The following is a 55,188-nucleotide window of genomic DNA, read 5'->3' on the forward strand; positions in this document are numbered from 1 at the left end:
TGACGTTTACGTATTTTATTGTTATATATAAAATTACACTTATTTAAATAGGCAAAACTCCAAAACCGTACAGTCTAAATGAGATATAGATAAGATGCTTTGATCATTCAAACCTAACTTAGTTCTTTAGTTGCGTCAAATAATAAGCTTATACATAGATTTTGTTTTGAATGCCCTGCTGCCACCCTCTTTAATCTTCTTCTATCTCCCACGACTCACATGCCCCCACCTCACCTGGAACTCTATGCAAAGCTAGCCAAGTTCACTTCCTCGTAATGCTTCTCCGATTACAAAAGGACAAACAAATATAAGATGAAAGATTAGCATCCTAGGTGGGGTTGAGGGATTGTTTGGTATGACTTCCAAATTATATGCTTAAAAAGCAGCACATGATCTTGACAAAGACACTTTGACGTTGTCTCATGTAGATAAGATCTTTGGGATGCATCATGTTTATCATTTATACCATATACATACCCAATTGTTTATATTGGAGCAAACAGGATATCTTCTGCATGATCGAGGGATATGCTCTAAAGTGATTGACTTTGTGGGAAAAGTTAATCCATTCTTGGGTTCTCTTTTCCATTAAACATTATAAATAAATAGCTTTGTGGATTAGAACTCTTCCAACTAATTATATATACAATACAGTAGTTTGGATTATACGAGCAACAGTGTCACACTACTATTATTGTACGTGTAGTTGGACCCACATGAGCTAGGCCGTTTGAACTTTGTTCTTGGTTTTTTCTCATTACACGAATATACGTCTTTTCAATCAAATATTTTTCACCTCAGGACCCTTGCTTCCTTGTGGGGAGCAGCAGATTTTGCAAAGGATTTCGTATTTATTTTCTGGGCTTAATTGTGTTTGTTTAATAAGGTTAAGAACCGAATAATTAGAACTTATTTTTAAAAATTTATATTTAAAGATTTATAAACTACCGATCAATCTCATATTTAGTCGATGTATGATCGTAACAAATAATATTTTAAATACAGCTAAACTTGACTGGTTGAGACCTTGTAACCATGAAGTAATTGAACAATGCATATGCATGCATTCCTTCCCTAGCTGCTCGACTGTGAAATTCCAGACATTATCAGCATCTTTGAACTTGGTGCCTTATCCCATGAATTCCGGCCTCCAAAATCTGCAACAACTCCATTTTAATTCGTCTTCTAGTGACAATAAAAACAGAGTCATTCTCTGTTCCAATTCTATTCGGAGAAAGAATATTAACATATGAATTCGAATTTTGGGGTGGAATTTATAATTCTTTTGAGTAAAAAATAAAATAAAATAAAATAAAGGACCGACAACACCATCGTGCTAGTAAATATCAAGACCTTGTCTTACTTGCCAAGCTAAGACAACGAAGGAAGTGGTAAAAGGTGACAACTAGCAAGTAAATAGCATATTTTTATCATGAGTAGTGTTATTATGTTATTTCAATTTGTTTACTTAGTGCGTCTTTAGTGTAAATAGTATTTTTTTTAAATATATTTTTAAAATATGTTTAAATATTTTTTAAAAATAAAACAATATTAATATACTAATAATTTCTTCTTTAACCGTTAAATAATAAAAATGAGGAAGGAAATTAAAGAGATATAATAGGATATTCATTCGTTGCGTTATCATCATGTGATATATTTCAAGGCAAAAAGGAAGTTCTTGATCGGTTCATACGTGAATCCTCTTGTGATGGGATAAATCATAAAGCACCAAAGCAATCAATCCTTTCAATCGGAAATGACATCTTTTGTGATGTAGTGTTCATTAACTAAGCGAACTTTGTTGCTTTTTAGCTCAAGTTAAATCCTAGCGATCGAGTGACTTATGCTTGTCATCTTTGAATGCTATAAGCTTGTCCTTATCTCTAATCACAGCACCCCAAAAAAACAAAAATAAAAAAATAAAAATCATCCATTTTCACGATGAAAGAAAAATTCAAAGCTACATATAAATACTGTCCTGTTCAATTGCCTCAGGATATGATCTGACACATTGAATTCATGACTATAATATTCTAGTTGACCATTTGCGGTATCACCATATAAATATTGACCCACGATATATCCTTAAGTTTTTTTTTTTTTTTTTAAGCAGTCATTATTATAAATATAAGAGATAATATAGTGTGAGATCTCGATATTCATTCAAAATTAACTGAAACGGATTTGATATAGTCTGATAAATAAATTATAATATTATAATTAGTTAAAATAATAGAGTGAAAGACATCCCGAGGCATTAAAAAGATGTTTTTTCAGGGTTGCAATCATATATTATACAAATCCTCGAAGCAAAAGCAAAGTATTATTGTTGGATGCTTAGGCATGTGATTACTGAGAAGTAGGGTTCTGAGTCTTAATCAAGGCCACAGTTAATTAGTTTGTTGATCTCTATCCATGTGACTACTCTTAATTAGCAGATCCTATGATTGATGCATTTTAAGAAACATCATTATTTTTATTTTTAAATGAAATTCTGATTATTTAATAAAAATCAATACAAAAACATTGTACGAAGCAGGAAGGTTGTGATTGGGTACTACATGAGCTAGAAGCCTAGAAGGAAATACAATAAATTTCCCATGTTGGGTACGACCAAAATACTAAAAGAAAGACGTGGAAGTCAATGAAATACTGACTACTGAGCACAATGATACATGAGAGAGAGAGAGGTGATTGAGGGTTTATGGATATTAATTGGGGGAGAAAGATAGGGAGTAGAATAGTGTAGATGTTTAGGCCTTAAAAAAAGGGAAAGGGAATCCAATGCATGAAAGAAAGAAAGAAATAAATGGGTTTAAGACAAGTGTACTACACATTGGGTCTTCAAAGGAATCCTAAGATGACCGAAAAAGAAAGATTCTTTTTTTTTTTTTTTTTTGGATTAACGCGGTTTTGGACTCCTGCCCCGAAGTTGAAGTCCCCTACTAGCCCAAAGCTTCGATGGGCTGCCCGAGCTGCCCGGGACTTTTGGCGGGAAACTTAACGCCTCAACCAAAGAAGTTTTGAGGTTTTTCCAATTTCGCGCCCAAAAAAAAAAGAAAAAAGAAAAAAGATGATACGGCCGCGAAAAGCGGGCCGTGATGACTTGCTTCTCTTCATCTCTATCTCTCTCTCTCTCTGTGTTTCAAAGACGTGTTGGCATTTCTTTTCTTCCTCTTGTACTGTTGTACACGTGTTGAAAACTTGAGGGGGACGGAGTTGCTTCTGGAGGTTGAATCCTGGCCGTTGAAGTTGTTTGGAAAGTGGGGTACCCCACGTTATGGGTTAGAAAGAGACCCGAAATAGATCATTCCTGTCCCCCCGACCCCTGGGTTTTTGTTATACTTAAACGCCTTTGCGTTTGCACTTTGCATTCTAATTGGGAGGTTCAAATTAGGATCCTCTTTTGACTTCCTCTAGGATTCCTTTCATCACACAGATCTTACAATCATTACAAAAGGCAGACATGTTGAGTTCACTGCTCAAAAAACCCAAGAAATGGGCCATGATTGGGCCGGAGATATTTTACTAACAAGGCTCGGTTGGACGCAGCTTTACTAACAAGCCCCTGTGCTTGTAGAGAAATTGGGCTTTTACACAGTCGTAGCTTTTGATGGAGCTCGGGAAAAGTTTTCAAGTTCAAGTCTGTTTGGTGTTTACCTCTCTAGGCTCTCCTTAATGAATTAACATCCAAGCACATAAAAAAGTTGGAACTACCTTAAAATAATGAAAGTTGATGGGAGAGGAGAACCTCCCATCTTCTAGTGCATGGACAATGGACCCCCCATTTAAAAGAGACCTTTTTTTGGGTTACTCCAACTTAAAAAAAGAAAAAAAAGATAAAAATGACATTTCAAGGCAACTGATGGAAAATACCACCTCCTTAGTTGTTAAACATGTCCTTGTTTATGGGCTCTGTAAAAATTACACTCCAAGAAAGAAAAATTCGCCCACCACACTTTTATCTCATTATAATGAGGTCACATTGTCATTCAATTTTTTGAAAAATAATATTTACAGTTCTAAAGTGTGCACTTTCTTTGAAAAAAATAGATAAATATGAGATTCATATAAAAAAATTAATTTTTTAATGATGGGTCTCACTCTTTTTTAAAATGAATGAACGGAACTTACACACCTTAAAATTATATCTAGCATTGCTTTTCAATTTTTGAATTTTTCTTAAAATAAAAAAATAAAAAAATCAAGGTAGATAAAAATGCAGCGAGATGGATGAAAGTAGTATGTAGCACTGCTCTCCAAAAGAAAGAAAGAAAGAGAACAATTCTAGATGGGAAAATTCGATTCCACTCACAGAAACTGGGAGAGAGTCGAAACCGTATGATTGTGAAAATCTCCCTGCTTAGTCTTACATGGACATCGGCCTGCATCTAGCTAGAACCTCAAAACATTTGAAGGAGTAAACTTTTGACTTTAAATATCTATTTTTTTTCTAGAGATTTGAAACGTAGATGAATTTTTTAGAGTAGCAAGCCTAATCTAAAGCATGGATATGGGACAACAAGACTATTTATATCCATGTACTCTTCGAAAACTCCCTCAAAGTGATTTCAAATTTCCCAAACAGTTGAGGCAACATGAAAAGGCAAGGATCGGACGCCCCTATGGTTCTTTACAAACATGATAATATCTAAAGAGAAATGATAGTTGTAATCGTGAGTGCTTAAGCGCCGCGCACTCATGATTTTTTAATAGTAGATCTCACTCTTTTTTAAAACAACTGCACTGCGCTTGCGCACTCTATGACTGCATGTAACATTACTCGGGAGATCAACCCCCCGAGCAAAACGTTCTAGAGAGTCACAACAATTCCCATGTAAAAGTGAAAGAAATAGGCATAATATGCTCTACAAGATATTTATTAAACTCAAGCATGCTATGGCATCTGAAACCATATAATCGTTCTTGAGTCGAATTATCTATCACCCTCTTAATAGCTATAACGGCTAGCTAGAATTCTGTTCTTAGCAGCAATGTGTTCTGCCTTAACCACAGGCAAGTAGATTATATGATCTTGTTGTTACTTATTTGTTGATTTCTTTTCCCCTTACAGGCAATTCCAAGCAGCCATATCCATAAAGTTTCTTGTTCATCTTTTTCTACTGGATATCTAGAAATCCATCAAAATATGTGATGTTTTGCCCAAAATATTCTAGGTTTACCAACTTGTCAAATTAGCATAACCTATCGACATATTTTTGGTGTATTTCACAAAAGTGCATCCTGATGCATGTTGTAATCACCCCCAGAGGGAAAGAATAGCCCTAAATCATCCACATAATTGAACATATTGCTTTGTACTGCAAGCATAGACGTACAAAATGCATGGAATAAAGCTCCATGGAATTTTTACTTTTATTTTTTATATTTTTTGAAGGAAACAGAAGCTTTCACAATCAGTGCAAAGAACATGTAGCTCTCACAGTGCTAACATGCCAAAGAAGAACCAACCCAATATATATATTTCAGAAGTTCAAAGTTAAATCATGAAATATAATACACAATTGTATTCATAATTTACTCACTGAGCCAAAAGTCGCTCCTTGTGTTCCATGCAATAAGCAACAGAAATTTACAAACTTGCTTGCTACAAGTGGGGTGATATGTTCCTGTCTCATGACTTGAAACCTCTTTTAACTTTAAACGGCTGCTTTTCCAGCAGGTTTCCAATTAAACAACCAACTCAATAAACTTATTTGATACCCATGTCCTTGCAACATCGGAAAGCTTGCTTTCCTCAATGTGTATCTGTCTCAACTGCGGAGAATTTAGAACAAACAGCTCCACTGCCTCGGCCCCAATTCCACAACAATGCATAATATCAACATCTTTCAAGCGCTTGCAACTCTTAAACATAGAGACCATGCTTGCATTGGTAAGCCCTTTACACCCTCTCAACTTCAAATCAATAATATCATTGCACGAAACTAACATCGAAATAAACTCCTTATCAAGTAGCGTTTCATTATAAGATAAGTCCAATTTCCTCAATTGCCTCAAATTCTGCCCCAATGCGGCAAGCAACCCCGGTTCTCGTTCCACAACATCACAATTTATCAATGCCAATTCTTCAAGCCTAGAACTCATGGCAACCCCAAGAGCCTTAAGGCCTTCACCAGTGACAAGACAACAACTTTGAAGCCTAATACTCGAAAGACACCGGAAATTCACAGCAACAGCCGAGAGGTGATCGTTATTAAGGTCAAGTGGTAGTCGGAGATCTAGTTTTTGCAAATCGCACCTGCTCTGGCTAATGAACCTCAGCAGACCCTCTCTGCTACCGCCATCATAAACCAATAGAGAACTTAGAGAATTACAACTATCGGCCAATTTTAACAGCACCCCATCAACTATACTCCTACAAGTCCTGAGCTCCACCTCTTGAAGACCCTGCAAGCACCTAACAAAGGACGAAAAAGAACCTCCATCACCAATACCCTCACAGCTCCGTAGCTGCAATTTCTTCAGCCTTTTGCAGCTCCTCCATAGCCATCTCAGGCCCCAATCATCTGCTCGAATTCCAGACAAATGAAGACTCTCCAAGCCCAATTCTGTATCAAAATCCTCATTTTGCCACATTCCATGTTCCCAAGAAAACTGAATTTCTTGTTCAAGGCCTTCCCCAGGGCATACAAAGACTGATAAATCCTTTAAAGCAGGAAAATTCACAACCCAACTAAAAAAGACAGGCCTAGAGAGATTGATACAGAGAGAGGTCAGGCGGGTACAGGTCGAAGAGAGGGAACTTAGAGAGGAAAGAGAAACCAAACCGGCCAAGAACCTCAAATTATGAAGCTTGGAACAATATGTAGAGACAATAAGGAGGAGATGATCAGAAAAAGTGGAGGCTGGGGCTGTGGGTTCAGAGGGGACGAAAAGAGAGAGGGAGACAAGAGATGGGTAGTGGGAGAGTAGGGAGGAAAATAAAGGGATAGTGGAATTGTGAGGGGTAAGGCGGAGAGAGAGGGAGGTCTTGGAGGTGCGGCAGAGATGAAGCCACCGCTTGGAGACCAAAGAGACCGAAAGTGATGAAGAGGGTGATGACGGAAGTCTCTGAAAGATTTCTTCAAGAAGCTCGTCACAAAGTATGTCGTCCATCTCTATATGGCTCTCTCTTCACTGGTATTCTCGTTATTGCTGTTCTTTCTCTTTCTTTGCCGTGCTTTGCTCGAAATCGGAGAACACACTACATTCTTGGAGTTTCCTATTTGTTTCAATTGGAGGGAGAGAATATTGGGACTTGAAGTCACGTTAGGTGGGTGGGAGAGAGAAGAGGGAGGAGTTGACAAGAAAGAGCCCGTTCCCGTTTGCTTATAACGCTGCTCGGAATATGCGTAATTCACGTTCTATTTTTTTTTTTTAATTTTAAGAGTAACGTTAGGTATAATTAAATAAGTTTCATAAATATCTTTTGAAAAATAAAATTTTTTTTATTAATAAAAAGTAATTTTTTTATATTTTTTAAAATGAGATAAATTTTTTTACAATGAAATTTATCTATTTAAAATTTATATAAATTATTTCTTTTTTTTTTAAATAAAATTTTAATATTTATTAGCCGACGTATTTTTCTATATTTTGGAAGTTTATATAAATTTTGCGGCATGCGAGACCAGTGATATTTAATGACGACGCGCTTGAGAAGGCGAGTGGGATCGCTAATTTTCCTACAAACATACATCATTCGACCGCACGTACAAAATACAAATACAGCCTTCTCCGGCTTCTTTCTGTCCATTGTGTAAACAAGCGTGGAAACGGGAAGGAATGACACATTGTAAATTGTAATCGACGAGGAAAAGACAACGTCCACTGCGGTCCGATCTGATTTTAGATAAAATTTAAGACTCAATCAATATGTATCAATTTTTTATTTTTTAAAATTGATTACGTTCTAATTATCTTTCTAAATCGATATATCTAATTTTATAAATTTTCGATCCGATCCGATTTTCTATTTTTTTAACATATAAAAAACATATAATAAAATGTTACTTCTTATGATAAAATATTATTAATAGTTTAATATATATATTATGTTTAAAATATATGATCAATTAAATTTTTATTTTTAAGATTAAAATTTTATTTTATAAATTATAATAACATTATCTTATATATAATTATATTAATAACATATGATGAAACAAATTACAAATATTCATATTTAAGATTAACATTTTATGTTATAATTTATAAATTATAATATGAAATTATTTCATATATAAAACTTATATATTATTATATATAATATATATAATAATATATTATTATATATAAAAATTTAATATATTATTATATATAAAACTTATATATTATATATAATATTTTGTATAATATATAAAATTAATTTATATATATATATTTTTCTAATCGGTCCGGTTTGGTCCGGTCCGGATCCGAAAACTACAGAATCGAAACTGGACACGTTTCAACCGGTTTTCATGATATAGAAACCGGTTCCAGATCGGACCGGTTCAAAACCGGACCAACAGATCCGGTCCGATTTTCTAATTTTTGGATTTAAATTTACATTTACACCCCTAATGTCCACAATCAGAATTTTGCAACCCATCTGATGATCTGTCATCCGATTTTAGGCCATTTTCATTTGAAAAATAAACTCCTTTTATTAACCAATGCGACCCAATGCCACGCGCGGAAGATAATGTTAGGAATTATTGTGAGAAATATAGTTTATAATTTAAATAATAAATTTTATTGTTAAAAAATTTTATTATTAAAAAATTATATATTGTTTGGTAACTATATGTTTAAAGCACTTTTAAATATGTTACGTTTGTTTAAAAATAAATTAAAAAAGTATTTTCTGATGTAGAAATTACAATTATTTAAATTTTCAAAGATTATAATCATATTCTTGAAAGTTTAAAAATTGTAATTATTTAAAAATTTTATATATATTTTCGTTCATTAACAGTCTTTTTAAAATTTGAATTGCGTTCGGCATTATCCAAAAAATCACGTTTGACAAACGAACATTTTAACTTATTTGAGATTAAAAATATTCTAATATATAATACGTAAATACCATAATTTTTTCATTAAATAACTTTTTAAGACACTACCGCAACCCTAACTATAACACAAAGCTGCTTCTTTTGTGCCCCTTGATTCTCGTATGTCTTCTACTCCTTGTGTATGTTAATCATACGCTAACAGTCACTGGGAAAGCCTCGAGCCCTTTTACTTAGTTGTTGGGTGCACCAATCATCAACACGATGAATCCAGTTGATGCTGACCATTTCAGAGATGCCCTTCAAAGCACCATAACAACGTAATCTTAGGGTGCACGAAGAACTAAAACAGCATTGATCTATACGCTGCCATAATATTCAGTAAGGCTTATCGCAGAACAATCAAGTCTTAAGATTCTCTGAGTATCTGTTTTTTCTTTTCACAGCCATTCCTTGCTCTTTATATGGTTACGGAATTTGGGCTTTTATTTTCCTAATAACTTCTTTCAACTTTCGCCATCAATGACAGAACAGATGGGGGAGCATGATCCTAAAGCATACAAGACTTCCATTCCTCATCAACCTATTTTATATTTTATTCACTTACTTTTACAGACGCAAACACCTCTTCTATCAATCATATCGACCAAAAAGGGCATCTTACCTTAAATTTATAAACCATCTCCCAATAGAAAAGCTGCGTGCAACCCAGCGAGACAGGGATCCAATCTATATTCCGTAATGGCGTTACTGCCATATAAGTTATACCACATGCCCAATATTAAAAGTACTAGTGTACTAGTGCAATGGTGCAGGTTCCCTTCTAGAAATCTATATTGGATTGAATTAGGGGTGTAAACTCAAACCGAAAAATCGAATCGGACCGGTTTTATCGGTTTTGAACCGGTCCGGTCAGGAACCGGTTTTTAAAACGTAAAAACCGGCCGGTTCTGGTTTCGGAATTTTTTGGACCTGACCGGACTGGTTGATTAAAAAAAATAAAAAATAATATTTTTATATATAAGTTTTATACAAAATATTTTATATATATTAAATATTAATATATATAAGTTTTATATATGATGTATAATTATAAATTTTTATGTGAAATTTTATATATAACATATATATTCATATATGAAATAATTTCTTATTATAATTTATAAATTATTACATAAAATGTTAATACTAAATCACTAAAAGTTTATAATTAATACTAATATATAACTTATAACTATACCAATAGTCTAATATTAATACTATTATATAGTCTAATATATTAATAAAAGTATAAAACAATTTTTTTTAAATCAATTTTTTTTTTTTTTTTTTATAAACAAATTGTGAAATTTACATTTTAAAAAAACCGAAAAACCGGACCGGACCAGACCGAAAACCGGTAAAACCGGTTTAGGAGGGTAATCGGTACGTAATCGGTTTTGAAAAATACAAAACCGGTACATACCAGTTCGATCCTAAATTTTATCTAAAACCGGACCGGACCGGACCGATTACACCCCTAGATTGAACTTTTTGACCTAACTGGCGTGAATCCAACCCCAAGAACATTGGTGCAGGCAAAAAGCCATGTTAAATGGATTTGAAGTTTTTTTTTTTAATAGACGAGGTCACATGTCCACGAGTCACCCACTCTCCATTTTATTAAAAAATCATCGCTTATGGCGGATGAATACTGTGGGAACAACCAAGTCTCAAGGGATTAACAAATAAACAATAATAAAAACTATCCATATTCTCAACACTAACAAAAAATAGATAAACGATTAACCTTAGAAATTTTCTTAACCACTACACGAACCCAATATTTAATTGAGTTCCAAACCACACCCAACCTCTCAAGTTTCCCTTCCATTCAGGCTACACACCACCTCCTCCACAATAATAGGAATAATGCCAATAATAGTACCAATCTGTGACTGTCGCGATGCTCTATTGAACCATGCTTGAATTCCTTCACGCCATCTTTGCTAGGGCATAAACGGAATGGGCATTTTAGCCGAGACTTTGCACCACAAACCTCTGGCAAACTGACCACTACCCAGCACATGCTCTAAGTCTTCCACCATGCCCCTGTCACAACAGTTACAACAAGAAACTAAAGAAATGCCAAGTTTTTGTACCTGATCATCAACATTTAAGCAATAAAAAACTGCCTTTCACATACATAGAGACATCTTCTTTGGGAGCAACTTATTCTACACCCATACAGCCCACTCAAATCTCGGCATTCTGATTCGAAGAAGATCCCTGCAGGCTGACTTTGTTGAGAATACTCCATTTCTATCCGACAACCATATTAGCAAATCTTTATTTTCCTTCAAAGATCCTACAGTTGCCATCACATTTGTTGCCAACTGATCATCTAACATGTCTTGCAATCAAGGTGCTCCCAAAGGAAGCACCTTGATTACAACACCCAAAGGAATAAGACTACACCCTAGCCCTAACCTCTGAGTTCGGCAATCAAGGTGCTCTCATGCTTGGATTGCAGGCCTCACTTAAGAATTGAGGTGAGCTAACTTGGTAAATAGGCATTCAAATGACAACCATCTGATCAATCATCTCTCTTCCCACAATCTTCGAGTAAAAAAATACATACTAACAAGCCTGCAGAACCTTGATTGCAATGATGCATGCCAACCAGCCCGTGCCTCAGAGGTACCCCTTTGTGACTGGTGATACAAAATTTCTTCCAAAGATGACACATTATATGCCTGGGGCATCTACTTCTCCAGGACCAGACCTAGTTCTCTTGAATTAGCCTACCATCAAACAGTTAGCAATTTAGTTGAGACATAAACATCGAGAGCAATTTAGTTAGCAATTTGGCTTGTGAAAATAAAAATAAATATAATTGTAAGAGGTTATTGAAGATTATGAAAATAAAATATAAATTAATTAAAAAAATATAAATAATAAGAAATAATAAATTTTATTATTATAGAGAGTGTGATAACTAATTCAATATAAATTTTAAGTTTTGAATGAATCAATCCAATGCTAATGCTTTAAGATCTCGAAGTGGAAGATTGGACGTGGCCTCGACCTGGCTCTCGGCCATGGCTAGATTGGAAAGGTCGTGCAATTGAAGTTGGAATTTGAAGTCGAAGACGCTAATGGCACGAGGTTGAAGATGCTGTTTTGGGCTTCAGTTTGGGCCTCGGAGCCGGACTGGAGTCTGATTCGTCAAAAACTTTCAGAAAAAAACTTTCAAAAAAAACTTTAGTTATAAAAAAATTACTGTAATATATTAAATTATAAATTTATTTTTATTATAAATTTATTTAATAATTCTTATAAAATCACGTCAATTTATAAATTTATTTTTATATAATCTATTTATATTTATAACAATTATCAAAACTTTGTTCGATCACTTATCTTAATTCTTACGAGGCTGAGAAAGTATCATTTTCCTTTGATATGGTATTTGACCATATAATATTAAATAAATTTATTTGTTATATTTCGGGCTCCCACAAAATTGTCCCTGCGAAAAGTTTCGTTGCGTCCAGATTACCGAGACAACCCTATGCACTTCTCCAATTTGCATCTCCATGGCCATCTCCCACCCCAACCTCTGCTCACTCGGTCTAGTTTCCCACGTAGAAAGCATTTCCCAATTTCCATTCCAAAAACCTCAACTAGACCCCAATCCGCATTTCCCTTCGCATGCCACGGCACCAAACCTAAATGCCGACGCTTCGAAATCCGAAACTCAGTATTCGCGGACCCGAAGAATGGCAAAGACAGTGAGAAGGTTCCTGAAAGTTGGGTCGGTCTTGTTGGGTCGGTTTTTCCCGGTGGTAGTTGGTGGAATCTACGGGAAAACGACAATGTGGAAATCACAGCGGCGAAGCCAATCACGGTTATTCTCGCTCTCCGTCGAATGTGGGAATTGATAGCTGAGGATAGATGGGTTGTTTTTGTTGCAGTTGGTTCCCTGGTCGTCGCTGCGGTGCGTGTGCTTATTAACCAACTACACTATATGTTCATGAGCTTGAATTGCACAATCATCCGATATATGATTCCTTTATTAATTAGTAGAAGATTTAATGTAGACTCAACTAATATTAAACCATGTTTCTAATCATTAAAACCAAATTAAAGATAAGGCGCGGAATCTTGGTGCTGAGGCATAAGTGCAAGTGCAAGTTGGGTCTAGATGATGTACCATTAGTATCACCAGGAGGTGCTCCCCCGTTCTGCTTTTATAGCAAAGACTGATTTAGTACATATCCGATGTTGGACTTGGCAGATGTCTGTTTTGCGTTGTTTCGTGAGCATAATTTCTCTTAGTGATAGAGAGAATTGACTTGAAATTTTAGGGGAGATGTAACGGTGTCACGTCAAGATGCAGCTCAAATGTATCATTCGTATTGCAAACTTATGAGCGAAGTACCATTTGGGGATCGATTAACTTCATTATTCACCAATTTTCAGTGGATTATCTCCTACTATGATGAGTGATTAGTCTGTATTTTAATCACTCCCACCTCCCCTTTTATTTTTTCCAAATAATGCATATCTTTATTTATATGTTTATTATATTTCATCTTTTTCTATGTACATCTGCATCCCTTTCCGACATTTCTCATTCTGCTGCAGCTTTCAGAAATATCAATACCAAGTGTATTGGCAGCGTCAATCTTTTCTGCACAGAGTGGTGAGACCATGCTGTTCTCTAGGAACTCACAATTTTTGGTTATATTGTGTTTTACATCGGGGATATGCAGGTTAGTTTATGTATATTCAAATTTCTGCTAGCATAAAGAATAGACAGCATGCAATTTAATTAGGCTGTTAGTGACTTTCTGCGTGATTTCTGAATTTTCACGTACTGATAATTGAAAAAAAAAAGAGGCTCCCATGGAGAATATCTCAAAAGTGCAAACTATTTGACACACCTGCTATTTTCTTTTGCTGGTGAATTTGCATGGTTTAGCATGTACTTGATATTGTGATGAGGAAACATTTAAAGGCACCATGACCAGTTAAGCTGCTTTAGAGTTGCAATATGTCATTGAACCATAGTATTGAGGAGTAGTTTGGTAAAGTGATTAAAGCTCATGGCAAGCATGAATTCATTTTTCTACAATTGTGCCTCTATACGGTTTTAATATTTTTTGGATGGTGTTTATATTAAAAATCTTATATAAAAAGTTAGGAAGTTGTAATTTGAGCTATTTATAAAACTTATTGTGTTGAGGTTCTTGGTTGGTTACTATTTCTCATTTGTATTTCAGTGGTCTGCGAAGTGGCTGTTTTGGAGTTGCAAATATGATCTTGGTGAGTCTACTGATCTTACTTCTTTCTCAAAGAATGTTTACATCCACTGTTTTATTTCTGCTGCCTTTTGATGCATGCTGTCCATTTCTGTTGTAACTTGTAACAGTTGGCCGGTGAGAGATGACCCCTTTTTTTACTTGTCAGTGAAAGCTAACCATTTTGACTTTTGCGATTCTTCTTATGATCTTCTAAGGTCTATCTCGGCATTTTTCCTTCTGCTTTAGCCATGATCAGTGTTTGAAACTACCCGTTATTTGTCATATGTCAGCAATTATTGCCGTCTTCATGAATTCTAAGTAATATGGGGACTTTCTTGTTTTATAGATGTCATTTCTGCAAAGTATTGTCTTCTTTTAACCCTTTTTGCTCCAATTATACTCTTTACCTATTTTAGGCACAGAGAATAAAACCTCATATGGTGCTCCATATGTCAATTTGCAGGTTAAGCGTCTCAGGGAAACTTTCTATTCAGCTATTCTTTTTCAGGTTTGTCTTTTATATAGAAAATGTAACATATTAGGTGCCCTGAGCATCTCTTGAGCCATCTATGTTGGCAGAACTCCTTTTTTTTTTTTTTTTTCCATTCAATAGAATACGCTATGTTGGTGTTATCTTTGATGTAGGATATATCCTTTTTCGACAGAGAAGCAGTTGGTGATTTGACGAGCAGGATCGGGGCAGATTGTCAACAACTGTCTCGTGTTATAGGGAATGATGTTCATCTAATATTACGCAATGCTGTTCAGGTTGTGGTGCTTGTCAATACTTTTTCATTTCCTTGAACTTGCCTTTAGGTTAGAATCAAATTTACAGTTGAAGTTTTATTTTTAGGGTACAGGTGCATTGATCAATCTGCTGAATTTATCTTGGCCTCTCGCATTATCAACTTTGCTGATATGCTCTGTTCTATTAACGATCTTTCTGTTTTATGGACAGTATGCATCTTACCTTCTCTTAACTTCGTAGGCTCATCACATTAGTCTCTTAAACTTGATTTTGTGTATCCACAAAAGTCTGTTACTTAGAGTGACGTATTGATTCTTTCTATGTGTATTCAACTTGTTTTTATTCAAATGTAGTTTATTGTTTCTATCAGGTTGCTCTCCCTACTTTTTGCTTGCTACAAGATCTTTTGTTGGTCTGAACAAATCATCGACTATAGATTAAGATAAATATACTCTTTTATAAGCCTTGCATGCAGTTCTGCCAATAATTTGATAAAATTATCTGTCTTCATATAGATGTTGAAGAGTTGACACCTATAAAAAAAAAGATGTTGATGTGTTGGCTCCTTCGTATTATAAAAAAAAAATACTCTCTGCATTGGGGTTACACATATTAAGTCATTGTCATTTATTTTTATTTCCTAAGGTATTATTTTTTATTTGGTTCGAAATAAACCCGTTACCTGAAACCTTCTTTTGAATTAAGTATCCTTGATCTAGAAAATTTTGCTGCTGCGAAGATTTCTGATGGATCTGCTTGTTCATTATAAAAGTAAAAGTTTATAATTTTTTGTTCAATCTATCAGTTCCTTTAAATTTAGACGGTAGTCTTAAAAAATAGAGAAAGGCTTAAATAACTGGATGTGAAAAACTGTGTCCAAATTCTTATGTAAAACATCTTGTCATATGGAGGATATTCTTTTGATCAACAGCAGTAGGGTTACTGTCACTAAATTGTTGCCTTGATAGAGACGTATATTTGCATAAGTCCAAATGTTTACTGCTTCCTAGTGCACTGAGATTTTCATTTTCTGCTTATGAGGGTGTCTTCACTAGTGTCTTGATTGTTTGAAGACATTGATAATACATTCTCTGGTTACAGGTACCAAAAGAGAGCTGCAAAATTAACCCAAGAGTTCACTGCTGATGCCAACGAAGTATGGGCTGATTGACATTGCTTCTGAAAATGTGATAGTTTTTAATAGTTTTTTAGTATACTTATCTACTTTTCCCTTTTGAATTTAGGTTGCACAAGCAACACTATCTTTAGTGAGATCAGTCCGGGCTTATGGAACTGAAAGGAAAGAAATTGGAAGGTAATAATTCTTACTATCGATTTCATGTCAAGTATCCATTCTCGGAGCAGTCCCAAAGAGACTGCCACAAGTAAGCCACAAAGTCAGACATCAAATTGCTCATATGTTTTTGTATGCATCGTCATAAGTTGATTGAGTAATCCATCTTATTTGATGTTAGGTACAAGCAATGGCTGGACAAGTTAGTTTTTATTAACTTTCGAGAAAGTGTGGCTTATGGATTGTGGAATATGAGTTTCAGTACCCTATACCGCTCGACGCAGGTTTTGCTCCCCTACTTTCTTAGATTTTATGCATTCCTGTTTTTCTCCTCTCCCCTAATCAAGGTATTTTATCTTAGAGTAACACTAGAGCCACCGCTGGGGGCTCCCGCTAGTATATTTTATGTGTTTTTTTTTTTTTTTTTGCTCTTTTTTTACATACATTTTTTAACACTTTTAAATATTTTTAAAAAATAAAAAAATTAACAACATCATTAAAAAAAACTTCTTTAATCATGAAGTAAAAAAAAAATCCCAGCTGGAGCCCCCAATGGGAAAGACTAGTATTGTTCTTTATCTGATATGCTTGGCATCCTCGAGTTGCGCCCCCTTCACTTTTTATAAATTCTAACTTATCAGAAAAGGAAAAAAAAATGAAAATTTGTAGCTTGAGTTCCACTTTGTTTGATAATTGTGTTTTTCAGGTTATTGCGCTACTGTTGGGAGGAATGTCTATTATGAGTGGTTATGTGTCAGCTGAACAACTTACTAAGTATATACTGTACTGTGAGTGGTTAATTTATGCAACTTGGAGGTTCACAGATAGTTTATCATCATTACTACAGTCTGTCGGAGCTAGTGAAAAGGTCTTCCAGTTAATGGATCTCTTGCCTAGTGACCAATTTTTATCAAAAGGCAAGTATTCTGTGTACATTGGAACTGTAAATCTTCTTTTGATTGGTGCATCTTAATCATAATTTATGTTGTTTATATTCCTTGTACGACATGCTGTAGCAGCCAAGATGTCTAGATTTATTATACATTTTTTTAACCCTTATCATTATGCTAAAAATGAGGTTTCTTCTTGAATTTGGTTTGACAAATATGGCATTATAATTTTTCTTAATAATGCAACAGTCTTTGCATTTAAGTAATGCGTGCCTTATTCAAAGACACGGTGAACAGGAAAAGTGAATCATGATGCTCCTCAATTAAGAATGTGCCAAAATTGTGTGATTGCCAGTATCAGCATTCCTGGTTCTAACATGATAATTCGCTTTTGGTTCAGTTTATGTTGTGTTTTTGTTTTCACCTACGGGAATCTCTCTAAGAAACCCATAATTTTTTGTGCCTCTAAACTATTTTCAGGCCTGCATATTATTATTTTGGTTAAATATATTAATCAGTAATTGCGCATCCCACTATCTACAGGTGTGAAGTTGGAGAGGGTGATGGGAAATATTCAATTTGTAAATGTATCTTTTCACTATCCTTCAAGGTTAATGGTATGTCTTCCTAGGCTAAACAGCTTTTGCTTTATCTTTCTTTTGGTGTCAGAAATGTCTTCTTTTTACCTGTTCATATATATCAAGGAAAAGTAATAGACCGATGAGTTCTTTGTAGTCTAAAAGGGATTGCTAATCAGGGATGTTGGAACAGGTGCCCATTCTAGAAGACATAAACATCTCCGTGCAAGCAAGCGAAGTGGTTGCAATTGTAAGAAATTTCTTTTCTTTGATAATATTGGTCCTCTCCATGATGCTGGTTCATAGATTTAAGGATTGTCTGTACTTCTGAAAATTCCAAGGTTGGCCTAAGTGGTAGTGGAAAAAGCACAATTGTCAATCTTTTACTCCGTCTTTATGAGCCAATTAATGGTCAGGTACGCTCCAAACACTTTTGCATCTCATGTTAGCATCTTGAAATATAATCATAAAGTATATCAAATAAACTAAGGATTTATGATCTATTACTCTTTATGGCATTTAAGACATTTTGTTTGCTTGTTTATTTTTCTTTGGTCTTGGACAATAGTCGAAGGCAATACACTTCATGTAATAAACTTCTCATTAATAATACTGCATTTTCTTTCATTATACTTTTGAAAACCTTTTGGACTGTGAAATATGGCTGATCTTGTTTGGCTTTTGGAATGGAAACAGTGATGGTAAACGTACATAAAAAAGTATTAATTTATTAATATGGTGTAGCTAGATGATAGAACATGATAACAGTGTATTAAATAAGGGTTCGATCTTTTGTAAAAGGTGCCTCTGAATTGCAGATCTATATTGATGGTCTCCCCCTTAGAGAGTTGGATATCAGGTGGCTGAGACAAAAAGTTGGATTTGTTGGACAGGTTAGACTACATAAACTAAAAGGCATTCTGTGGATGGCTTTTAAATTATAATCAAAATCTTTATTTGAGACAGGAACCTCATCTCTTTCATATGGACATCAAGTCAAACATCAGATACGGTTGCTCTAGACACGTTGAACAGGAAGATATAGAACGGGCTGCGAAGCAGGCCTATGCTCATGAATTTATCTCATCTCTTCCTGCTGGTTATGATACCCTTGTTGATGATAATTTGCTCAGTGGGGGACAGAAGCAGCGGATAGCTATTGCTAGGGCCATTCTTAGAGACCCTGCTATTCTGATCCTTGATGAAGCCACCAGTGCACTAGATTCAGAAAGCGAACATTATGTTAAGGCAAGTATTTTCAAGTTTCAATAGCCCAATACTTTCTATTCTACAGGAACAACAAAAAGCAAAATGATAAATACAAGCTAACTAGGTGTTCTCTGCCGTATACTTTCTGTATACTTGGGCTATGCCTAGTTACTTGTTTCGATAAAAATTTGTTCTACTATAGAAAAAATGCTCACTGTTTCTGACATTGTTATTTCTTAGGGGGTTCTTCATTCGTTTAGAAATGACATCAAAGCAAACAGAACCGTCATTGTAATAGCACATAGGTGATTTTTCTGTTCATCTTTTTTTTTCTCCGCTAATTTAATTGTGAGACAATGTGCATTATGGTGACCAACCTTTTACAGGCTCTCTACCATCAAAGCTGCTGATAGAATCATATTACTGGACAGTGGTCGAGTCATTGAGGTTAGATCTTTTTCTTGAATACCATATTATTGTCATTTTATACTGTAGATGATCATAGAGGACGTGTGATATATTTCTAAAATCAGATCTCAGAAACGTTGTGATTGTAACATTTCAATTTCCCCTTGGGGTGAAAGAGAACCGCTGTGGGGGGGTGTTTTAGAGAGTGCTTGGCTAACTGTATTTTTTGTTGTACCAATTTGAGGCAACGTACTAAAGCCCGTTGATTTTCCTAAGTCACTGTTCTTTATTTAGGAGAAGATTTTGTTCGTGGGTCAATGGCAGACTGGACCAAAGCCATGGTCAGATCATGGCCACTGCTTTCCTAACTTAAATTTAGTAGCGTTTTTGCCTGTGCTTTGCTATTGGTACTTCATGTAATCTTCTTAAATAAATGGAGGGCCACCATCTCTCACTAAGATGTCCGCTACGAAAAAGATTGGCATGCAAAGCAGACTTTCCGATAACATTTGAATGCATATGAATACCCTCTGATGATAAATGTATTTTTGATTTGTGTATCTGCAGACGGGTGATCACACAGAGCTGCTCCTGAAGGACGGCTTGTATGCGCGATTGTTTAAAGCTCAAAGAGGTGCTTTGACTTGATTCTAGATCATTTTTTCTTTTTTCTTTTTTTGCATGGAAGTGAAAGGTGGATAGACAGGCTTAGAATGCTGCAAAATTGCGGCACCACCAACATGTGCAGGAGTTCCACGTTTGCCACTCCTTGCATATATTGTGTGGACAATTACCTGCATCATTTTGGCAAAGAACATTAATCAATTTAGTTGAAATTTAGAAGTCATGAACCCCAGGAACAAAAAACCTAGATTTCCGAGAGAACAAGCAGCGAAGAAAGTTGTCAATGAGCCCCCAGTTCTGGATTATACTGATAAAAGACAAAATCTTAGAGCAGAGAAATGATAACATGGTGCTGGTGGCGCAGCCATTGCAAATAGGACTCTTGCAAAGCTCTTGAGCAAGACTGCATATTACATATTGTTTTTGTCAATGGCGTGTAACCGCCCTTCTGGTTTGACTACATGAGAGGAACAATAGATGAAACTTCATACTACCGGGGAGACGGAAGGAGGAGGTTTAATCTGCAGCATAATACATGATAGATTTGTAGCTTGTCTCCCTCTCTCTCCCTCTCCCTTTGAAGATTTATGTAAATTCATGTAGAACCCGACATTTTGCCAATCAAACTTTTGTTTCGTTATCCATTGATCTACATTTTTTTCCCCGGGATTTATGAAAGGATGGATGTAATTCTCACTCTCAGTTGAAGCTGATGTTGTATCATTCAAAATGGATCACCCCCTTCCTTTTCAGGGGGAGACCTTATTGTTTGTTGTATTTTGCCTCTGAAAAAATTTATTTGCTAACTACGTGGACTGACAAGTGCCATCAGATTTTTAAGCTTAAAATCTTGAGCTAGAGAGATGGATAATAAAATGAGAAATGCTTTAGCCTTTTAAGAAATTTTATAAAAGTACACTTATAAACTGATGTTGCTTGATATGATACGTTAGATTGTAAAATTAAGTTATTTTTATCGTAAAGTAGATATAATATATCATGTGAAAATTATGTCAGTTTATGAAATTATTTTTATATAATTTCTTTATAGCAGTAGGACATCTCTAAAAAAAAATCTCTAATAAAATTGCACTCTTGAAGTGTCAAAACACGACTTCTAAACGGACTTAGCAAAAATTTATTGTATTTTTGTTGGGTATCTAAGCCCATTGATGATTTTCTGTCATAAAAAAAAAAAAAAAGTGCAGCACCAGCCCATTTTAGCCCAAAACCTATAATCAGAAGGCAGGCCACGGCCCAGAAGAAGAAGTTGAGAAGGAGCCACTTCAATGGTCCGAAGACCACAATAACCCTTTTCTTTGCAACCAATCACACCGCCCGAATGGCTTAAAAAGGATTTTAGGGGATTTCGGTCCAAATACAAACATCTAGGGCTCATCATTTCATCGTCCTCATCTTCCTCCTCCTTTGAGAAGTGCTACGCCCGTCAAGTTAGGTGCCCCATGGAATCGCACGTCAATGATGCCGTCTCTGACAGAGAAACCGGTGACGTAAAGTACGCTGACCTCAGAGAGGAGGACGACAAGTCTCAACCTCACACCGGCGACGGTGCCAGCGCTGGGTATCTCTCTCTCTCTCAATACGTTCTTTATTTTCATTTTCAAGAAATTTTAGCTCTGTTAGAAAATGTAAGAAAATAAAATTAGGCAAATCCAAGAAAGCTCGGAACTGCCTCTGTCGATTCATTTATTTGATTTTCTATTATTTCTTGGAATAATTGAAGAAAATAATTGGAATTAAGTGAAATCAAAACTAAAGAGATGAAATTTTTTCAAATTTGATAAAAAAAAAAAAGCTGCGAAATATTTTATTTACTGCTCCGAATTTGTGTTGATCTATGATTTTTCGTACTTTGCGCGTCATCTTGCAGAAAAATATTTATAGGGGGTTTAGCGCGAGAGACAACTGATGGTCAGTTCTTTACAGTGCGCCGATTCCTTAATATTTGCTGATTTTAGTTTGGACATGTATGAGTTTAATCTTTTCTGCCCTTGTGTAATTTTCCAATGCAGCGCAATTTGTCAAGCATTTTGGTAGATACGGTGATATTATTGATTCCGTGATAATGAAGGATCGTAAGACAGGGCAACCCCGTGGATTCGGGTTTGTGACTTATGCAGACCCCTCTGTGGTTGATAAAGTCATTGACGACACTCATATTATTAATGGGAAACAAGTAGGGTTTGTGTTGGGGGCCAACATTGAGCTAGGTTATAGGTTGTTTATTTCTAGAATTAAGTTGTTATTGCTTCAGTTGTTGACTTGATTTACTGGTGTTTGATGTGGTTTTGGCAACATATATAGGTGGAAATTAAGCGTACTATTCCAAAGGGTGCTATTGGCTCTAGGGATTTCAAGACTAAGAAGATTTTTGTCGGGGGGATCCCTACAACCATGAATGAAGGTGATTTTATTTGTATTCTGTGACAATGAGGGTTGGTTGCATAGCAATTCTAAATGGGGCTATATGTTTTTTATAATTGGGCAGATGAGTTCAGGGACTTCTTTACACAATATGGAGAGGTCAAGGAACACCAAATCATGCGGGACCATTCCACTAGTCGTTCTCGTGGATTTGGATTTATTACTTTTGACACGGAGCAAGCTGTTGACGATCTATTGTCCAGGGGTAACAGATTGGAAATGGCAGGAGCTCAGGTCACCCACTGAATATACATGTCTTTAACCAGCTTAGTAATTGAAATTCTTGTATTTTATAACTGTTACACTGCCCTTCTTTCTAAAACCAACCTTAATAGATCGTGAAGCATTAGAATTTAAGTTCATGTTTCTTTCTTATAGGTGGAGATCAAGAAGGCAGAGCCAAAGAAGCCAAACCCACCACCTGCACCATCCAGGCGATATAATGATTCAAGGTCCACATTTGGTGGTGGGTTCAGGGATGGATATGGTGGATTTGGAGAAGGCAGCTTTAGTGGTGGTGGTGGTGGTGGTGGTGGTGGTGGTTATAGGTCTGGTGGGCCTTATGGTGGCAGGGGGAGCGCTTATGGTGGGTACGGCGGAAGTGAATTTGGTGGTTATGGAGGATATGGTGTTGGTGGTGGAATGGCATCTTACAGGGAAGATTCCTACCTTGGATACTCAGGTCGTTATGGAGGAGGCTTTAGCAGAGGTTATGATCTAGGAGGTGGTTATGGTGGACCTGGTGATAGTTATGGGGGATATGGTGGTGGCGGTGGTGCTGCTGGTGGCTATGGGAGTAGCTATGATGGCAGCCTTGGCAGTGGATATGGAGGTGGTAGTGGTGGCTCCTTCTATGGGAGCAGAGGGGGATATGGTGGTGCAGGGAGTGGGCGATACCATCCTTATGCAAGATAGAAATGCCGTCCAAGGAAAAATTCTTAGGATTATAATTGTAAGTGACAGATGCTAAGTTGTCTCACTTTGTAGCATTGAATCTCAAGTTTGTTGGCATATGTTTTCAGAATTATTCTATTTTGTCAAGGAGGTGCTGGGAAACTTTTTCTTCTTCATTTGAATGTTTTGCCCTTTCTGTACTTGGGAGTACAATATATAAATGATTTTTAATTTGAACTGTCATTTGATCCTATCAATGAGCTCCAAATTGTACGGATAATATTATCTCTGGTTCTAGAAAAGGGCACCTTGTAGACACCAGTGTAGTTCGCTAATCTATTTTTGTTCAGTCACCATACTTCTACAAGGACACAGCTCATTGAATTTGAATTTAGAATTGTATTACTTACGATTTATTGTTATTTTAATTGCACAATGTTGCAAGCAATCTGCCTGCCTCCACTCTATTTCTCTTGAATCTTGTCCAACGTTGAATTGAAAATGTGCTTGTATCAGTTGGGTTGGATGTTTGAATATGTGTTATGATCGGTAGATTCGGTATATTAGATGTGTTTTAAGTATCGGTAGATTCGGTATTTTCTAATAAATTTTTCTTGAATTTTAATGCGTGCTTGCGAAAAATTCTTTAATTCTAAAATTAATCGAAAAATTATGCCGAATATTCGGGGTCAATAATTAAAAAAAAAAAAAACCAATACAAAGCTATTTAATTAGTGTGACTGAGATTTAAAAATAAAAAGGTAAAAGATAAAACAGCATTTCTATATTTAATTAGTCGGACTATTCTAGGCGGCAGAGTAGTCCGTTCAAGTTGATCGATTTTAATTTTTGATTTTTTTCACATTTTTAAAAAGTAAAAAATAAAAATATTTCAATGCAATTAAAATTATTTTTTTAATCACTAAATAAAAAATAAAAAAAATCCTGGGGTTAAATAGAGCGATACATTGAGAAGGTAAAGTAATTTTTTCCTTTCTATATACCATTGGACATTGCAATCCCCTACAAAGGATTGGCTTGAGATTGAATTTGGGCAGGTCAACTTGAAGCCCATGGGCCACTCTGTTTTAAAAACAAAATTCCAAGGAAATTCTCGAAAAGCCCATTTTCTTTCTTTTAATAGTAATCCATTTTTCTTGATCCAAAAAAAAAAAAAAAAGAAAAACCAAATTTCTTTTGTGCTCCTTTTTCCTGCCAGAAAAAAATCTTCCATTTCTCTGGCTTTCCTTTGCTTCTCCTTTCTTCAAACTGGCCACAGAGACACGAACACACAGAGAGAGAATGGCAATGGCGTCGTGGAGCTCAGCAATTTATTCAGAGGTTTTTCCAATCGCTTTTATTTTTCTTATTTAATCATTAATGTTCTGGGATCCGTTTCTCAACTCTTCTTTTCTTTTCTTTTCTATTTTCCTATTTTGTTTATATCAGAGACAGGTGATGCTCCAAGTCCAAGTTTTCTGTAGAAAGAAAGATAGAAACAGAGACAACTTCCACCCCTATAAAGTTATCGAAATTACGCCTCCCCCCAGGAACCTTGGCATTCGTTGCTTCCCCTCCGTATGCTCCGTACTCCACTGCTTTTCTTTATTTTTTTATCTTTCCTTTTATAAATTTTATTTTTTGGGTTATATTCCTTAACTAATGTGTAATCTCAGTGGCTCTCATTCTTAAATGCATCCGAAACTACTGTAATAATCTGAGACTTTTAAACTAATTTCTGACTAAAAGCTTGGAAATGGTTCTGATTATTATTTTATTTGGCCGATAATAAACTTGAGAAATGCTTTTGCCCACAAAAGTAAATTCACAGACTTATATAGATTGATGCGGTACATTAAATTGAGTAAATCTAACGTGTAAAGGAGATCTAACGTTAGATTGTAAAGTAGATGTATCATATGAAGTAGATTGAACATTAACCTTAGTGGCAGTAAAAAAAAAAAAAAAACCTTAGTGGCAGTAGAACACTACAACCGTTAATCATTTTGGATACAGCTACATTGGCTTGACGAGGACTCCCATTTGCTGTTTTCGCGTAGGTGTTCATCATAATTTGTATCTGATGTGTCTGGGCCTTGTTGGATGTCTTCATTCCAGGAAAAACTTGGCTTTAACCCTCTTATCCTATATGTGTGTCTTTGTGTATATAGATCTGTATAAGCATAGGTATAAAATATATAGTTTATTTGACGTATAGGAGGATGATAGCTCAGTTATACAAAATCAACTATCAAATTGGGCAGCATGCAAGATGGTCAGTTAATCACATGCCAAAATAGGCCAAGCAGGAGTTGAATCAGAGTTAAATTACATATAAAATGAAACAAAGGAGTGGGATTTGGAATTACTCCGAGAAACTTGGTTCTTAAGCCATGGCATGCGGCTTAGTGCTAGTTTTCAACAAACCTTTTGCTGGCGTGCTCCATAATACAGCTCTAAAGGTAAAAAGAGGGGTAGAAAGGTCAGGCAAATATTCCTTTTATGCCATCTGAGCTTACATGGCTGGCGAGTGGCAACTAGGGTCATCCAAGAGACTGATATTGTGAAATTGTTGAAGACAGCACATATGTTGGAGAAGGATAGACAAAATTCTAGGATAGCATCATCTGCATATGGTGAAATAGTTTGAAGGATATGCGGATTGTGGTCATCATGATGAGTTGGTTCCTCCTTTCAACCTTAATGCTTCATTGGGAAGTGAGTCAATCCCATAAGAAGGCATTCCATTTTCTTAATCAAATGTAGATTTCAGGTGCCATGTTACACTTTAGAGGGCTGAAAACTAGCAGTTGACCTTTCTGTGAAATCTTATGTGCAACCCAACCAAAAATTTTGATGTTATATCTATCATGCCATCACTGTTACTCTTGTAGAGTCATTCACCAACATAACTTGTGAATTTAGAAACAACAAGACAAAATGTAAGAATCTAAGGAAAATCTCAAGCCACATTTGAGTTTACTTTCCAAATCAATGTCCTCCTCGTCAAGTCATTATGTTGTAGGTGGTATGGCTCAAGTATCACACTTTGGCTGGAATTGGCTTTGATATCATTTATAAGTTATAACAACACAGGGAAAATACTAGCCACATTTGCTCTATAAATTCTAAAATGGCTTAGTCACTTTGAACTTCTAGAAAATCATTTGTAAAGTCTAGTTTCACCTAATAAGTTGCTAATGTGGGATTTAGTGCTCATGACTATCGTTATAACTTATAACCCATCCATCTATTTGATTTGTTCTTTTTCCCATTGTGGAACTCTGGTATTATACAAAATGTTACAATCAGGGCACCTGTGTTTAACTGTGTATCTCTACTGCACCTCTGTTTGTTGCAGAACTTGCAATGTGGAGAGAGTGTCACAATAGAAGGCCAAGCTTATACCATTTCTGCTGTAACTCATCGGTACCAGCTTCGCAAGGGCAAGTATGAACCAAGCGAGAAGAGGCTTGATGTTTTGTCCACAGGGAGATACATCTTGAACTTATATTTAGAGAGTTTACTAGAACAATCTTGATGTCTACTTTCTGAATTAAGTTCCATTCACATTTAAAATGTAGGCTTCGTATCACCTGACTACTGTACAGGGACCAACCATAATATATATTTAATATATTTAATTAATATATATTTAATATTTAGTTGTAATTGGTGGGGATGTGATTACTATTAATATATTAAATTACAAATTACATACCTAGGCCCTACACCATCCTGTATAAAATTCCACGTGATGTACGAAGGAAAATGCTTTAGAAAGTTCTATCTCTCGAGTCTCTTAAAAAATCAACCACGGGAGATGAGAGGGAGGAGTTATAATCAAAGGATGCAACCAAGGGCAACCTTCTTCTCTCTTCGCTTATTATTATTACTATTATTATTATTATTATTATTATTATTATTATTATTATTGTGTTTTTATTTGTAGGATAATGAAGATTGGGCCACAAATTACAATATATTATCTGTTGTTATATTTTTATAGTTATATTTTTTAATATATTTTTCATTTTGCAGTATTTACGTGTGACGATTATAATGATTTATTATTATTATTATTATTATCAATAAAAGAGAAATAATCCACCATCCCATCATTTCTTTTATTAATATAGAAAGGGTGGCTCCATGGTTACTACTGGGAGCTCCTGCCGAGGGCTTTTGATAGTACGTTTCATCTATATATATATATTTTTAAAAAATTCATAACATCATTTTAATCATTAAATAAAAATAAAATAAAATAAAAAATAAGCTGAAAGAGTAGCATTATTCAGTCGGTAAATTGGAGAGGAGCGCCACAATGAATGATGAATCGAAGCCAGGTGGTCCCGCTACTTTCTTTTAGCGTTATACGAAAATCATAGAACAAAGAAAGCAGGGGAAGAGGCTTTCTTCGAGCACAGAGTGGGGACATACAAAGATCTTTAAAGGAAGGCTTTTTTTAAGAGCTCCAGTTTCATTTGCTTTGCTTCTCAAAGTTGGCATTGTTTGATCCCCGTCCCCGCAAGAGCCATTGCAACAACACGAAGAAAAATAACTGAAAAAAAAAGAGCTTTTTGCAAAACATTTTTGTTCTTCTTGTAATTACGATTGTTCCTCCCCCCCTTCCCTTCTCTCTTCCTAGGTTCGATCGGATCTGAAGCTCTTCTTTAGAGGAACATAGAGACGCCACCACAACCCACCAAAAGTTGTCACTTTTTCTCTTTGACGTTTTGGTTTATTTATCGCTTTTCCAACTGTCATGAAGGATTACTTGCTCTGCATTGCACTTTCCCTTCTCTGATCAGGTATGCGCTTTATGTCTTTCCTTCTTTCCTTTCTCTTTCTTTGGCCCTTTGTCTTTGGAGGTTTCTTTGCTTTGTTTCTCGTTTGGCTGCTGAGTGATTGTGGGAAAAGATAAAGAAGGGAAAGTGGAGCCGATTGTATTTGGAATTGACTCTAAATGAATGGAGGCGTTGGTGTTCTTGGGTCCTAAACAACGAATGCTTCGAGCTTTTTTTCTTTCTTTCTTTTTTTTTTTCTTTTTTTTGCCAAATTCCAATTGCTCTCTACTTTTAACTACAGTTTCTCGGCTACCAAAAGGGGCATCTGGGTTATTGGGACGGTTCTTGATGGTGCCGTTGGAGCATCAAACCTATGCAATTTTTCTTTGGTTGTCATGTGATTCTTGACTTTCTTTGCTTTTGACATTCATTCATGTATTTATTGCGTTCAATATCTCGATTCTCGGTGCCATGTGTATCTTGCTTTCTATAAGTTTCTTGTTTTATCCGTAATCTCTGGCATTTTCCTTAATGATATGGATTTCTGTGTAACGGTTCTCTGAATTCTGCCAATTATGTTTTTGCTTGGGTTTGCATAGAGGATCATGCCTTTGTTTCGAACTTATAGTTATTATTTCAGCCTTTTCGTCTTTTAAAAATTTAGAAATTCATTTAAGCTTAAGATTTTGTAATTAATGGCTTTACCATTTGGTGGGTGGGGGGGAGGTGTATCAGTAATCATTTCACCAGCTAAATCTCGCAAAGTCAGTGTGTTTAGTTTGGATTTTGGTGTGACAGTGCTGTGCAAAGTTACTGGATGGAGACGCCCATTGATGGAGTTAAATTTTTGTCAAAGACTCAGAATTTGGCCATAGGCAACAACCATCGCTCTAGATCTGGGACTCCTCTCTCCTCTCATCCTCCATATTCGAAACAAACTAAAAGTGAAGTGGCTTCTTCCATTTCCTATGCAACTACCAATAATCATGGTATGAAACCAGCCCACCATCCAAATGGCCATGTGTATAATGAAAAGCTTTCGTATGAGCTATCTTATGATAATTTGCAGCATGAAGAATCGCCCAGTATGGGGAAACAGTTTGACAACTCATATAAGGGGAAATTCGAATGTGCAGGCTTCAATGATGTTCTCAGTAAAGCAGTTGAAACCTCTTATTTGGAGAAGGTTTCTGCACTGGGAACAAAATCTTACAGCAAGAATCCCATTACTGATTTGGAGAATTGTAATTCAAGTGGCTTGCTGGAATCTGAAAATTATGCTTTAGGCCCATGTAAAGGAGGGGCTGCGCAAGTAGACAGCCACTTAACACCTCAATCCATAGTAACCTTTTGTCCAAGTCCTCAGAATAGTCTGTATTCTGCCAAACAAAGTTTCACAAACACAGAAGTTAGTGAATGTATGAGCAGCATTGAGAAGTTTGGTGATTGTGTCGAAGTTACTACTTCTTGCGATTTTTTCGAGAGCAGGAAGACCAGCATCTTTAGAGGAAGCACTGGCAGTGACATCAGCGATGAGAGCAGCTCCAGTAGTTTAAGCAATGCGATGTACAAGCCCCACAAGGCAAATGATATAAGATGGGAAGCCATTCAGGCCATTCAATCTCGTGATGGGATGCTGGAAATGAAACATTTTAGATTGTTGAAGGGACTGGGATGTGGAGATATAGGCAGTGTTCATTTATCAGAGTTGACTGGGACTAGAACTTATTTTGCCATGAAGATTATGGATAAAGCAGCTCTAGCGAGTCGCAAGAAGCTTCTGAGAGCTCAGACAGAAAGAGAGATACTGCAGTCTCTGGATCATCCATTCCTACCCACCTTGTATACACATTTTGAGACAGAGAAGTCCTCTTGCTTAGTAATGGAGTTCTGCCCTGGTGGAGACCTTCATGCACTCAGGCAAAGACAACCTGGGAAGTGTTTTCCTGAGCATGCTGCCAGGTTAGGAATTATTCTCTCTCTTTTTTTTCACTTGTTTTACTTAGACAATGCATTTGAATTTATGCGAATGATCAACTGTCTTAAGGTTACTGTTATGACAAAAATCTTTATGTTGCTACTAGCAATAAGAAAATTTTGTCAGTTCTCTTAATGTTATCATGGAACATGAGGCCCATTCCAGTTAACATATCATTGTAGGATTTGATGGTCTCACCAAATTCTTTTTTATGTTATTTAATTTCAAACAAACAGAATCATCTAGGTGGACTTTGCATTAGACTTCAGTGGTCTGAAAAGACGTTCTCTTTCTCGCAGTTTGGCTGGGGTTGGAACAGGACTCACCCAATTCCAGTTGACATTCTTGTTGTAATCTTTAACTTGATAATACTTATCCTCTGTGTCTGGTGCACATATGAAGTTTTCGGATCTTGTCATTATTATTTCGAATGCCCACCTAGATGTGACGTTGATGTCTCCATCTTTAATTAAAAATTTGTTGTTTTACTAACTATGAATTCTGTTTGCTGTAAACAGTCCTTGTAAGTATACCTCACTAGTGGAATCAGATCAATGAACAGTTCCCACCTGCATGAAGTGGATATAACACCTTACTGATCCAAAAAATAATAATAATTTAAGTCTTTACACCTTATATTTGTATACATATTCAATCTTCTGTATGATCTCTATCTAATTCTCATTCCCCTTCATTCATCGTCGTGATTTTGGGAAGTCATAACAAGTGCTCATTTTCTTATTTGCTTTTGGTTTTTTAGTGCCTGGATGCGAAGCTTTTTCCATTAACTCACTGAATCTCCTTTCTCAATTGCATCATTCTAAGGTTGGCTTGTCTATACATCCAGTCAAGTATAAGTTGCTTCTATTGTTGCTTTTATCATCATCTATGTATATATGTTCCCCAAGTCTTAACAAATATATGAGTTCTCAATTATTTTTCCCAAAATATAAAGTTCCTAGCCACTTTTCAGATATAAGCTAAGTTTATGTGTACTGTTATCACCTGTCATTGATACGATTTTGATCTAAACTGGCCAGACGGGGAAAAATAAGTGCCAACAAGTATTTGTGTTTGAATTTCCTTTTCTTTCTGTAAGGTTTTTTGGCAAGTCTCTAGTCTCTTTTATGCACCCACGTTATAGAACTCGCAGAATATGCCTGATGCCCTAGGAGTTTTTACTTTGGTAACACTTGATTTTGATGATGTTAAAGGTGTAGTTTTATATGAAGTACAATTAAACTTAAAAAATGATTAGGTACCTCTGGTTTTTGTTTCAGCCCTTTGAGCTCCACTGCCATTCTGCAGGTTTTATGTGGCTGAAGTTCTTCTTGCTCTGGAGTATTTGCACATGCTTGGGATCATTTACAGAGACCTTAAACCAGAAAATGTGTTGGTGAGAGATGATGGACACATAATGCTTTCAGACTTTGACCTCTCTCTAAGATGTGCTGTCTGCCCAACTCTGGTGAAATCCTCAAATTCAAGCATCCTGACTAAGAAATCAAGATACTGCGTGCAACCTGTCTGCATGGAGCCAACTTGCGTAATGCAGCCAGATTGCATCCAACCGACATGCTTCACACCACGCTTCTTATCAAGCAAGCCCAAGAAAGAAAAAAAGAACAAGCCAAAGAATGAAACAAGTCATCAAGTAACCCCTCTCCCTGAGCTTGTCGCTGAGCCCACAAATGCTCGGTCAATGTCTTTTGTTGGCACACACGAGTACTTGGCACCTGAAATCATTAAAGGTGAAGGCCATGGTAGTGCTGTAGATTGGTGGACATTTGGGATATTTCTTTATGAGCTTTTGTTTGGTAAAACCCCCTTCAAGGGAGCAGGGAACAGGGCAACTCTATTTAATGTGGTTGGCCAACCGTTAAGATTTCCAGAGTCACCTACTGTGAGCTTTGCTGCGAGGGACTTGATCAGGGGTCTACTTGTGAAAGAGCCGCGGCATCGTCTTGCTTATAGACGGGGTGCTACAGAAGTTAAACAGCATCCCTTCTTTCAAAGTGTGAATTGGGCACTCATTCGTTGTACCAATCCACCGGAGGTGCCAAAACAGGGTGTGATGGACTTTGCTACTATAACCGATGTGCCGAAAGCACCTACAACTGAGGTGCCTAGTATTGATGTGAAGCCTTCAGGTAATTATTTGGAGATTGATTTCTTTTGATTTTTGTATCCATTTATTCTTTCTTTGAACCACTTTCCATCTTCTCGATTGTATTGTGCTTCAATGGTTTTTTGCCATTGCAAAAAGTACAAATTTGTAGTTCCTTGGTTTGGGACTTGTAACTGCTGCTCGGTGCGAGGCACATGATAAACAGCAGTTAGGAAAAGCAAATGCATTAAGATGAGAATTGAAGTTAGCTGGTCTTTCTTCCTACACCTGTTGCCCCTGTCAATTGTTAGTTCCAGTGGAAATAAATAGTCTTCTAATTTTGCCAAAATGGCTTTGGGAACATCAGAAACACGCAGGACTCTTTTCAAACTCAAAGCAATTCAGAATGAGTAATTTTACTTGGCACACGTTTTTACACTTTCAATGCATCAAATCATGTCATTAAGGTACAGTTTGGATAGTGAGATGAGATGAAATAGTTTTAGATGAAAGTTGAAAGTTGAATAAAATATTGTTAGAATATTATTTTTTTAATATTATTATTGTTTTAAGATTTGAAAAAGTTGAATTGCTTATTATATTTTGTGTGAAAATTTGAAAAAGTTATAATGATGATATGAGATTAGATGAAACACTTTCACTATTTAAACGGACCTCAAGAGTTGTGGCTTGTGGGGTTGGTCATGAGGTCCCCAATGGGGAGTGGCTGCCTCTAACTTAAGAAGACTTTTTGATGGACGGTGCTACATCCACCGCTTCCAACTCCCTCTAGGAGCTACCGTTAGGCATAATTAATCTTTTAATTTTTTTTACATATATTTTTTAATACTTTTAAATATTTTTTAAAAAAATAAAAAAAAATCACAATATTATTAAAAAACAGTTCCTTAATCAATCACTAAATAAAAAGAAAAATTAAAAAATAAAATAAACAATTCCAACGGTAAGAACGAGTGGCGAGAGTATCATTTTTTCTTTTTGATAGGCTCTTAACAGGAAGTCCACCAAGGACCACCTTAAATTCTCATTAGTTTTTTTTTATTATTATTTTAATGAATTGAATTCTGTTTAGTTAAGTGCACAAATTTAGCAAGAAAGCAACATCTACGAAATAATGAAATACTCAAAGCGTCATGATTCATGAAAGTGGGGAGATGGTAGCTCCTTTTTTCAAAACAAAAAGCATTACTATAGATGGGCAATAGTCAAGATAGCAGAATGGCAGATCAACAATCATCAACCACCATCAACAAAGCATTCCTATTCCCCCCCCAAACTCCCTTACAATTGGATGCTTCAACCAACCATCAACAATGCTTGGAATTGGAATTTTCTAAAACATCTTGCAATTCCAATAGCAACTATAAAATCATGTCGTTGGAAACAAAAGAGCATACTCATTGAATAGCAAGATAAGCTGTTAAAAGGCAAATTTTCTCAAGAAAAATTTGGGCAAACTTGATTCCTCAGTTCCATGAAAGATTTCAAGGATAAGTTACTTGTTTCTCGACATTAAAAGTAATTGAAAAAAAAATATTTATGATCAGAGTCCATTTGTAATATTCTTTTTAAGAAAAGAACAATAGATTAAAAAATCAACCATTATTGAGTTGAGATCGAGTCGTTTAATGTTTAATTTATTCACGTCACTGAGGGCTAGTTTGGATTTAGAGATGAGATGAGATGATGAAAGTTAAAAAAAAAATATTGTTAGAATATTATTTTTAATATTATTATTATTTTAAGACTTGAAAAAGTTGAATTGTTTATTATATTTTATATGGAAATTTAAGGAATTTTTTTTATACATTTGAGCGAAGGGGGTTTCGAACTCTAGACCTCTATTTTGGAGGCTGGAAATTATGTCAATCAGACTACATGCCTTTGACGAAAATTTAAAAAAATTGTAATTATGAGATGAAATAATTTTCAAATTCAAACGATAACTGATATTTATTCCGTAATAAACTATGGTTTCTTCGTCAGATTGCTTCGTAATTTATTATTGATTGGGAATTAGACTTATAACTTCAGTACACTAAACACGTATCCATCGAATACAATGGAGTGACACTCCCAGCCGGTCGGGTGAGGATGTTATTTTTATACCCTTCAATTATAAGCTGCCAAGCAAACATTTATGCAAAAAGAATTTTGCATCCACATGCAGATAATCTCTTTCACTCCCCCACCCTCTAAAAAAAAAAACGTTATGCTCCCCCGTCTATCCCCATATCTCTCCCCCTCTCTCTCTCTTCTCTCTCTGGAATTATACACACTCTCTCTCATATTGGGCTGTAATATATGTTCTCTATGCAGTACATGATATTGTGGCCATCATCAAAACTTATACACGAAATACAGCCAAATATATCACCAGCGCTTAACTTACAACAAAGAAGTTGCAGCTGTGCTTCGTCTGAATTGGTTGTCTGCTGGGTCAGAATCTTGATTTGAAAAATGACTGAGCAAAGCTAGGAAGTTTGAGTGTGATTGTGGAGGTGATATACTTATATTTTTTTTTTCGGTTTCAATTATTTTAAGTAGAATATTTGAGCCAATTTGGTTTTAAGGGAGAGAAAGATAGTGGGATGTCTACCATTGGTGTGTGCCGAAAGCCATGCAGAATACTAATCTGTAAATGTTTCATTCTCGAGAATAATCAATAAAGTAGATTTTTCCTTCTTGTGTGGAGCTTGTGATTTCGTTGATCATTTGAAAAGGAAAATGAAGCAAGACTTTGTGAATTATAAATCCGATGTTTATATAAGAGGAATAATGCCATTGATGTCATGTACATGGATAATTAGAATTAAGATGCAAGAAAAAATGAGAGGGAAAAGAAGAGAAATGCGTGAGAAAGACAGAGAACTCGTTGTTTTTCTTTGAAGGAAGGGAAAAAATCTTAACGGAGGTGAAAGAGAATGCATGGGAGAGAGGGAGAGAGAAGAGAAACTCTGCTATGTGCGGGTACAGATATTTGGTTCTTGCACTTACTACGTGGCCAATTTGTATTGGTGGGTATAGAACATCCTCACCCGACCGGTTTTGAGTTTTTTCCAATACGATGATGATGTAAAGATGCCTCGCAACCGGAGGATCGACTTGGAATCAATGATTAACGTGCAACGACTGTCTGTTTCATAACGGTTACTGAAGGCCCAATCCTGAATGACCACTTCAGCAAACCCGAAATGAAAAGAGCAATGATCCAACGATTTTCACCATTATTCGTAGTTACACACGCTCCATCCTTCTTCCAAACACCCGCCATCACACCCTCACAAATGATTCACAATATTCATTTCAAAGTCTATCTCAGTTAGCGCGTGCGACCCACGACCCTTTCGCGCATCTATCTTGCTTCCCAAGCACCAACGACCCATCAGCATCCAAAACCCAAATCGCACGGCGCAAAACCTCCAGACGTTAATGACGCCCCACAGGCCACACTCCCTAGCTTCTATTTGAGCATTGTTCACGCTTCTCCTTTCTCTCATTTCCGCCACGGCCATCCGCATTGCCTCTGGCTCTCACTATCTCTCTCGCGCGTTCGAACTTAACTATTGCCTTAGCCTTCACCATGGCCTCCGATGATCTCTCGAACCTCGCCAACAGCAACGATGACGACGAGAAGTATGGGTTTACTCGACCGGAGATGTACAAGGAAAGTCTCGCTGGCACCGTCGGCGCATACGACCGCCATGTGTTCCTCTGTTACAAAAGCCCCGAGGCCTGGCCCTCGCACGTCGAGGGCTCCGACTCCGATCTGCTCCCCAGGCTCTTCTCCTCAGCTATCAAAGGTCGCAAAGATAGCATACCTCTCAAGGTCAGCTACATCACTATAAATTAACTCGGATTCATCCGTTGCGGTAATTGTGATTTTGCTAAGATTTTAAACCCAAATTATGCTTTAGAATTCAGATTAATCGGTTAAGGATCGGAGTAATTGAGATTTTGCTCCGAGTTTGGGAGACTTGGATTTTACTTTAAAAGTTGGACTAATCGGTTAATGATAGTGGTGATTTTGATTTTGCTGCAAGCTTTGAGACTTGGATTTGGTAATGGTTTCGTTAACTCGGTGTTTGATTCTTGGACATGGCAGACGAAGCTGACAATATTCGAGGGACGCGAGGGGACCGAATTCTCTGAGGGAGACGTGTTGATTTTCCCCGAAATGATCAAGTACAGGTAAGTCGCGAGCATTAGATTAGATTATATCCCCTGTGATTTTGCTTAATGTTTCTGAATAACAGATATTGACAAGTTGCTTGTTTTAGGGTGACTGGACATATTTTTTTTTTATGAGTAAAAATGACTGGATTATAGTTATGTTAGGATGGTTAGGGTTTTGTTTGTTAGAGTTTTATATGGAAAGCTCAAGATTCTGCTAATTTTCAGAGGTTGTGTTCTTTTCCTTTGGCTATGATTGGGTGTTGTCGAGACAAGTCTTTTCTTTTGTTTTATTTTTTAATAATTTATTTGTTGAGTTTTTTATTTTTGTTTTTGAAGGGGTTTGAAGGACTCAGAAGTGGATAGCTTTGTGGAGGATGTTCTTGTGAATGGTAAGCCATGGGCTTCGGGAGTGGAAGAGGTGTTGACTGGATCGCATGTTTTTGTGTGCTCTCATGGTAGTCGTGATCGGAGGTGTGGTGTTTGTGGACCGGTTCTAATTGAAAAGCTTAAAGAGGAGATTGAGTCACGGGAATGGAAAGATCAGGTATTTGTTAGCCCATGCTCACACATTGGGGGGCACAAGTATGCTGGGAATGTGATTATCTACAGTCCAGGTCCAGATGGAAAGATAATGGGTCATTGGTAAGATCCAAGTCATAGTTACTTCCTGTCACTCTAAAGCTTTGAAAGAAACTTCATATAATTTATTTGGGTAGTATTAAATAGTTCTTATCAATGATGACAGGTATGGCTATGTTACTCCTGATGATGTCCCTGCATTGCTTGATCAACATATTGGAAAGGGAGAGATCATAGAACACCTTTGGAGGTTTGTCTTTGGTTTTGCATGTCCTTTTTTGTGAAATGTTCATTAGATGACTTAGTTCATTCGAGTTCACAGATTAATAGCAGTATCAGAGACTAGTATGGCTTTATAAATACGTGGGGGCAGAAGCTAACTTGTAAAAAATATGATTTTATCAGTTTAATTGACTCATTAAATATGATTTTATTCCTGACCACAAAATCATTGATAAATAGTTGAGACAAGTAATGCAATGAAGTCCGTTTACATATCTTGCCTTGACTCTCATTTCTAAACATAGCCTAGTTTTTTGTTCCTTGCTTCCATATGCTTTGACCACACCATTTACATTCAAATAGGCCCTGTAGAATTGTGGTTTTCTAATATTGCCTTTATGAATGGTGGTACATGAATCTTTTAATTCTTGAAAGATATTGAAATGAAGAGGTATTTCGTTGGTTTTCTTATGTTTGTACTATTAAATAAGTTTCTCACATTTCTCTTAAGGAGAATCACCCTCTGTACCTTTTTGCTTGTCAATTGATGATCACTCTTTCGACCATTGGCATTTATTGCAGGGGGCAATTGGGGGCCACTGCTGAGGAAGGTGGAAAGGCGGATAAACAGAAGCTTCCTAATGGGGATGTGAATAAAATCAAGAAGAAGCCTGAAGAAAGCAGCACTAAGAGCAATAAGGATGACGGGGCTGGCTGTTGCCAGGGTGCTAATGGGTTTAGTTGTTGCAGAGATGGAAGTTTGGAGCAGAACGGTGTGGGTGAAGAAAAGAAGCTGAAAGAAACGGTATCAGGGCATGAACAGAAGGGGCTGGGTAAACTTTCTTTCTGGATAGGATCATTGGAGCAAAGTGAAGTTCTCACAGCCGTTGCTGTGGTTAGTGCAGTGGCAGCAGTGGCTGTGGCCTATAGCTTTTATAGGAGGTCAGGCTGAAATGTGCTAATATTTCGCACATGTTCAAGTTCGTTTGTGGATCTATATACCCTGTTTTGTTTTTGTACAGGGATGTGATAGCTTCCATAAAATAATCATCTGAACCTCCCTCGTATGTCTATGGAAGGAATATTATAGGTATATGTTCTTCTAAGCAAGTGGGGAATCACCGTGTACTTTTGCTGATTTCAGAGAACAATTTCTATTCACTTGGTGACCTTTTTTAAAAATAAAAATAAAAAATTACTGGAGTTTGTTATTAGACGCTTGCTTTAAATATGGGAATAGAGTTCGTTGTTACACACGCACACTCTGGATTTTGTATTGGCCAATCAATAATAGAAGAAGCTGATGTCAACAGTGGTTGAGATTAAAACATAGATGATACATTAGTTGAGTGCCACCACAAGGGGAGTTTTCTAGAATTTATGACCTAAACCTTTAACATCTGACAATGAACAGAGTTTATATATAGTTCATGACATTTCACAGCTTTAAAAGATGAAATAGAAGTGTTGTAGTCGTAACGAGAGTTAACCAAGTCGAGCTTACAAACGAGGTAGTTTCTTGCAATACGTTATATTGATTTCATAATAAAAATAATTTTATAATTTAAAGTATTATATCAAATCATATTAGTTTATTAGTTTATTTTTATAAAATTATTTTGTGACTAAAGCATTTCCCAATCAGAAAATAGTGAACTTATTTTTAGGGATAGTTTGGATAGTAGTGAGAATACTCTATCACTATTTATTATTTTATTATTATTTTTGACCTATTTTTTACTACTATTCAATATTCTATAATTACTTTTTCACTACTATTCATAAAATATATGAGATCACTACACTACCTAAATGCAACCTATTGAAACTCCATTAGCCCATCAATTCATACAGATCTCAGAAGGAGCTAGCACTTGATCTCTTTTAGTTTTTGTATGAATTAGTAAATGCTCAATGTATCTTAGCCTGATTTGGATAGTTAAAATATTTCATTTTATCTCATTTTATCGCATATCATTATTATCGCATATCATTATTATAACTTTCTTAAGTTTCCACATAAAATATAATAAACAATTCAAATTTTTTAATTCTAAAATAATAATATTTTATTTAATTTTTAACTTTTATCTTAAATCATCTCATCTCATTATCTAAACCCACACCTTAATAGTTTATACTACACGCGCGCGGGGATACTGCGTAGCCATGGCGCATGCAGACCTTTGTCACCTTTCACTCTCTTTCGCTATCCTCTTCGGCTTGACCAAACTTCTCCAAGACTATTTCGGCGCCCCCATCCAATCGGCCATCTCTTGGAATAGGATTAACAGGCATTTATAATATACAAGGAATTTTATTTTAAAGTCTTATACTATATACATCCACTTAATCAATACATGATTTATCATTTTTATTTTTTTATTTTCATACTTAAATAAGTGTGTATTTAAACAAAATGACAAATTACATATTAGTTAGGTGAATGTGTTTGATAGAAGGTTTCTTTTATAGCATTTCTGAATCTCTGATCATTATATTAATAAGGTGTTTTAATTCCAATATTATTGGGCCTAACGTAATAGCGGCATTTTGGACTTCATGTTCAACCCCTGTTTTAGTAAACCCAGAAATCCATAATGACCAGAAGCCCACTTATGTGACTCTCTCTCTCTCTACACGTAATAAAGAAATACTGAATATTACAACTTGGATCAAAAATACTACTGATGACATCAAAAGAAGGAAGAAACCCTATAAAAATAAAAATAAAAAGAAGCAGAAGAAGGAAGAAACCATATAGACTAGCTAAAAGCCCATGCATAAGGTGTATCGCTGGTACAAAAGATAATGCCTGAAACCTCTTGCATCTCTTATCTATATAATTTCATTTATTCAAAATACTGAATTAGATCTTTCTGTTATTGTGAGAATTTATTGCACACGACATATATATATATATATATAGTAAATGTGGATCTCATTTGTAAAGCAAATTACAGGCCCTAGAGATATAATTTCTTCATCAAATAATGGATGATCTCTTGCTGATCTTAACCTTCAAACCATACTTCATATGAAGTACAATAGAGATGCTGGGAGTAATAGGATGACCTTGAACCACTCGAACGTGATAATTCCAAATGATAGCACTCGCAACCATCTTCATCTGAATTAAAGCCATTTCCTTGCCTAGACACGTCCTGGGTCCAGCATTGAATACTGCGAACTTGTAAGATGGTACATGCACTATTCTTCCTTGCTCCGAAATCCATCTCTCTGGTTTGAATTCTAAGCAATCTTCACCCCATATGCTTTCCATCCTTCCCATTGAGTAGAGAGAATACAGCAATCTTGTACTTGGACCAATATACAAGCCGCTAGGGAGAATGTCAGAATGAACCGAGTGCAGATGCTCGAAAGGTACGGGTGGGAATAGCCGCAAGGACTCGCACATCGCTCCATGGAGATAAACTAGCTTGCTCAGCTCGTCTATACAAAAGATCCTCTGGTTTTCATTAGAATTCGCAGCCAAATTGTCTCTGATCTCCTCTAGAATCTTAGCTTCCACTGCTGGGTGTGTTGCAATAAGCCACAAAAACCAAGTTAGCCCCGCACTTACGGTGTCTCTCCCTGCTAAAAAGAGATTGAATATGGCGTCCCTTAAAAACTCGTTGGATTTTGGGAAACCGTCTAGTTTCAATGTTCCTTCTTCTTCATGAGCTATATAAGCTGTCAACAAGTCGGATTTGGCTGCTTCTGTCTTCTGGGTTTTGCTTCGCCTCAGTTCTTCTCGCCTGGATGAGATACGATGGTATAGGAATTGATCAAAAGTTCTCCAAGCATTGCTCAGCTTCTTCTCTTCTCCTATTTGAAGCCATCTCTGCAACTTCCAGTAACTTTCTGGCACAACGTGTCGGTACAAGATTCCTTGCTCCATCTGATCAAACGCGCTTGCATGTGCAAGTTCAGGAAATTCAACCGAGAGGAAATTTGGATGAAAGCCTAAAACTGTGTTGCAAATATTATCGAAGGTTAATCGCTGGAAAACGTCTTGTAAATCCACCTCGATTCCTAGACTTGAGACTTGATCAAGAACAGGAATGAGGGCCATTTCCACCTCTTCCCGCACAACTTTCTCAAAGAACATATTAAACTTGCTATTTCTTATCAACGAATGAGCCAGCTTCCTCTGGGACTTCCACGAGTCAGAATCGGAATTGATAAGTCCGTTTCCTAGAGGTTCAAAAATCTCACGGAACTTGGGTCCTTTCTCGTAGTTAGAAAAATTTCTGCTCAGAATGTGGTGGATGTTGTTGGGATCACAAGTGAGCACAAAGTTCATGCTACTAAAGCAAGGGCCCTTAAACTCGAACGTGCCACCAAAATGTTGAAGAAGCCGAGTTATGTAGTCGTGTAAATGCCATGCATTAAGAAGAAGCCCCGGAAGCATTCCGGCGACAGGCCAGTTTATGATGGGAGAGTGTTTGTTCCATCTCCAACGTAAAAGCGAAAGGAAAAGGAAGCAGAGAAACGAGACAAGTATCTCCGGGTGCCAAAGTAAGGCCATTGGAGCTAAGCTGTACGCGTACGAGTGCTTTGGTTTTGCACGATGACTTGCAATATTGGTGGCCGAATGCCTTTTGTAGAGTAATAATTGTAGAGCGAAGATCTAGAGTAATGAGCAGTGCTACATCGGATGTAGCACGAGACCGGTCCCGAGAAGTACAAAAACTGTTATTTATTTATTTATTTTTTTATATTCTAAAATATTTTAAAAAATATTCACATTATTATTAAAAAATATTTTTTTTAATGACTAAATTAAAAAATTTTTATCGAAATCGAAACTCAAATATTGGTGAGTCTAGCATTTTTTTCTAGAGTAATTAAGTTGTGTTTGGATGTTGAAGTGAGTTGAATTGAATTGAGATGATAAAATATTGTTAAAATATTATTTTTTAATATTATTATTATTTTAAAATTTAAAAAAATTGAATTATTTATTATATTTTGTATTAGAATTTAAAAAAATTAAAATGATGTGTCGAGATTAATTTGAGAGCCAAACGAAGCTAATATTATATTGTAGGGCGACTTCGGGATGACTTTTGTCGAATGTTTGTGGTCACCAGCGATCATCTAGTCTACCTACGTAATTAATATTTGTAGACCGGCTACGGATGACTTTCAAGGAGGGGGACGACTGTTTTGCCTGTCTCTTTTCATTTTATTATTATAATTTTTATAAAATATAATAAATAATTTAATTTTTTTAATAATCAATCTATACAGATAACACTTTTCACAACTGTATTTTAAAATAAAGAAATTTTTATAACATAAACTTACATTTATGAAATGTTTTATTTTAAATTTTAAAATATATTTATTTAAAAATTAATGCTACATATAATCGTAGAATACGTAAATACCGTGCAGTCGCTTTGAAAAAGAGTAGAGTCTACTATTAAAAAATTAATTTCTTTTCATGTGAATCTCATATTTATTTATTTTTTTCAAAACGACTGTACGGCGTTTGCATACTTACGACTGCAAGTATTATTTTTCTTATTTAAAATATTGTAAAAAATATTGAGTGTTTGTCATTTTTCTTAATTGAAAACCAGTCGTCCGCACGCAATCCTCCCAACGTGAACTGTACCTAGCAATACTCTATTTGAAATACCAGTACTGGAGATGCCGAAAGCAAAAAATTCTCTTTGGCATGAGGCTTGACTTTAATTACTTTGTTTAGTAGTAGTAAGGTTGGTTTGGATAACGAGATAAAATGAAATTGAATAATGAGATAAAATGAGATAGTTTTATATAAAAATTGAATAAAATATTAGTAAAATATTATTTTTTAATAATATTATTAATTTAAAATTAAAAAAATTAATTTATAATTTTTAAAAAATTTTAATAATAAAATAAAATGAGATAGAATAAAATATTTTGAATCCAAATGAGACCTAACTAATACATGTAGAGCGGCTACCGGATGACAGTGGGGGGTGTCAACAGGAATGATCTAGAGAGTAACTAATTGTAGAGCGGCTACCGGATGACTTGGGGAGTGTCACGGTCGATGTAATTAATAGTAGAGCGCCTTTTCTTTATTATTTCATGCTAAACTCAAAACTCTTTTTTACATGCAAAATACACATTTATATTTTGCAATGATAGAGTTACAATTCATTTCTATTTTATTTACAACTTATCAATAAAATATATTTATTTTAAATACATCAAATCAAAATTAAAATTAAAATTAAAATTAATATTTTAAAAAATATTATTTTATTTAAAAATTATAAACAAAAATTGTAAAGAAATTATAAGTCTATCATTTTTCAAAAAAAAAATTCATCGTCTAATGTTCCTACTTCGATGAACGGTTTGAAAAAGCATTTGAAAGATAATTAAAAAAATTCATTTTTTTCCCGTCATTCACTCTCTTACTCATGGTTTGTGTTGCATGATAATCATAAGAACAATGCTACTTACGGTCTTTATTTGAAGACTGTAATGCAAGTTTAGATAATTTTATTTTTAAAATTTTTTAAAATTACAAAAATATCTCTCATAAAATAATATTTTTTCTCATTTAATAAAGGGTCTGCACATACAGTCTCCAAGTGAGGACTGCAAATAGAATTTCTCTGATCATAAACTCACTTTAGTTTTTGCTTTGTTTATTTTATCTCTCTCTTCCTCTCTTTCATTATCATTTTTTTACTTGTATTAACACTTTATAGTTTTTATTCTTCCATGTCTTATATTCTTTTAAATAAAAACAATATATTACCTCCGTACAACATTTTATAATCTAGCTGAAAATATTTTGAACTATTTTCTTGAAAAACTTAACACTTTTGTTTTTTTTTTTTTATCACTAGGAAGGTTTGTCAAAGTCATTGAAATTAACAGCTTTAATCACCACTCAATGCTTTCTTTCTTATCGTAATAGTAGTAGCTAAACATCTAATGTCATAATCATGGTATAATGAGATTAGGCCGGCATGTATGGATGCTTAGGATATCTTCAAAAGTTTTTCGAAATTTTGTGAATAGTAGTTAAATAGTTTGAGCAAAGATATTTTATTAAGTTTTGAAAAAAATTAAAAAAAAAAGTTCAAAACAATTTTTTTAAAATAAATTTTGTATTGGAGTATGTAAAAGTAAATAGATAAAGTTAAAAAGCCACTTGAATGTAATTTTTTAAGATTATTTTTGTTTTGAAGTTTGTAAAAATTATATTGATTTTTGTATTTGAGTAATGATTAGGTAATGATTAGACGAAAAATTTAAAAATTTAAAATTGAAAATGTTTTGTGTGTAAATAATGTTTGAGAATGAAGTAAAATTTTTGTTGAAAATTCTATGGTTATCCACATATGCCCTTTAACTCTCCTAAGTATTCTTTTCAAAACGATTCATTTGAGTGACTAGGACAAATAAAAAGTAGCAAGCAAATCTCGACTCATTACCACAAAAGACCCAATTGTTAAACTTGTGACGTGGTTCCTACTCTGATACTAATTGTTAAAGACTAAACTATTGATCTAAAATTCATAGGACTATTAAATACTAATTTAGTTAAACATTTCATTCTCAGGATCATAACTGTTGAGGACGTTCTTCACCGATACACACTCTCGATCTCCTACAACCAAATAGTAAGGGGGCTTGGGGGGTTGAAAGGGAACCCTCCGATACCTAAGTCAGTAATAATATGTGTAATCTCCGATCCAAAATATTTCATACCCTCATTAACATACCTGGTCCCTTTAAATAGAGGTTTTGTCTTCTTGGGATCACCTGGATTAATGACCTCACCCATTATCTGAAATTTGAATCTAAGTTCCTTTGAGCTATCCATCTGCTTTGAATGAATATCTTAATGATCCCATGATAAGCAGACAGACATTTTCTTTAATGATTCAACCTTAACCCTGTTGGGTCAAGGGGGTATTTAGGCATTAAGGGTTTTGCAAGGCCGTAAAGGCCCAAGCCCAGGGTTTTATAGCCCAGGGTGGCATCCTACGGGCCCTTATGATTGTATTAAAGCCCTTCCAATAATAATTTCTCGTATATTGCGTGACACACTCCATTGACGACTATAATTGCCTAGTTCTAACTAAGGTGGTTGGAAGCACTCTCAATTGATTATTTACAATCTCTCATAGTTTTTTGTATCTCATTGTACAAATGATAAATTTGGAGTTTTCCGTCTTGATGTTGAATAAGCTCCCTCTCTAGTCGTCCCAAAGAAAAAGAAAAAGCCATAAAGTCTTTGATCTCAGATCCTATTTATTCGTCCCTAACAATGGTTGGTGAAAAGTCCAGCTTTATATCACTTCTCTCTCGCATGTCTGACCCATTTCTTTATGATTTCCCCATTTTTCAGTAACTTCTCTTTTTCTCTAGACACATTTTCCCTTCCTCAACTTTTAGCCCCTCCCATCCTTTACTTGTCCCTTCTCGATGGCACATGGACTGGGCTTGGGCTTCATATGGGCCAAGATTTTTATCCCTTCCAATTTTGTTTTTTCTTTTCTTAGCAACTGACCAGAAGCTTTACACTCGAGCCTCGAGGACCATGTCAATACAAGATTAGACTGCACTCTTCGAATTTGATCAAGATTTTTTTTGGTGGGGGAGTAAGGGGGAAGGGAAGGTCTTTTGTCCTTCGTATCAACATTCTTTATGCTGCGTTTGGATATTAAAATTGTCTTAGATGATTTGAATTGATCTATACATAATAATATTTTATTGGTCCTATTGAAATGTATTAAAATATAAATAAGTTTGATATGTATTTAAATGTATGAAATATGTTGAGATAAGTTTAGTTTTTTTATAAATAAAAAATAAAAAAAATTATAAATTCTATTAATAATTAGATTTGAGATCAGTTCAACAACAGAGCTAATAAACATCGCGCGTGGATTTTTATGCTCAGAAAGGGGCGGGAAATCACATGGAATTGTTAGTGATCATATCTTACATGGAAACCATTGAAGTGGGCGTGCATGCCATATCTAACGGCTTACGGCTATATCTCTCTGTGTTATCAGTTTATTGGGGCTTGCATGGATCCTGTCATGGTGACAGTGACTCAGCTTCTATTGGGTGGGACATTGCGCAAGTACTTGCTGAGCCTGAATATGCGGCCAAGGTGCTTGGATATGCATGTGGTGGTTGGGTTTGCACTTGATATTGCTCGTGCAATGGAATGCTTACACCCCCATGGGATCATTCACCGAGATCTGAAACCTGGTATGGTACTTATATTACTTTTTTGGTAGGATTGTTAAGCATTCCAAGTTTAAAGTAGCATTGTGCGATAAATGGAAAGTTAACAGCTACATTTTGTGAGATTTATAGTTTCTGTTGGTTGCACTGCATTTGGTCTTACCATGCTTATAAAAGATAATGCCCGACCAGTACTACGCTTGCATCTCTTATCTATATAAGATAATGCCCGACCAGTGCAAGATATAATTTCATTTATTCAAAATACCGAATAAGATCTTTCTGTTATTGTGAGAATTTATTGCACACGACATTTATATATATATAGTAAATGTGGATCTCATCTGTAAAGCAAATTACAGACCCTAGAGATATAATTTCTTCATCAAATAATGGATGATCTCTTGCTGATTTTAACCTTCAAACCATACTTCATATGAAGTACGACAGAGATGCTGGGAGTAATAGGATGACCTTGAACCACTCGAACGTGATAATTCCAAATGATAGCACTCGCAACCATCTTCATCTGAATTAAAGACATTTCCTTGCCTAGACACGTCCTGGGTCCAGCATTGAATACTGCGAACTTGTAAGATGGTACATGCACTATTCTTCCTTGCTCCGAAATCCATCTCTCTGGCTTGAATTCTAAGCAATCCTCACCCCATATGCTTTCCATCCTTCCCATTGAGTAGAGAGAATATAGCAATCTTGTACTTGGACCAATATACAAGCCGCTAGGGAGAATGTCAGAATGAACCGAGTGCAGATGCTCGAAAGGTATGGGCGGGAATAGCCGCAAGGACTCGCACATCGCTCCATGGAGATAAACTAGCTTGCTCAGCTCGTCTATACAAAAGATCCTCTGGTTTTCATTAGAATTCGCAGCCAAATTGTCTCTGATCTCCTCTAGAATCTTAGCTTCCACTGCTGGGTGTGTTGCAATAAGCCACAAAAACCAAGTTAGCCCCGCACTTACGGTGTCTCTCCCTGCTACCACGAGATTGAATACGGTGTCCCTTAAAAACTCATTGGAGTTTGGGAAACCGTCCAGTTTCAATGTTCCTTCTTCTTCATGAGCCATATAAGCTGTCAACATGTCGAATTTGGCTTCTTGATCTGTCTTCTGGGTTTTGCATTGCCTTAGTTCTTCTCGCTTGGATGAGATAGAATGGTATAGGAATTGATCAAAAGTTCTCCAGGCATTGCTCAGCTTCTTCTCTTCTCCCATTTGAAGCCATCTCTGCAACTTCCAGTAACTTTCTGGCACAACGTGTCTGTACAAGATTCCTTGCTCCATCTGATCAAACGCTCTTGCATGTGCATGTTCAGGAAATTCAACCGAGAGGAAATTTGGATGAAAGCCTAAAACTGTGTTGCAAATATTATCGAAGGTTAATCGCTGGAAAACGTCTTGTAAATCCACCTCGATTCCTAGACTTGAGACTTGATCAAGAACAGGAATGAGGGCCATTTCCACCTCTTCCCGCACAACTTTCTCTAAGAACATATTAAACTTGCTATTTTTCATCAACGAATGAGCCAGCTTCCTCTGGGACTTCCACGAGTCAGAATCGGAACCGAAAATTCCGTTTCCTAAAGGTTCAAAAATCTCACGGAACTTGGGTCCTTTCTCGTAGTTTGAAAAATTTCTGTTCAGAATGTGGTGGATGTTGTTGGGATCACTAGTGAGCACAAAGTTCATGCTACTAAACCAAGGGCCCTTAAACTCGAACGTGCCACCAAAATGTTGAAGAAGCCGAGTTAGGTAGTCGTGTAAATGCCATGCATTTAGAAGAAGCCCCGGAAGCATTCCGGCGACAGGCCAGTTTATGATGGGAGAGTGTTTGTTCCATCTCCAACGTAAAAGCGAAAGGAAAAGGAAGCAGAGAAACGAGACAAGTATCTCTGGGTGCCAAAGTAAGGCCATTGGAGCTAAGCTGTACGTACGAGTGCTTTGGTTTTGCACGATGACTTGCAATGGTGGCCGAATGCCTTTTGTAGAGTAATAATTGTAGAGCGAAGATCTAGAGTAATGAGCAGTGCTGCATCGGATGTAGCACGAGACCGGTCCCGAGAAGTACAAAAACTGTTTTTTATTTATTTATATTCTTAAATATTTTTTAAAAAATTTACAATATTATTTAAAAATATTTTTTTTAATGACTAAATAAAAGAAATTTATCGAAATCGAAACTCAAATATCGGTGAGTCTAGATTTTTTTCTAGAGTAATTAATTGTAGAGCGGCTTCGGGATGACTTTTGTAGAATGTTGGTGGTCACTGGCGATCATATAGTCAACGTAATTAATATTTGTAGACCGGCTGCCGGCTACGGATGACTTGCAGGGGGAGGACTGTTTTGCCTCTGTCTCTTCTCCTCGGCTATCCAAGGTCGCAAAGATAGCATACCTCTCAAGGTCAGCTACAAAAAATCTCTTTGGCATGAGTTATGACTTATTCATTTATTTTTAAAAAACATCTCATTTTATATAATTATTATAATTTTTTTAATTCTTAATATAAAATAAAATAAATAATTTAATTTTTTAAAATTTTAAAATTAAAATAATATTAAAAAATATATTATAATAATATTTTATTTAAATTTTTAATTTTAATTTCAATTCATCTTATCTCATTTTTTAAAATAAACGAATCCTTAATTACTTTTGTTTAGTAGTAGCAAGGTTGGTTTGGATGGTGAGAGTACTAATACATGTAGAGCGGCTACTGGATGACTGTGGGGGATGTCAACAGGAATGATCTAGAGAGTAACTAATTGTAGAGCGGCTACCGGATGACTTTGGGGAGTGTCACGGTCGATGTAATTAATAGTAGAACGCCTTTTCTTTATTATTTCATTTCATGCTAAACTCAAAACTCTTTTTTACATGCAAAATACACATTTATATTTTGCAATGATAGAGTTACAATTCATTTATATTTTATTTACAACTTATCAATAAAATATATTTATTTTAAATACATCAAATCAAAATCAAAATTAAAATTAAAATAAATATTTTAAAAAATATTATTTTATTTAAAAATTATAAACAAAAATTGTAAAGCATTTCTCAAAAAGAAAATTCATCGTCTAATGTTCCTACTTCGATGAACGGTTTGAAAAAGCATTTGAAAAATAATTAAAAAAATTCATTTTTTTCCCCTTCATTCACTCTCTTATTCATTGTTTGTGTTGCATGATAATCATAAGAGCAATGTTACGTATAATCTTTATTTAAAGATTCTAATACAAGTTTAGAAAATTTTATCTTTAAAATTTTTTAAAATTACAAAAATATTCCTCCTAAAATAATATTTTTTCTCATTTAATAAAAAGTCTGCACAAACCGTTTCCAAGTGAGGACTACAAATATAATTTCTCTAATCATAAACTCACTTTAGTTTTTGCTTTGTTTATTTTATCTCTCTCTTCCTCTCATTCATTATCATTCTTTTTACTTGTATTAACACTTTATAGTTTTTATTCTTCCATGTCTTATATTCTTTTAAATAAAGACACTATATTACCTCCGTACAACATTTTATAATCTAGCTGAAAATATTTTGAAAATGACTATTTTCTTGAAAAACTCAACACTTTTTTTTTTTTTTTTTTATCACTAGGAAGGTTTGTCAAAGTCATTGAAATTAACAGCTTTAATCACCACTCAATGCTTTCTTTCTTATCGTAATAGTAGTAGCTAAACATCTAATGTCATAATCATGGTTTAATGAGATTAGGCCGGCATGTATGGATGCTTAGGATATCTTTAAAAGTTTTTCGAAATTTTGTGAATAGTAGTTAAATAGTTTGAGTGAAGATATTTTATTAAGTTTTGAAAAAAAAAAAAAAAAAGTTCAACACAATTTTTTTAAAATAAATTTTGTATTGGAGTATGTAAAAGTAAATAGATAAAGTTAAAAAGCCACTTGAATGTAAATTTTTAAGATTATTTTTGTTTTGAAGTTTGTAAAAATTATATTGATTTTTGTATTTGAGTAATGATTAGGTAATATGATTAGACGAAAAATTTAAAATTTTAAAATTGAAAATGTTTTGTGTGTAAATGATGTTTGGGAATGAAGTAAATTTTTGTTGGAAATTCTATGGTTATCCACACATGTCCTTTAACTCTCCTAAGTATTCTTTTCAAAACGATTCATTTGAGTGACTAGGACAAATAAAAAGTAGCAAGCAAATCTCGACTCATTACCACAAAAGACCCAATTGTTAAACTTGTGACGTGGTTCTTACTCTGATACCAATTGTTAAAAACTAAACTATTGATTTAAAATTCATAGGACTATTAAATACTAATTTAGTTAAACATTTAATTCTCAGGATCATAACTGTTGAGGACGTTCTTCACCGATACACACTCTCAACCCCCTACAACCATATAGTAAGGGGGCTTGGGGGCTTGGGGGGTTGAAAGGGAACCCTCCGATACCTAAGTCAGTAATAATATGTGTAATCTCCGATCCAAAATATTTCATACCCTCATTAACATACCTGGTCCCTTTAAATAGAGGTTTTGTCTTCTTGGGATCACCTGGATTAATGACCTCACCCATTATCTGAAATTTGAATCTAAGTTCCTTTGAGCTATCCATCTGCTTTGAATGAATATCTTAATGATCCCATGATAAGCAGACAGACATTTTCTTTAATGATTCAACCTTAACCCTGTTGGGTCAAGGGGGTATTTAGGCATTAAGGGTTTTGCAAGGCCGTAAAGGCCCAAGCCCAGGGTTTTATAGCCCAGGGTGGCATCCTACGGGCCCTTATGATTATATTAAAGCCCTTCCAATAATAATTTCTCGTATATTGCGTGACACACTCCATTGACGACTATAATTGCCTAGTTCTAACTAAGGTGGTTGGAAGCACTCTCAATTGATTATTTACATTCTCTCATAATTTCTTGTATCTCATTATACAAATGGTAAATTTGAAATTTCCCGTCTGGAGGTTGAATAAGCTCCCTCTCTTGTCGTCCCAAAGAAAAAGAAAAAGCCATGAAGTCTTTGATCTCAGATCCTATTTATTCGTCCCTGACAATGGTTGGTGAAAAGTCCAGTTTTATATCACTTCTCTCTCGCACATCTGACCCATTTCTTTATGATTTCTCTATTTTTCAGTAACTTCTCTTTTTCTCTAGACACATTTTCCCTTCCTCAACTTTTAGCCCCTCCCATCCTTTGCTTGCCCCTTCTTGATGGCACATGGACTGGGCTTGGGCTTCATATGGGCCAAGATTTTTATCCCTTCCAATTTTGTTTTTTCTTTTCTTAGCAACTGACCATAAGCTTTACACTCGAGCCTCGAGGACCATGTCAATACAAGATTAGACTGCACTCTTCAAATTTGATCAAGATTTTTTTTGGTGGGAGAGTAAGGGGGAAGGGAAGGTCTTTTGTCCTTCGTATCAACATTCTTTATGCTGCGTTTGGATATTAAAATTATCTTAGATGATTTGAATTGATCTATACATAATAATATTTTGTTGGTCCTATTGAAATGTATTAAAATATAAATAAGTTTGATATGTATTTAAATGTATAAAATATGTTGAGATAGGTTTAGTTTTTTTATAAAAAAAAATAAAAATTATAAATTATAAATTCTATTAATAATTAGATTTAGATAAATTGAGATCATTTAAACAACAGAGCTAATAAACATCGCGCGTGGATTTTTATGCTCAGAAAGGAGCGGGAAATCACATGGAATTGTTAGTGATCATATCTTACATGGAAACCATTGAAGTGGGCGTGCATGCCATATCTAACGGCTTACGGCTATATCTCTCCGTGTTATCAGTTTATTGGGGCTTGCATGGATCCTGTCGTGGTGATAGTGACTGAGCTTCTATTGGGTGGGACATTGCGCAAGTACTTGCTGAGCCTGAATATGCGGCCAAGGTGCTTGGATATGCATGTGGTGGTTGGGTTTGCACTTGATATTGCTCGTGCAATGGAATCATGTTTACACCCCCATGGGATCATTCACCGAGATCTGAAACCTGGTATGGTACTTATATTACTTTTTTGGTAGGATTGTTAAGCATTCCAAGTTTAAAGTAGCATTGTGCGATAAATGGAAAGTTAACAGCTACATTTTGTGAGATTTATAGTTTCTGTTGGTTGCACTGCATTTGGTCTTACCATGCTTATAAAAGATAATGCCCGACCAGTACTACGCTTGCATCTCTTATCTATATAATTTCATTTATTCAAAATACTAAATAAGATCTTTCTGTTATTGTGAGAATAATATCAAATATTATATAGGGTTGTCTTGTGATTGTTGTTATTATAATGATATTAGTAAAGTGAGTCTTATTTTCTGCGTTATCTATAATTGGTTTTCAAAGTTAAGTCCACAATGTTTCGGGTTTTGGGAGAAAGGTGTTCTTTCTTGGTTCATTGTTTGGCAGCATATTTTATGACATTTTCGGGTTGAGACTGATAGAATGCCTTTTTTTTTCTTTTTTTTTTTTTTGTGGATAAGTACGATGCCTTTACTAAAACAGTGCATGTAAGATGAAGAAAACATTCTTTGTATAGTATTTGTTGTTGTCTCCACTGCTACTCTGGAAATGTTATTCCTTAGCACTATGTTTTCTTATTAATATTTGTGGGCTTATGTGTGTAGTATTTTAATTTCTTATCCATTTGCTTGGAGAAAATTATATGCTAATTGATCTCCCTGTTATCAATTGGGCTCATGAACCAATCTATGAGATAAGCAATAATAAAAAGATATGCATATTTAGAATGATGCTCTTCAATTCAAAAACTTCTTTCCCTTCAATATTAAATATGTATATAATGCTCTAGCTTATATGGAGGATGAGATGTGTCAAGCTTAGCTATCAGAATGATCAAGTGAATGTTTCAATCATGCATATTTTGAGCATTTCAAGATTGTTCAACTGGAAGCATTGGTTGTAGAACCTTGGAGGCATTTTCAGCTAGCATGAATGCAATTAAGAATAATCATACTGATGCGACCAAATTCATTTGATCGTTTGAGACAATGCTCCAATTAATTAATGAACGTGGAAATTGCTCAAACCACTCAACATTTGAGTCGGATTTGGCTTCAAAATCAAACCTGCTGGGCTAAATAAATTATGATCATTCCTGTATCTAGATAGGAAGATTAATTCCCTCCATCCATTAATGCACATTTTATTTGTTAATTACTCAAATATTGTATAGTCTCTCTTTACTTCTTCTTCTTTCTTTATTCTTTTTCTTAATTCTTTTGTTTTACTTTGATATAGCATTGTTTTGCTTTGATATATGGATCAAGTCATGAAAGCTGGACCACGTGGTCCTGGTTTATAGCATTGTGTGAAGCAAAATGATTTATTAATTCATGTGTTGTTAATCTTAAGCATCAATGGTGAGAGACTTTTATCTGTAATGCATGCTTTTCATGATCATATTTTAAAGTTGGGATTAGTGTTTGATTATATTAGTGTTTGATTATTTATTATATTGTGTTTGGTGTTTTTTATTATTCAATAACAGATGGAAGAAGATTATGTGAGTTGTAATATTGTTACGACCCAAGGGGTTGGTGGTGACTCCTCGTCTATTCCAGTGGATGTGCAGGAGCATGTGAGTCTTCCAACTCATTCATTCATATATACACAACAGACTACCCATTCCATCCCACCTTTACCCAAGAAATCAAAAAAAACACCTAGTAACCAATCGGTGGTTTGGGAACACTTTACTAAAGTGCAACCTATTGACCACGATAACCCAAAAGCTCAGTGCAATTATTGCGCTAAGCTATACAGTTGCCACTACAAGAATGACACTTCATCTATGCTACATCACCTCCAGAATGCATGTGAAACTTCCCCTCTTAAACTTAAAAGAGTTGGAAAAAGTCAATCTAGTGTTAAGAGGGATGCGAAGGGAAGAGGGTGTAGCCCACAAGGTATAGTGAAGTATGATGCAGAAAAACTTAGGGTGTCAACCGCTAAGTTTTTTATTAGGTGTGAATTGCCTTTTAGGCTAGTGGAGCATGAAGGGTTTGTTGAGTTCGTGACTGATTTAGAGTCTCGATTTATTTTCCCATCCCGAATTACTTTAAAAAGGGATTGTATTAAATTGTATAACGAAGAGAAAATACAATTAAAGAAATTGTTGGATGGTCAAAGAATTTGTCCTACCACCGATACCTGGACGTCGGTGCAAAATATGAACTACATGTGCATTACCGCACATTTTATTGATTGCAATTGGAGATTGCATAAAAAAATACTTAAGTTTTCTCAAATTCCTGACCATAGGGCGAAACTATTGGGAGGATGTTAGACTTGGGATTGCATGAATGGGGTGTTGATAAAATTTTGACCATCACAGTTGACAATGCCTCCTCAAATGATGTTGATGTTGATTACATGAGGAGGAGAATAAAAGACAATGATTGTACTATATTGGGTGGTGAATTTCTTCACATGCGGTGTGCTACCCATATATTGAATCTGATTGTTATGGACGGTTTGAAGGATGTTTATGAATTTGTAACAAAGATTAGGGATGCCGTCAGGTATGTGAAATCTTCGCCATCAAGATTTGCGAAGTTCAAGGTTTGTGCGGCAAAGGAAAAGATCATTGGGAGAATGATTTGTTTGGATGTTCCTACTAGATGGAACTCCACATATTTGATGTTGAG

General features: G+C 35.5%; 8 protein-coding genes across 12 annotated transcripts; 5 read left to right on the plus strand and 3 right to left on the minus strand.

Moving 5' to 3' along the window:
- Nucleotides 1–5,352: 5,352 nt before the first annotated feature.
- Nucleotides 5,353–7,302, minus strand: LOC109021640 (F-box/LRR-repeat protein 3). The gene has a single exon (XM_019004318.2). It carries the CDS (start codon nt 7,120–7,122, stop codon nt 5,695–5,697), a length of 1,428 nt encoding a protein of 475 aa, XP_018859863.1. The 5' UTR covers nt 7,123–7,302; the 3' UTR covers nt 5,353–5,694.
- Nucleotides 7,303–12,508: 5,206 nt separating this feature from the next.
- On the plus strand, nt 12,509–21,398 carry LOC109021645 (ABC transporter B family member 26, chloroplastic-like). Of its 2 annotated transcripts, none has more exons than XM_019004325.2 (19): nt 12,509–12,981; nt 13,632–13,759; nt 14,270–14,312; nt 14,754–14,798; nt 14,936–15,058; nt 15,144–15,247; nt 16,140–16,194; nt 16,283–16,353; nt 16,514–16,616; nt 17,039–17,249; nt 17,766–17,839; nt 17,994–18,050; nt 18,142–18,216; nt 18,619–18,693; nt 18,767–19,048; nt 19,250–19,314; nt 19,396–19,456; nt 19,985–20,051; nt 21,250–21,398. In XM_019004325.2, the coding sequence occupies exons 1-19, from the start codon at nt 12,556–12,558 to the stop codon at nt 21,390–21,392; spliced, it is 2,208 nt and encodes a 735-aa protein (XP_018859870.1). In that variant the 5' UTR covers nt 12,509–12,555; the 3' UTR covers nt 21,393–21,398. The 2 variants fall into 2 exon arrangements, with proteins under 2 accessions (XP_018859870.1, XP_018859868.1); XM_019004323.2 differs by lacking the exon at nt 21,250–21,398 and adding an exon at nt 20,275–20,818.
- Nucleotides 21,399–21,427: 29 nt separating this feature from the next.
- On the plus strand, nt 21,428–23,701 carry LOC109021647 (glycine-rich RNA-binding protein 3, mitochondrial). The gene is made up of 6 exons (XM_019004330.2): nt 21,428–21,623; nt 21,933–21,973; nt 22,075–22,238; nt 22,367–22,466; nt 22,551–22,720; nt 22,865–23,701. The coding sequence occupies exons 1-6, from the start codon at nt 21,505–21,507 to the stop codon at nt 23,399–23,401; spliced, it is 1,131 nt and encodes a 376-aa protein (XP_018859875.1). The 5' UTR covers nt 21,428–21,504; the 3' UTR covers nt 23,402–23,701.
- Nucleotides 23,702–24,555: 854 nt separating this feature from the next.
- Nucleotides 24,556–27,041, plus strand: LOC109021648. Its single transcript, XM_019004331.2, has 3 exons — nt 24,556–24,721; nt 24,830–24,958; nt 26,742–27,041. Exons 1-3 carry the CDS (start codon nt 24,683–24,685, stop codon nt 26,919–26,921), a joined length of 348 nt encoding a protein of 115 aa, XP_018859876.1. The 5' UTR covers nt 24,556–24,682; the 3' UTR covers nt 26,922–27,041.
- A 705-nt stretch (nt 27,042–27,746) lies between these two features.
- LOC109021646 (protein kinase PVPK-1-like) lies at nt 27,747–32,523 on the plus strand. 4 transcript variants are annotated; one of them, XM_019004326.2, is made up of 3 exons: nt 27,747–28,194; nt 28,906–30,132; nt 31,457–32,523. In XM_019004326.2, exons 2-3 carry the CDS (start codon nt 28,988–28,990, stop codon nt 32,325–32,327), a joined length of 2,016 nt encoding a protein of 671 aa, XP_018859871.1. In that variant the 5' UTR covers nt 27,747–28,194; nt 28,906–28,987; the 3' UTR covers nt 32,328–32,523. The 4 variants fall into 4 exon arrangements, with proteins under 4 accessions (XP_018859871.1, XP_018859873.1, XP_018859872.1 ...); XM_019004328.2 differs by having other exon boundaries at nt 28,949–30,132; XM_019004327.2 differs by having other exon boundaries at nt 28,969–30,132.
- A 3,145-nt stretch (nt 32,524–35,668) lies between these two features.
- LOC109021652 (altered inheritance of mitochondria protein 32-like) lies at nt 35,669–38,476 on the plus strand. The gene is made up of 5 exons (XM_019004334.2): nt 35,669–36,105; nt 36,382–36,467; nt 36,789–37,094; nt 37,198–37,281; nt 37,836–38,476. Exons 1-5 carry the CDS (start codon nt 35,860–35,862, stop codon nt 38,203–38,205), a joined length of 1,092 nt encoding a protein of 363 aa, XP_018859879.1. The 5' UTR covers nt 35,669–35,859; the 3' UTR covers nt 38,206–38,476.
- Nucleotides 38,477–40,204: 1,728 nt separating this feature from the next.
- LOC109021644 (alkane hydroxylase MAH1-like) lies at nt 40,205–41,810 on the minus strand. The gene has a single exon (XM_019004322.2). The coding sequence runs from the start codon at nt 41,782–41,784 to the stop codon at nt 40,240–40,242; it is 1,545 nt and encodes a 514-aa protein (XP_018859867.1). The 5' UTR covers nt 41,785–41,810; the 3' UTR covers nt 40,205–40,239.
- A 4,909-nt stretch (nt 41,811–46,719) lies between these two features.
- LOC109014881 (alkane hydroxylase MAH1-like) lies at nt 46,720–48,444 on the minus strand. The gene has a single exon (XM_018997372.2). The coding sequence runs from the start codon at nt 48,406–48,408 to the stop codon at nt 46,861–46,863; it is 1,548 nt and encodes a 515-aa protein (XP_018852917.2). The 5' UTR covers nt 48,409–48,444; the 3' UTR covers nt 46,720–46,860.
- Nucleotides 48,445–55,188: the final 6,744 nt, after the last annotated feature.

This window comes from Juglans regia, chromosome 10, assembly GCF_001411555.2.
Source record: "Juglans regia cultivar Chandler chromosome 10, Walnut 2.0, whole genome shotgun sequence".
NCBI classification, from domain to species: domain Eukaryota; kingdom Viridiplantae; phylum Streptophyta; class Magnoliopsida; order Fagales; family Juglandaceae; genus Juglans; species Juglans regia.

Coding starts and splice junctions, on each gene's coding strand:
- LOC109021640 (XM_019004318.2), bottom strand. CDS start 7,122: ATGGACGACATACTTTGTGACGAGCTTCTTGAAGAAATCTTTCAGAGA.
- LOC109021645 (XM_019004323.2), top strand. CDS start 12,556: ATGCACTTCTCCAATTTGCATCTCCATGGCCATCTCCCACCCCAACCT. Junction 16,195..16,282: donor TCACTGCTGATGCCAACGAA/GTATGGGCTGAT, acceptor TTTTGAATTTAG/GTTGCACAAGCAACACTATC. Junction 18,694..18,766: donor AAGTTGGATTTGTTGGACAG/GTTAGACTACAT, acceptor TATTTGAGACAG/GAACCTCATCTCTTTCATAT.
- LOC109021647 (XM_019004330.2), top strand. CDS start 21,505: ATGGAATCGCACGTCAATGATGCCGTCTCTGACAGAGAAACCGGTGAC. Junction 21,974..22,074: donor AGCGCGAGAGACAACTGATG/GTCAGTTCTTTA, acceptor TTTCCAATGCAG/CGCAATTTGTCAAGCATTTT. Junction 22,467..22,550: donor CCCTACAACCATGAATGAAG/GTGATTTTATTT, acceptor ATAATTGGGCAG/ATGAGTTCAGGGACTTCTTT.
- LOC109021648 (XM_019004331.2), top strand. CDS start 24,683: ATGGCAATGGCGTCGTGGAGCTCAGCAATTTATTCAGAG. Junction 24,722..24,829: donor GCTCAGCAATTTATTCAGAG/GTTTTTCCAATC, acceptor TGTTTATATCAG/AGACAGGTGATGCTCCAAGT. Junction 24,959..26,741: donor GCATTCGTTGCTTCCCCTCC/GTATGCTCCGTA, acceptor TGTTTGTTGCAG/AACTTGCAATGTGGAGAGAG.
- LOC109021646 (XM_019004326.2), top strand. CDS start 28,988: ATGGAGACGCCCATTGATGGAGTTAAATTTTTGTCAAAGACTCAGAAT. Junction 30,133..31,456: donor TTTCCTGAGCATGCTGCCAG/GTTAGGAATTAT, acceptor GCCATTCTGCAG/GTTTTATGTGGCTGAAGTTC.
- LOC109021652 (XM_019004334.2), top strand. CDS start 35,860: ATGGCCTCCGATGATCTCTCGAACCTCGCCAACAGCAACGATGACGAC. Junction 37,095..37,197: donor GGAAAGATAATGGGTCATTG/GTAAGATCCAAG, acceptor CAATGATGACAG/GTATGGCTATGTTACTCCTG. Junction 37,282..37,835: donor ATCATAGAACACCTTTGGAG/GTTTGTCTTTGG, acceptor CATTTATTGCAG/GGGGCAATTGGGGGCCACTG.
- LOC109021644 (XM_019004322.2), bottom strand. CDS start 41,784: ATGGCCTTACTTTGGCACCCGGAGATACTTGTCTCGTTTCTCTGCTTC.
- LOC109014881 (XM_018997372.2), bottom strand. CDS start 48,408: ATGGCCTTACTTTGGCACCCAGAGATACTTGTCTCGTTTCTCTGCTTC.